Source organism: Myzus persicae, unplaced genomic scaffold (genome assembly GCF_001856785.1).
Source record: "Myzus persicae strain clone G006 unplaced genomic scaffold, MPER_G0061.0, whole genome shotgun sequence".
Lineage (NCBI taxonomy): Eukaryota > Metazoa > Arthropoda > Insecta > Hemiptera > Aphididae > Myzus > Myzus persicae.
The window spans coordinates 17,648-89,736 of record NW_019104215.1 but is presented as its reverse complement, the minus strand read 5'-3'; the positions used below and the strand labels follow the sequence as shown (position 1 = coordinate 89,736).

Here is a 72,089-nt window from a genome sequence, read left to right as displayed (position 1 = left end):
CGTACGCCAATAGGCCTATTGAGAAATCTTGTAGTTTCACTCCTTCGTCGTATCTAATATGCATTACTCTAATAACTTTCTCTAGCACTATGTTAAATAACACCGGTGACATAGAGTCACCCTGTCTCAAACCTGACTTTACTAATATTGGCTCCGGTTAAATACTTCCTGCTTTGTCTTTAATAAATGTCTCCATAATACATATCTCCACTAACTTTTATCAATTTTTGTGGGAAGTTAAATTTTCTCATAATGTTAATTAAACTCTCTCGATGAATGCTATCATAAGCCTTTCTAAAATCAATAAAAAGAATATGGATTTCCTCGTCAAATTCCTATGTCTATTGGAATATCTGTCGAAGAATAAAAATCTGGTCCGTTATTGATCATCCGGGCCAAAAACCTCCCTAGTAGTCGTCAATAATATTATCCGATGTTTCTTTTATTCTCAATAGGATGCAGTTAGAGAATACTTTATATGTCACATTAAGCAGAGCTATTCCTCGATAATTATTACAATCTTGCATGCTTCCTTTCTTATAGACTGAGTAATTCATAGCTGTTTTCCAGATCTGGCATATCAGTTTTCATATCTTAACTAGCAGTTCCACTCCTCCATTTCTTAGTAGTTCAGCTTGATGAACTTCATTTTCCCCAGGCGCCTTTGTGGCTCTTAAGCCACTTTACCTGAAGCTTTATCTCCTCCAAAGTTGGTTCTGGACAATCTTGTTTATTCCAAGTTTCTATGTCAAAAAGAAAGACTTCTTCCGGTTCTTCGCAATTTAAAAGTTTGTCAAAGTACTCAAGCCATCTTTGAACTATTTCCTCGGATAAGGTTATTAGTGACCTGTCATCACTTTTTAAGAATCTCTCTTTCTTCCCGCCTGCAAGGTGATTTATCTGCTTGTACATGTCTCTAGTTTTGTGAGTTTTATAGTCGAGCTCTGCTTTTTCCAACATGTCCCGGAGGTACTTTCTTTTCTCATACCTCAGTATGTTGCTCGCTTCTCTTTGAAAAAATTTGTAGTTGTCGAATAAAGCTTCATTTTCTGTGTCATTTAGCCAATTACTTCTTGCCACTCTTCTTCTCTCAATAGCTTCTTCACAAATTCTGTTAAACCAAGGTTTGGTTTTTGAAGTTTTCTTTCCTAATATCGTTGTTGCTGCACTATTAATGGATTTACTTATTTGATCCCAGTTCCTATCCACGTCTGCATCGGCTTCTACTTCTCCGCCTCGTAAAACTTCCTTAATTTTGTCACTAAATTCACTGGTTGTTGATTAGTCTTCCAGTTTGTAAATTGCAAACGGTCCTGTATTTACCACACGTTGTTTATTAAGTTTTTTAAATTTTATTTTCATCCATATCCTAACAAGTAGGTGATCCAAATCCAGATCAGCACCCCGTAGTGCCTTTATATTCCGAACACCATTCTTGAATCTGTTATTAATTAGTACAAGGTCTATATGGTTTTTAACTTTTCCATCTGGGGATATCCAGATATATTTATGAATGTCTTTTCTTGGAAACATGCTACTTTTGATCACCAACCCTTTTCCCACCGTAAAATCTATTAGTTTTGATCCATTGCCATTTGAAGTTTCAAGCACGCTATTAATTCTTACCGTGTTTTTACGGCATTGCTCTTTTCTTATCTTTACGTTTATTTCTCCTAGGACCAGCCTGACCTATCCCTCCGAAGTATTGAACACATCTTCCAGTGTTGCGTAAACGAGTTCTTTTTCTATTTCATCTTTATCTTCAGTAGGAGTATGCACGTTGATTAGTACCATATCAACATTTTCTGTTGCTAGAGTTAACGTACATATTCTTGGACTGACCTCTCTAAATTCTTTTATTATACGAATGATTGATTCATATACCGCTAAGCCTGTTCCTAGTCTATGGGCGCGTTCACATCTTCAATTAAAAATAGTCGTTTGAGATACTTTTGTATTGCCAGCATCTTGCCATCTAATTTTCTGAAAGGGCCACACATTTCATCTTGTATTTGTTAACAACCTTCACTAAATTTACAGCCACTCCTTCTTTGTGGAGGAAAGGTACAAGGTCCTTACTTTCCAAGTACCACACATTAGCTCCGATTTCCAGTTTCCAGTCTTTTTTCCGTTAGATCTAGTCCGAGGCTTGGAGTTTGAATCCTGAACGTTATTTTATTACAAGGCAGGGTTGTTAGCCCTGCGCTTAACCCCCAACCTGGAGGACCAGACCACCCCAACCACTTAAGATCAGGGTAGGGCTATTGCAGTGCACCTATTATGTGTACTGGGCGATGGAAGCGCCGATTTCCCCCACGCCTATGAAGCCTGTCTGTCAGCCTATAATATTACTAAGTATGTATATTTTATGATATTATTGTGATTAAAGTAATTTATTTCACATTTAAGCATTAGCATTTAGCACTACAGTAGGTTAAAATAATTTTGTCTTAAAAATTCCATTGTGTGTATAAAATATAATAATATACCTGCTCTAAATGTATCTCTAGACCAACAAATAATATTTTTAAATTACAACAAAATATTTATTTTTATTACCCCAAATGGCAAATTTTAATAATAGACAAACAAGAAATACCTAGGCAAATAGTCAAAGAATATAATTTGTATGCAATTTCACTATCCACCTAAACATTTATTTAGGTATATGAAATATTTTTAGTTTTGTGTCCATGGGTATGAGTTTAAGAAATGAAAAAATTGGTGGCATTTGGTGGAACATTTAACATTTTTTCTTGTTAGCAGTGACATTTATTTAATTATTATTATTTTCGGCCAAACGAATACCGATAAATAATTTTTTTGACATTCATAGAAAAAAAACCAAAAAAAAAATGAAAATGAAAAATGTCCGTTAACAGCTCAGAACGAGTCAAAGAATTAATACTAGTTTTAAAATTTTATCAAGTACAGAATGATATGAAATAAACATTTGATGTAAATTTCAAGTGTATCTGCGGTTATTCGATCAAGAATTACAATAAAATAAGAAAAGTGTTCCATGATAAATCGAGTGAATATTCAATATTGTTAAAATTTAAAATTCAAACACTCATAAAAATGTAATTTGGTTTTTCCGGTACATTTTTTTTTTTAATAATAAAGATAGTCAACTTAATGAGGAATCTTGTACATTTTAAAATCTTGGATATAAAAATAAAAATGTTCATGAATTTCTAACTCCACTTAAAAACTCCTCTGATAAAAAAGTAAATCTAATAGTACTTTTTAGAGGTCAAAATTGAAAATCTTTAGTAGTTTTATAAAGTTTAGAGAAAAACGAAAAAAATTGAAAAAAATTATATTTACGCAAAACCTATTTTTGAAAAAATCGATTTTATATTTTTGGTGTATATCAAAAAATAATTACCACAGACTTTTAAAATTTTTACCAAATTTTTATATTAGCATTCCCATGATAGGATTGCATAACATATTTGCTCAAAGTCATTTTTTGTATGCAATGGTTATCATTGAATTCAAATACAACACATCCATTACAATGACATAAGTACTCGAGAACTACTGCACAGCTGAGTGATACCCAATGGTCCACCTTTTTTTATAAATATTGAAAATAAAAATTCCATGGGGTCAAAAAGTTTTAAAACATAATAAACAATTGTTCATAAGTTGTTATTGTAGCTTTTGATAAGAATTTTTTAGAAGCATTTGAAACTCAAATTTTGACAAAATTCTTTTAAATGTATAGAAAAAAAAGTCATAGGAATGTACGACACCCAAACCTAAGCCAATTTTCACCCTCATTTCCCCACTGTTAATAAGTAATACTTTTAACATTTGTATATACCAATATACCACTGATAATTTGATAGCTAGGCCTTTGACACTTTCGGAGGAGGGGGGTTTCGCAGTCAATACTTGTTCTTTGCGGTGGGTGAATTAAAAATCGATCAAGCAAGAGTACACTGAGTACCAGACACGCCCGGACTTACCGAGCGGTAGCAGTCCCGCCGTCCTGATGACTCGGTGACGCAAGTCGCAAGGTCGCGCTATTACCGACTCGCCGCCGTCGCACAGGTTGCTGTTGTCAGTTGAACACCGTTCACGCTGTTTACGCGCGACAATTTGCATTTGCACAGTTTCCATCTGGATGTTGAGTTAAAAATCATCGTTGAATCAATTATAAGTAGTACGTCCAATTTTGTTTTTGACCAAGACAATCGCAGACGCAGGGGTAAGTAATATTAATACAATAATATATATATATATATATATATATTTATACCAATTTTTTTATTGTAGTACCTATATTATACGCACCTAGTTTATCCCTTAGCACAACTTGTTCATGTGTATACATATATGTACCATACGCGTAGACATCTACTTTCTGGCTTGCTGTATCTACCTCCGTTTAATCAACGTCGGCATCACTACCCTAGGTACTAGATAGATGCATGCCGGGTTCGTGATTTTTATTGGATGGTTTAAGCAAAGAATGCATTTAATTATTGTTATTTTTTAAAATATATTATTATTTAATTTATTCTGTAAATAAATTCTATTGATACTAGTATAAACAGTGGTATTACAGTCAATAATTTTCATTATATATTGTGTCGGTTTTGTCAGTGTTAATCTGGTGCATCAGAACTCTCTCGGTTATTGGGACCAAGAGGTATCAAGTTTTTCTTTTATTTTTTTGGCCACAGCAACTTAAACAATTATACTGTCAATTAAGTACAATTTGTAAAAGTTGTTATGGTTTGATCATTATTTACGACTTTACGAGGTGATAACGATTTTAATAATAATATTTTAATAATTACTTACCCACCACCTTGAGTTACTCAATCAGTAAAGTATATTTTATTATTTTACAAATATCCATCCAAACCATTTAGAAGAAAAGTAGAGAGGGTTCCTTCTGTTGAAATCAATCCTGTAAACTAAACCATTCTTAGATTATGTTTACCACTATAATTATTTACATTTATCATTCCATTTATAATTATATATTATTACCTATTGTACAGTACAATTATTGTAATGTATACATTAATAATTATGTAATTATTAATTTATATTTTAATGTACCTATCTCATTTTGGTGCATTTGATGTAAAATAGTTATTGTTATTTTTGTGATCGTATTGTGCTATCATATAAAATTTAAATTTAAATAATAATAAAAACGCAGGCTTTCAAAAACTATATATTGTAGGTTCGTTAACCTGCAGAGTGTAAAATCGATACGACCGCAAAAGGGAAAATGTTTACTCACAAAAGGAAAAGTATTTACCCCTGCTGTCTACCGAGGCATCATTATCTACTACTTGTTTGTTATACCAATATCCGCACTTATATGAAAACATTGTAAACCGATAATATCCATAAACAATCCTCTAAGGCAGGCTAAAATAGGCATTTTTAAACACCAAATTGGGGTTATGTGTGTGAAAAGTCTTAAGTGCAATCATTTTTCCACGGAATAACTTTATATTATATTACCTACTGTACATAATACTATATAAATGTTCAATTATAAGTAGCTATTATTATAGCTCATTAATTCATCCCCCCACGCATAAAAAAAAATTGTTTAATGATAAAAAAATGTGTTTTTATAGTAAATAAAAAATGCTGAAATCGTCAACTTACGGTGGTGATTTCTAGTAGCAATTTAGCTAGTTGATCACTTTTTTCAATTCCTTATTTTTGTTTTATTTCAGATTATTACAAATTACAATGGAAGTCTTTAAGTTAAATTTTTTTCAGTTATTAAAGACAGTATTCAAGGACAACTTGTATTTGAATTGCACCAAAGTATACATTTCTCCCCAAGTCCAATCAATAGCAACAGCCATAAAAGTTGCCATTAAGGTATAAATATATTTTTATAAATAATTAAATATACTTATGCTAGGTTACATGAAATGTGTATTAATTTAAAGGTCCAATAAAATTTAATGGATCAATCATGGGCCACTAAATCATTTTTAAAGGACCATTAGCTCTATCGATTCATTAAATGTTTAGTGATTGTTCGTGCAGCCCAGCGTAATACACACTGTTTAAAAACGAATTAATTTCGTTTTGACGAGTAGAGGCACCTACATTTAACAATAATTGTATTTATAAATATGTATATTGGAATATATTATACATTCATAAATTTTTTTCTAAAATTAATTTTCGCATAGGTAGTAATATAAAAATAAATTATAATTATTAGAATTTAAACATCATCTAAATTTCTAAATTGTTTGATATTATTAAATCATTAAACTAGATAAAAAAAAACTGTTATAATATTGGTAGTAATATTTTTTCTTAAATACTAGTAATTATAGGCTTTACAGCACTCGTTATTAATGATTAAATCAAATTTTTAGTGTTTTTAGTTATTTATTTAGTATTTTAGTATTTTCAGCTGATAAATCAACATTTTTATTTCGGTTTAAAAGTATTCCATCGATCCGAGTTCCTTAAAATGATTTAAACTTTCAACATTACAATGTTATTATTATATTATCATAACTGGTTTTTAAGACGTCGTTACACTCTCATGTCTTGTCTCCGTCCTACAAATGCATAGCAAAAACTTTAGTCTAAACTAAGAAACCAAATGTTTACACTGCGAGAGGAGAACATTTACTGTGTAACATTGTTTTTATTTTTTTGATATCAGAACTAAAAAAAGTTTGAAAAACTGTAAAATAAAGAATTTTTAAGCAATAATAACTTTTTTCGTATTTGTGATATAGAAATATTAAAAACGTCGCACTGTCAATGTTCTACTCTTTATAGCGTGAAAGTTCGGTAGCTTAGCTTGAGCCTGAGTGGCCCTTACCAGCAAAAAACCATTGTTGCTATATTTTGCGTCATTAAAAATGAGACAACGACTGCGGGTGTAGTGTTCTCTCAATCACAATTCTAAGGAATAGATTGAACAAAAAAAAAAAAAGTAGGTAAGTAAATATCGATTTGCTGTACAGTAGGTTACAAGTGAGTCTTTTTAAAGGATGATGTTAAATTAGAATTCAATGATATAAAATCATTGTATACAAAAAACGATTCCGAGCAAATAGGTGTATATTACTTAGTGCTTTAGTATATTTGATGTTACACAATACTGTGAATAAAGTAATTTATTTTACTAGTAATCATTAGATACTACTACGCTGTACATTAAATTCATTTCTGTCAAAAAAAAATACATTTGAAAAGTCATTGTATGTATAATACATAATGATACCTATACTTTAAAAGTTTCTAGTACCCACGAATAATATTTTTAATTTAAAACAAAATAACATAAATAATTATTTTTGGTTATTTAATAAAATAATATGTAATTTCGTCAAAATTTGAACATAAAAAACTTTTAACTGTGCTTATATATTTTTAGATTTTTTGGTCACAGAATAACCTACTTGAGTGGAACTTTGTTTTACATTTTCAATTTTCAGCTATGAAAATGGAAATTTAAAAAATCGAAGCACTTTATTGTTAAAAAACGTGATGACAAACACAAAAAAAATTTTAAAACACACATCATTAAATCAATACATTCATCACTCAGCTCAGAATCTAAAACAAATAATTTAAAAAGTTTAAGCTCATTGTAATTTTTGTACTATTTAAAATAAAATGTTCAAATCAGATTTATTCTAGAGTGAATAGAAACATGCCGCATGATAAAATTACGTCCCAGGTCGAAGGAAAATCCAGCACATACAATTCTAATTAATGCAATTTATTATACTAAATAATGCTGTATCATTTGTTAAACAAAAAACGAGAGCTTTAAGTTAAATTTTAAATATTTGAAAATATAATTTTGTAGTGTTAAATTGTATTGAAAAAAATATAGAGTTTGCATTGAAAAAACCTTGTTACCTATATTTTTTAAAACTTTGATTAATATTTAAAACCATACATAAATAAATAACAAACAGTATCACATTTATATGACGTATATTTATATTCACCTACACATGAGTTTAAATAAAAATGGGAATAGGTACTTAAAAATGTGTATAAAATCAATTTTTAAACTTAAGACTTAATTTTTAATGATTTTATAGCGAGTTCAAATACCCTTATTTATAACAATTTATAACTGTTTTGTTATTTCCTTTCCAATGATATAGTTTTTGAAGTGAAAAAGTGTTTTATTCACCAGAGTGTTTGGTAAACAATTGTCCTGTATGGCTGTACCTATGGGAGTATTGAATATTGATGTTTATAGTAATTATTGTAGTTGAAATTCAGTCAATTATCATCTAATAGAGTAAAATATACGTCCACACTTTACTTTTCATCGTTTTGTAAAGTTTCCAAAATGAGATTCAGATTTTAATAATTAGACTGTACAGTAAACAGTGGCGGCTCATGGTGCTCAAAGTAGGCGGTGTGCAACTATTGGGACAGTTTATTTAAAAAAGAAAATTAGTCAGTTCTAAATATAAATGTAATTACTAAACTGTTAACCAAAAATTTTTAATGTTGATAAATGGTTTTAGAAAATATATTATATATTAAAATATAACGTATTAGGTAGGAATAGTACCTATATTTTATTTTACTGTAACAACATACAAAAAAAAAATCAAATACATTAAAGCCAATACGGAGCGGCACATTGATATCTTTCACCGTGTGTGTTTATCGCGCTCGACCGCCTGAAAACTGCAATAGGAGCTACACACCATGGTCACATATAATTATTTCCGATTACCCTACTCGACAACCAAATGTATTTCACACGGACAGACGGTGTTCACTGTTCAGACTGAGCTCTTGGTGCCACCAAGTGATATATATCATTAATAAATATGGTATAACAGATATTTATTAAAACTAATGAATTATTGTACATTATTATTTTACATTTTCACTTTTATATCTAAATTAATCTATGTAGTATGCGCACGCCTGCACACCTAGGCACGGCCGCCACTGCAGTACAATGTTTATTTGTATTTGTCTACTACCTAGCTACTGCTAACTCATTTAATACTCCAAGTCCAATATTTATTTTAAATAAATTGGTGATAAATGTGTTTATAATACTGGAATACTGGATTAGGTATATTTGTTAGTTGTAGTTGTAATACTTATTGTATTATTTTAATATGCATAATTGTAATCAGAGATGGTTTTATACCTATTACCTACTGCCTACTGATATATTTGTATTTTGTTTAGGAATATTTTTGGAGAGCATTAGAAATAATTATTGTCTTATTAGACATAAACTATTTATGTTTATTGGTGCCCAAACTAAATTTATTGCCAAATGGTAAGTTTCTTTTATGCTACATAAATTGGTTCAAAATATGGAAAATATTTAATCATTGTTATTCATTTTATAATGGTACTGCATGTGTTGTTTGCAGAGACCTGTTTTAATTTGTCAGATTATGATGTACCATTGAGCATTTATGATATCTCCAAACTTATTCTATCCATATTATTCTCGCATTTTTACTTAAAATATTTTAAGTATAGAGTGAGTTACAAAAAGTTTAATTTTAAATTGTCTAATAATGTGTTATTATGTAATAATAGGTATATATAATTAAGTAAAATATAGGTGGGTTACCCTGGCATCCCAATGACTAAATTCTTATTTTTTTTTTATGACTATTAATTGTACTATAATTTGTAGTAATTTTTTACCGATTTGTACCATAAGTTTCAGAATTTGTACAAAAGTATTTCCCTCGGAAAAATCAATTTTCCGCTGGAGCGCCAGGGTAACGTTACACTAGCACCCCAGTTGCTGAAAAATGGACTTTTAACAATTTTTTTTTTACCATTAATTATTGTACTACACCACCCGAGCGCCAAACTTTACACCAGCACCCCCGTTGCTCATTTTACTTTTAATAATTTTTGTTTACTTATATAGGTGAATTTGTGCCTTTTGTCTGCAGTCTGGCTGAGTACTTAAATGCAGGGTACTGTTCAATATTTGTATTTTTTACGTAATTTAATTTCCTAGTACAATCCAGAAGTGAGAATAAGTTTGTGCAGTCATAAAAAAATATTTAAAAAAATGTTTAATACAAAATTATTATTATTATTTATTATACACATTTCATATGGTTTAAAATTAAAAATATATTTTTACTCGCAGAAATTATCACCATTTAGAAGATAAATATTATAACGAACCTAACCTAACCTAACCTACAGATTTAGCACAACAAATTGTAACAATTTTTTTTACTATTAATTGTACCGATTTGTACCACCAACTTAGGAATTTGTATAAAGTCTATAAAAAGTAATTCCACAAGAAAATTCAATTATACACATATTTTCCCGCTCTGGTCGCTCTTAAATATATATAACAATAACAAAACCGCGAAATGTATTATGATATAATTATTAATTTAAAAAAGTTAAAAAAATCGAAGACGAGTTTGATAATGCTCAATGTACACCGGAATTAGTTCCCTTGGTGATCAATGCAATGCATTTGTATCCTTGTTGATCAGGAATTATGACACATTATTTGGATATGGAGAAGCTACTGTTTCAACTGTTTCAAGTAGCCGTGTTGAAAGTAACTTTAACCAGATTAAGAATAGAGTGTTTAAAACAGAACATTTACTTATTAGGGTGGATGATTTTGTACAAAAATTAGTATATTATTATAAAGGTGATAATTTGCTGCTATAAAATGCTAGATTATTAAATAAAAAATCATTAAATAATAATAATAACAAAACTAATGGAGAAAATGCATAATACAGGATTTTGAAGACATACACAAAGAAACGGATATAGAGGGTTGTGAAGACATACACACGGAAACGGATATAGATGACAATGAAGACATACACACAGAAACAGATTTGGAAATTGTATGTTTATCGTTTGCTGAGAAAGATAATGAAAATGTAGCTGAAGAACATTGGCAAAAAAGAGGAAAATCGACTTCATTGTCTCTCTGTCGATCTGCGAAGTCATATCTTGTTTCCTAACCAGGATTTGATAAATTAAATTTCAACCAAAAAGGTTATAAAAAATCCATATACCTACTCCATATACTTCCTACAAAATGGAAATGTTGTGCAAAATAAACCATATAATTTACCTAAAATAGGCAAAGTTTAGCTAAGTAAAAGCTGTTCTCCCGATTCTTTAGTGATAAGTTTTGCTTGTTCTGCAGCTGATAGTCAAATATTTTTTAAATACATCAATTAAAATAGATAAAACTGCTAAATTCATTATAAATATGATTGATAGAAAACGAAACAGAAATATATACAAAGAACGAATGTCATTATTAACGCCTTATTATTTACCAAATAATAAACAACTTGTTGGAGGTATAGCACTATTAGACGCAATGGATACAATAACTTCTACAGCAACGAAATTATTACATCAAATGCCATCTTATAAAAAGTTAAATCGATGTATTGATTATCTTTGTTCTGAATTTGCTATAGACAACACCAGTCAAGTTATTCAGTTGAATGCTTTTGATGTACGTATCAATATTCAAAAAGAAATTGATTCATTTACAAAAGAAGAAACTACAACATGCACATACTGAAACTCTCGAAGAAAAGTTACATTTAGTACGAAGACCCATATATTAATCGAACTTGTCTCTCTGCCTGAAGGCAAATCAAACTTTTTATGTTGATATATAGGTACGGCAAATTTAAACCTGATTTGGATTTAAAAATAAAAATGTTATATATATTTTTCAGAACTTGAAACATCTACAAGTGTTTGCAGTACTGAAAAAATAGATCAAGTACATCAACACTATGCCGGCGAAGTATTGTTGACCACAGACGAAACACCTAAGGTATTACATGTGAAAGGTATAACCTATTTCATTAGGGGTGCAATCGTATATACAAGTGGAAATAGAAATGGACTAAGAGTAAAAAGTGAACATTACAAAGCATATTGCTTTAGGCCTAACGATCGCTGGGAAATCTATGATGACTTACAAGAAAAAGTATTACAATCTAAAAACAAAAAAAATAATGTTGAATTCCTATTAAATACTAAGTAACAGAAAAAAAACTATTTTTAGTAAAATGTTTGATTTTCATTTAAATAATACATCTGAAAAGTTATAACAATATTATTTTGTGGTTTTGTTATTGTTATGTATATTTAAGAGCGATCAGAGCGAGAAAATATTTATATAATTGTATTTTCTTGTGGAATGACTTTTTACAAAGTAAAAGTAACAGTAAAAGTAGTAAGTTTTTACAATTTTTACAGATTTGATACAAATTTCTAAGTTGGTGGTACAAATGGTACAAATTATAGTACAGTTAATAGTAAAAAAAAAATAAGAATTTAGTCATTGGGGTGCCAGGGTCACCCACCAGTAAAATATTCAGTTTTGTGAGTAATGGACGTATTTTATTAAAATTATAAAGCTTAAATAGTCATTAATCATTATAATCTTTCTCAATATAATGAATAAATAAATGTGTTTTTTTTTTCATAATACGAGTATAAAACTCAAATTGTACTTTGAACTTAAAACCAGAAAAATAATAAATGATTAACTATATTTTTTATTTTAACTTTACTTAATATTTTAAAGTCAATATTTTTAAAAGGACTTAATGTTTTTTTTTACTGACGGCCATTTTTTCGAATTATGATCATGTAATGTTTGGAACTTTGTTCAAATTCTTAGTTTTTGAAAATACCTATTAATACTTACTATTTGAACATAAGTGGACTCAGTGGCGGCGTGAACATTTTTCATTCATGAGATAAAAAACATTTTAGGGATCACCCAATCCGAAAATTGTCGAATAAACTTTCTAACTATTAAACATTTTCAAAATAATTTTTTTTGCAAAACACTGTACTTGATACATTAGATGCCTTATTAGATCAGGAGTTTCAAACCTTTTCTGGTCATGTGCTAACATTTTGTAATCAGTTTTGAACAAAATACATGTGTCAATATTATATGCTTATTATAGGTACTGATAAACAATTTTTTCTCAGGGTGATGAAGGTTTTAAAATCATTCATTGAAATTATTTTAATATCTGTTGTGTATTTTGTTTGTCAAAATGTTTTAATAAAAGAAGCATCATTAGCTTCATTTAATTGCTATGTTTTGATTTGAAATAATTCATTGTGGAAAATAAACTAACATATTAAGTAGGAAGGTACCTAACCTCTATGCAAGTTCACACAAATATTGAGTTTATTTAACCTTTGGAATGAGTCCCTTTTTTTAAAGTACAAAATATCAAGTCAGGAACTCACTACGTTCCTGACTTTTTTAATTGATGACTACATTTTAAGACATAATTTTGTTGTGCACCCCTTTACTTGGTATCCCAGAATAATCAGTGGTACTATCTATACTATCTATACTTGATACCAATGGCCATCCGACTTTTTACACTAGCATCAACCATGCACCCACCCACCTAAAAACCGTCACAAAACCGGGTCTCATGAAAACCTTATCACGCCGCAACTGCAAGTGGTTACAGACTAACAGTGTTCATTAAAGACAATCTATTGAATAGTTATGATTATATACATTTTCTATTAATAGTAAGTATGGTATTATGTTTTATGTAGATTGTGAAAAATATAATTAGCCATTTGTACTTATTTTTAGGTTGGATGGGAAAGTCATAAATGGCTGGAAAATGTTATAATAATTGGATCATACATTGGAGTATTCTCAATAGTCTTAATATTGGGCTGCATCGGCTTGATTATAATTCCAAATACTACTTTTGAAAAAATATATTTTTTTATTTTGCTTATTGTAAGCTGTAAGTACAATAGTTATATATATATATATAGGTAATGGAAAATGATTGTAATTTATTAACTGTTAATTTTAGATTTTGTTTATTATAAGGCATGCACAAAAGATTGGTTTGATAAGTACATATACTCAGCATGTTATACCTACACTTCCACTGTTAACCACATAGTATTGAAAGATCGGCAATATTTGATAGTATCTAATTTAGCAACACGCTGGCATACTAAAAAAGTAAAGAAAATTACACAGGAGGAAAATAAAATAGCTCAATCATCACCACAGGATCCAAGATTAAATAGACATGTTGTAGTAAATAAGGACCTGAATGATATCTACAGTCAACCTTCATCCTTGAATAAATCTCAGTCCCAAGATGGCGAAGGTGAATATCTCATTTCTACTCGGATTGTGCGCCCAGATTCTTATTATCACCAATTAGATACTTCTGGTACGTGTCCGAATATGCTTACTATACTTAGTAGATCTTTCTAGAACACAATATATACTTCAGTAGGTAAAATAACATAACTATTAATTATATTTAAATGAAATAAGTTATAGTATACTTATATGATGGTAATGCACTGGTTAGAAATGAACCATATTTGAAATAATTTATTTTAATTACAGTTTTTATAAATTTTATGTCTAAACATTGAGTAAGTTTTAATTTTTTTTATTAATTTATGACATTAAAAATAACTATGAGAATGTCATAGAATTGTCTATACTATTTAGGTTTACTATAATTTTGATGTCAATACTCATTATATGATTTAATTAGTAAAATACAATTATTATGTAATCTGTAATTATTATCATATATTGTTGTTTTATTATCTCACTCAAATATAAAGAGAAATTTGTCTATTTCTTTAATATAATATTAATAAAATGTTTATACACACACTTTCAACTTATTGTAAATTTCTTATTACAATTTGGAAATTACTTCAAAATGTATACTTAACTTTTTATTCTATATCTTTTTCAGCCTGGGGAAAGTCTGAGTTGAATGAATACCCCAACAAATCACGCCAATACAAGCTTATTCCGATGTAAACAGACAACAGTGGAACGCTCAATACTATTCTGCTTGTTTTCTGTTTGCCATCACCAAGTGTCCAAGCCTAGCAGAATTTTATCTCTTGCTGATAGTTCAATTGTGTCATGTGGTTTTTGTACAGCATGTTGTAACTATATATTAATATAAATATTATATACTATTAATAAGTTAACACAAATAATTACTGTATGACTAGGTATATAATTGTTAATGTACCTAATTGAGTTGTTAAGACAATTACTATATTCTTTTGGCTGTGAATTTATTGTAGAACAATGTTTTTATATTATTTGAAATGAAACCAATTAACAGTATTTTTGTCAGATATTTTTTAATATTTTATTTACATTTGTATAGAATGGAACTGACTTAAAAACAAATCTATGATAGAATATAAATAGAATATAGAATATAAAGTAGATACTAATTTTAGTCAATGGAGTTATGGTATTAATCTATGAGTTACAATCAATGAGATACGAAAACTTATCTGAATACATTTTGCAATTTAATGATAGTAAAAACTAGTTTAAATGTGGCTTTATATTAGTTATGTTCCAATTTAAACATTTTTTTCTGTTGGTTCAAATATCCATAAAGCAGTATGTTGTCTCTATAAAAATAAAAAATTGTTATATAAGATAAATATAGCTTACAAATTGTCTGTGACTGCCAATGGGCTGCTAGTACATGGTTTTAAAGTAAATAGTAAAATTTTTATTTTCAATTAAATTCTTATCTGTCAATAAAGAACTCACTGAACATCTTCTGAATTATTATGTTTACCTATTAATGTAAACATGTTAAAAGAATTTAAAAAAATACTTACTCGTATCATGTCAATTTATTATACGACTTATATTTATAATATATTACATAATATAATGTTTGTGTGTTATGAACATTTGTATTTTGTTTATATTTTATTTATTGAGAAACTTTTTTTAAAAACATTGATTTAAACAAATATATCATTAAGGTCAAATTTTTGTTTATAATGTATCGTCTGTGAAGTTAGTAGTGATATTGATGAAATAATTTATTTCAGCTATAGGGCAGTACTGTAGCATCAATATTTAGTATTTAGATTTTTAGTACTACATTTTTATAGCATAACCTAGACACAAATATCTTTGAAAATAGTATTCACCCAAAATAAATGAAAAAGATGAACTTTTTGCCAACTTAATATAGCTATTTATGTGTGTAAAAAATATTTCAATTTAAGGTCACTCAACATAATCCTATCACATAGGTACTAGTCAGTAGTCGATAGGTATATTATTTGCACACTGAAGTTAATAAATTGATTTTAATAAATTCTATGGATAAAATAAATAGATAACTTTGTTTTAATATTATTATGTATATATTTGACAATTTAAGATGTAAAATACACAATATCTAGTTATATCTCAATAGAATCATTAGACATTTTATATTTTAATATTTTATATACAAACGCTTAAAACAAATAATGGTTATAAATTTACAAATGTTTAAAACTATTTAATTTATGAATAAATCAGTGTTGGTTGAATATGCAGGTTCAGCAAACATTGTACAAATATATCTTTATGATAATTATGATCATTTAAAAATGATCGCATCACTGGATTGTTGCATGGAACCATTGACCCATTAATTAGAACATTTCCCTGCTTTTCATGTGTTACATCAACTTAAACGTTAAACAAAAAAGTTTATTAGCGGTGACTGGAGGTTTTTAATTAGAAGTAAGTTACTGTTATTTACTGTTATAATGTACTGCATGAATATAATTATTATTATAACAATTGTGAATTGTTCTTCATAACATTTGCTGTGACAATGAAGTGCCTACACAATACGCACATATTGAAGCATGACGAATACTTTTGAATAAATATTATTTCAAACATTTTAGGTGAAATATTTATTGGTAGTATTGAAAAATTGTTTTTTATTTACAGTTTTTTAGGTTGATATAATTTGTGTATTTTTATTTTTTCATAGAGAATATTAAATAATATTTAATAAGTAAAAAACTTGTACAGTTTAATAATTATAGTCGTCATTCAACAATATTGGTAAAAAATAATATTATTATGATTGATAACTATAATATTATATTGTTATTATGCTTAAACCAAATACTATACAGATATCAATACTGGACATGCAATGTTAAAATAATTGTTACATGTATCCTCATATACATATATATAGTTATCCTCATGCGTTTTGGCAAGGAAATAAATGCGTTGCAGTTTTTAATCGAGTTGTCTAGTATTCTTTTTTGTAGTAGGTATTTGGTTACACCCACGGGTGTAAATACTATGGTTGCCAATCGGCCTATGTTCAGTAATACAAGCAATGGACGTTTAAGTTTCTTACTAAATCACAATACTAAATAACACATTCAGATGACATGAATTTTTAAAAGGGATAAATGGTAATGAATCTCTGATGGGCAATCATAGTAGGTATCTATAGCCGTGGTTAAACCTAACTACAAAAAATATATTTTGTTGATAATAATCATCAAACATTGCTGTTTTATGATATACTAGCTGAATAAGCCGGCTTCGACATGCACAGTTTTTTTGTATAACCTACTATAACTTTTATTTTATCAGTTTTTATATTTATTACTGGCTGCTTTTAGATAAGTTTATCCTAGGTTGCCCATGTATTGTAACAATCAGAAGTCAGCAGAAAATTACTTAATTTTAATATTTTGAAGACAAATTTAATCGACGAAATGTTGAAATAAAATATACCCAAAAAATTATAACTTTCTGTAATTGAAAACAATGTTTTATCTATTATTATAACTATTATTACTGTTATTTGTATTATTCTTATTATTACTATTTTTACTTATTATTATTGTAACATTATTATATACATTATAGTGTTATAAAAGCCCACCAATATTTATATAGACAAATTTTGTTCATCTCAATACCTCTTTATAAACAGTATTTTTGGTACTACCTTTTGAGGCTAAAATAACCAAACTACTGGCAGAGCTGACTCTAGAACATGCAACATAAAACTGTCCATGTGAAAAACATTCTTCTCTCAAGTCAATCCTTGCCATGTTCAATAATTGTCCTTAACACTTATTAATAGCCATAGCAAAGCAAACTTTGAGTGGGAATTGTATTCTTTTAAACTCAAAGGGATAATCAGTTGGAATTAACGTTATTCTTGGGATTAAAACTATATCTCCTCTAGCACACCCAGTGATAACTATAGCTTCGATTACATTTTTGTGCAGAGCTTTAACTTGTAATCTAGTTCCATAACACAATTTAGGTGGGTTAAGATTTCTTAGTAACATTATAAGTGCTCCAATTTTAAGGATAAGTTTATATGATGAAAGACCAGAAGGATTCAGAGAATTAAGAAATTCTAAAGGATAATGGACAGCATCATCCGATTGGATCACCGAATCAAAAGATTTATATTCAACAGCTTTTTCATTAAATGCCTTTAGTAGGATTTCATTGATTTCGGCTGCCTTGTCGTTCTTTGGAGTTAAGATAGCTCGCTAACCATTCGAAGGGTTTCATCTTGATATTTATTATATCTGGGAAAATTCTGGAAGTTAGTTCTGATAAAGAGCTAACAACTGTACACAAATTTGAGGGAATAGTGATCTCACCTTCCAATGAAAGGAAATTTCCGTCTCCTATTTTAAGTAACATTTCAGCGAAAATCCCAGCAGATATGTCACCTTTCACATGAACCCTCATATTTTTATGAAGTGCAACTTTGTGGATATGTGGCCACAAATACGAAGCTTTTAGACATGACTTTACTTCATCAGCCCTAGGTATAACGGGTAATGTTTGCCGAAAAATCTCCTGCTAGCAGCACAGTGACTCCACCCATCAAACTATTATATTCTCTTATATCTTTTAATGTTCTATTGAGAGCTTCAAAGCCACCCTTGTGGGCCATTGTGCATTCATCTCAAACTATTAACTTACAGTCTTTTAGAACTTGTGCTATATTACTCTGGAAATATTGCACATAGGTGTCTCTACTTTCGTTAGGTTTAATGGTAATTTAAATACAGAATGAGCTGTTTCACCTCCTTCTAGCAATGTAGCAACGATGCCTGAAGAAGCTACAGCCAAAGCTATTCCATGATCTTTTCGTACTCTGGCCAATAAAATATTTATGACAAATGTTTTACCAGTGGCTCCAGGTGCATCTAAGAAAAATGTTTGGCCAGTGTTCTTTTCAATGCCCTCTAATATTTTGTCATAAACATAGGGCTGTTCATTATTTAGTAAATATTCATTTAAATGTATACTGTGCCAAAATATTTGAATCATAATTGATCTCTCGAAGGTAATCTTTATTTTGTAAGACTGCTTCACATCTTGATGGCTGAGGTAAACCATTATGTTGCAAACATTTACCTCTCAGAGATATAACTGTATCTTCAAGAGTACTAAGCATTTATTGTATACTTCATTAATAATTGAATTCACATTCTCGTGTTGTATATCCAACTCCACTCATGTCATATATCTTCTGAAAGACTGTTCTTGTATTTTTCCCAAAGACTTAAAGCATCTGACTATTGACAAAATATCAACATAATTGTAAAAAGTTCCTGTAATTTAAATGGAAAACCACAAAGCACAGATCCTTCCATAGTTTTATCCCAGCGCCTTTCGTCTTCCAGTAAGCCTAGAGCCTTACACGCTGCCTGATAAGTAGGTTGAATTGTGCCGTCAACAGTTTTCAATTTCAAAAAAGATGTAAAACCTGAGAATTTCATAAAGTAAAAGGTGAAGATAGTAACACTCGGTATTATTAGGGTGAATGGTATATACTCTACACAGAGCTTGATTTCTTTTTATTCCCGGCCAACCATTTACGTTAATTCCACGTTTTCTTCTCTCAAATCTATTATTTTTCCATACATAGTAAGAGGGAACATCAACATAAAGAAGTGTTTTTGCAAAATCATCTATTTTACATGAGTCGAAAAATACTAAAAGAGTAGTTTTTGGTGGATTGTTAATCATGTCTGTTGAGCAACTGGGGGCCAATTCTTGAAATTATGCGACTAATTCTCACATGCGATAAAAGTCACAGATTTTATCGAAGGTGACTAATTTTAATCGCATGCGACTTAAAATTGGTATTCTTGAACTAAATCGATAAGATTTTATCACTTGTCGTATGCGATAAAGTATTCCGAATGAACCACTGTGGTAACAACACAAAATCTAGATTTTAACCTCAAATAATCCGGAATTCTACATAATATTTACTAGTTCTAGATAAGAAGTACTAGATAGTACTAGATAGTACTAGTCTCTAAACCGTGATTAACTTTACAACCTTACAGTTAAGTATTTGTTATATTTTTTTTTTGTTTATTTTGTTATAAGTACCATACTACCATTTTTAATATTATAATGTCTAAAGACACTAAAGTGAGACCAACTCAAACCCAGATGAGGTATTTGGTTGATCTAATGGCCAATGATCAACAATTGTGTTCGGGCAAGTTTACTAAAAGTTTTACACATAAAATTGCTCAACAAAGATGGGAAAGCATCTCTATTCAATTAAATGCATTACCAGGTGCGGAGAAGAGTTGGAATAAGTGGAAGAAAGTAAGTTAATTTGTTTGGTGGAGATATTAATTTTATAAGTATTTATAATTATTTTTTTCTGAACTAAAAATCTCTGCTCTGCTAAAAATGAGTAAAAATACTGTAACCAAACTTAAATCTTGTATTAAAAGAAATTAAGGGCCACTACATACTATCTTAAATGTTGTTATCTATCTTAAAAAACTCTTAATGAGTTATCTTACATGTTTAAATAAATATTATTTGAAGTTGAGACTCCAAACTAATTTAAGTTGATTAGGTATTACATTTTTAGTAGAGTAATAGCCTATGAATTAATCTTTTTAATTTTTAAAAAGTAGTTATCTTTAAATTAATTGTATTGTAATAATTAAGACATGGCAAGATACTAGAAACATAACAAAATCTAAAGCGGCAGCTATTAAAAGGCACATAGGAGGTACAGGTGGTGGATCAAAATGCGAAATTGAACTAAATGAAGTTCAAAAGGAAATTTTACCTTTATTTAGCCAAGCATCTGTTAGCGGTCACTTTAATTCTGAAGAGTCAGTGGTTGAGTTTGACTTTGATGATACAACTAAAGATGTGTTAACTGGTAAATTTATATATATTTCATTTATTCTAGTAATATTCAATCGTACATAAATAATTACACAGTATAGTCTTTGAATTAAATATATTTTTATTTGTATAAGTCCTACCAATTCATGTTTTATTGTATGTATTTCACATTTTGTTAAGTAATGTTCAACTATAGTATTGTATTGTTTTTAGATGCTAATGAATTATGTATTGAAGAGTTGGTAGAGACAATCACTTACAGTAATTCTGAGAAAGAAAATAATGAACCCCCATTAAACATTAAAGCTGTGAATGAAAATTATTACGAGCCTTCAACTTTTGAACCATTAACAACAACTACAAGTGCTCATAAACCAAGTAAAAACTTCCAAATAAGTTTAAAAAAAAAAAAATTATTTTTTTATTATTTTTTAATTTATTTAATTAATTAATTAATTTATTTATTTTTAATGATAAATTATATGACTGATTAATTTTTTTTACCAAAGATTGGCTTTTAAATTACTTTTTTTATTTTGTTTTTAGTTTTTTATTTTTTTTTATCTTTTAGCAATTAAAATGTTTAAAATATACAGTTAGTTAAAAAACTAGTTAAGTTCAAATTTGAATTTTTTCAAGCATCTTTGACCTTTTAAGTTTTGCTCAAATTTATAAGTGATTTCGTATTTCGTATAATATTATAGATTCAAAGAGAAAATTAACTGCTGGGGCCAAATTAGATGAAAGCAATTCAATTGCAGAGCGACTGGCTAAAATTTCAGAGGAAAAATGTCGTGTTAAAGCAGTATATTATGACAAAAAATTAAAACTTATGGAAGAAAACAATAAAATCTTAAAAAATATAGAAACCGTAGTCTCTACTTTTATACATGAAAAGTCTAAAATTTTATGATGAAACTAAAGAATGAAAAATTTATTTTTAATGAAAAATTATATGACTGATTAATTTTTTTTACCAAAGATTGGCTACTTAAATTACTTTTTTTATTTTGTTTTTAGTTATTTAGTTAATAAGTTATACATGTTATTATATTTACTAAAAGGTTACATTTTTATTTTATACTTTATATTTACAAGGATATGTTACACATTTTATTTTAATTTGTTTTTTAATAATAAAAATTATTACTTATTTATGTGTTGTTAGGTTGTCTTATGATTTAAGAGAGTTGAAAAAATGCATATAATGTAATTAGTTATATAACATTTCTATGTGATAAATATCTGATTACTCTATTTCTCTGTTGTCTTCCCAGTGTTAAATCTATGTTTCGGTTAAAATCAGCCAAGATGTCTTGATCTTCCACCATACCCAAATTATCAAGATCTTCAATATTAGGACCATCAGGCATAGGAACATTATTTGTGATACACATATTGTGCAGTACTACACATGCATTTATAATGGAAGATGCTTTTTCGGGCTTATAATGCAGTGTCCTATCTCTTAATAAGCACCTAAAAATAAATATATAAATGTTTATTGCTAAAATATCATTACAAAAAAAAAAAAAAGTTGAAAAAAAATCCTACCTAAATCGCATTTTTAGCACTCCATTACAGCGTTCAATTATACTCCTAGTTGACATTTGTCTTCTATTATAATTTTCTTCAGCTTCAGTGCTAGGATCTGGTATAGGTGTTAATAGCCATTGACGCAAAGCGTATCCAGAATCGCCTTAAAATATTTTTTAAATAAATAATGATATACCAAACTGAATTTATTAATAAGGGACTTGTTAGACAATAGACATAATATTTACCTAATAAATAAAAATTATTGTAATTGCGTCTATGCAATTCTTGCAGAATTGGTAAAACTTTACTGTTATTCCACACATGTGTATCGTGAGTACTGCCAGGGAATAAAGCGTTGACATTCAATATTTTTAAATTTGAATCACAAATCTAGTTCAAAGTTCAAATTATTAATATATAGCACTAACACAAGTTTATTCCTATGTTTTACAAATAACATTTATCTATCAATTTAAATTATCCTAGTTGAAGTACAAACAGTTTTTAGAAATTTAAATACATTAATAATAAGATCTGATTATGAATTTTTTAAAGCATTTGTGTTTATGATATCACAGAAAAATTGTATGATTTAAAAATGTTTAAATAATTAAAAACAATTATATTTTCCAATCAAAATTTTAATAAAATTGGATGATAATTTAATAGTTAACATTTAAATCTAATACAACATATTACCAATTGGACATTGATTGAATGATATCCCTTACGGTTAACATATATGTATTCGGGATGTTGATTTTCATTTAAATTTAAATTTGTTGAAGGGGGTGTGATTGCCACATGTGTACAATCAATACACCCAACAACACCAGGAAATCCAGTATTCCTGTAGAAACTAAATGATATATAATTTAAAAACATGCCAAACAATTTTTTTTTTAAATTTAAAACTTACCCATTACGGATATCATTGAGTTCATTTATATTTTTTGGAAACTTAACCCAAGCATTAAATATTTCGGGCAGGTTTAATGCAGTCACAACTTCACTGATACAGCGGGATACAGAAGGTTGGGATAGACCCATAAATCTACTGTTACCAATAGGCGATTGGTAAGAGCCCGTAGCCAAAAAATTTAAAGTTACAAAAATTTATGAAAATTAAAAATAGGTAAACCATAATTGATTAATAATATACAGTATAGTAGGTAGTATAAAAAATTACCTATATAAAAAAATTAAATAAAATTCCCATTATAATAATATAATGACTAGGAAATGGATTTGAACATAAGCGTGCGCACGGGGTAGTCATGGTAGGCACTTGACTACTCTGCGAACTCCTTTGGCCCCCTTCAATATTCAATATTATTATTATGATAATTGATAGTCAATCATAAAATACTGTTTCACTATGGTAAATGTAGTTAAATGAGGTTACCCCATCAAAATTAGTTTTTGTAACTTAGGTGTGAATATGAATATTATATGTATATACATAATATGTGTGTGTGTGTTAATGTGTTATGTACTTATGTATACTTATGTATGACTACCCTGCCAGAAATTCTGCGCATGCTTATGGATTTGAATACTCTAAAAAACAAGAAAAATACCTTAAAAGTACGATTTAAGTTACATTTTTTAATTCATTGATGTATGAAATTAACTTTGTGCTTGGAATGTTTGGCAATGTTTTTGGACATAAAGAAAAAATGTAATTGCATTCAAATCCGTTCCCTATCAATGGCTATGCCTTACTTTAGTATTCAGATCAATCGCAGATGAACGGAAAGAATTTGATAAATGGGGACTTAATAGGATAATTAAATCTTTTACAACGTCTTTAGTGAGTCGAAAGTTTTTTATGAATAACCGATCGGTTAATTTAAATGGATCCGTAATCATTTCCTTATTTCGTGTTTGTCTTTCATGATGCGCATTATTGAAATTATTTTGATGTTCTTCGACGTTATTAACAGCAAACAACATTGCCATTTCCTCAAAATTGGCCATTATAATTATAATATTAAAGAAAATGGGAAAAAACAAGTAATAACAAAACAGTCCACAAATTTGATGACGCGCGACGCTGTAAATGCGGCAATGTACCTATGCAAAATTGTATTGATATTTATTTATTTAATGTGGACCATAAGTCACAATACAACATTATATAAATTTAAGTTGTTAATTGTTATCAAATTAAAATTATTAAATGATTATTGGTATGACATATATTTATAAATTATCATGCGATATAGTCTTGTCACCGAGTTTTACCCAGTCGACTAATAGTCGAATGTTTTTCGTTCGATTACAGTCATACCTTTTTTCAAGAATACCAAATATTTATTTTCATGCGATAAAATGTTTATCGCATGCGACAAAGTTTATCACGATTTCAAGAATTGGCCCCCTGGAGTCATTAGGGTTGAAATAAACACTCTGGCCATTTTCTAAATGCATAGAAAGATTGTAGGAAATCTCTCGTGGATAGGAAAAGCCAGAATTCTCCATACAGCCTCAGAACTACTCCTGTTGGAAAAACCTGTGTGCGTCGTCGATTATGGCAAGCGTTATAATAGAATCATGAATGACACAGGCCACCGTATTATTTTAAAATCGAAATCAATTATATAATGTGTTATCAATAAAGTGTTTAGTACCCGAGACATTATATACCTGCTCGTCGTTCGGTATAAAGCAGGTCAAAAAAAAAACCTCTTAAGTACAGAACAGTATGGAAAAGATAAATTGGGGAAAATAATCAACGATTTTCAAATCATATCTAGTGGTTGAAGAATACTTAACCACTAGTCTTGGTTAGCTTTTTCAGGGTTTCATATGTTAAAATGTTTTGGCTGTAATAGCCACATTTCTCAAATTATTTAGTTACCAATTTAATTAACATACAAATAATAATTTTTTAATATATTTTTAGATAGTCATTGACAACGATAGATTTATTGAAATTATAGCTCTTTATGCAGCTAGAAATACAATGGAGTTCAATCTGAAGAAACTGGAAAAGTATGCATGCATAAATTATATTTCATAGCCTTTTGAATTATTTTATGGGTTTCAAGAATTTGATAAGGCTAAATTACCACTTAATTTTTTTACAGTTGAAATTTTGAACCGTTGAAAACGGTTATCAAGAAATTTGTAATGAATGGTTATTTCCAACATTTGAAATAGATAATAATCCATTGTGTAAGTGAGACTTCCAAGAACCTTAAATTATTTTATACTCATCAATATTTTCTTCATCAACTAACAATTGTGAAATATAAATTTTATTAGTTATTTTAAGCCAATTGTGTAATGCACAACAAGAAATAGTGATTTTGTCAACTGAAGAGACATCACAAGGAATTAGTATTTCAAAAACACAACATTTTTCAACAAAGATACCAACAGCATTTTTTACAATATGTCTCGAACAAGCGTTAATTGTTTTCGAAAATATGGCTGTAATAAATATGGTTATCATCCTCTCCTATCCTAGAGGATTTCCTCTACCTGGTAGCAGATTATTTTCTAATGTTTTTGATATTTCACAATTATGGAAAACTCCTACATCTGAAAATCTTCCCATTACACCCCACTTCAACATACCTAAAGCAATAATTACTATCAACAATTGCCATAAGAACAACACTATTAGCACCCTTGTAGTTAAAATAATAGCTTCCACAATTTGGAGGGGCACGAATACAATTGAATTTCACGAATATGATTACACAAATTTCCATCAATAGCCCCATACCATCCTGGAAAGGTCCATCTTTTATTGAACCCTTCTTCAATATTTTTCCATTTTTCATGTATATTAGGCACCTGAAATTAGAAAAGACAAAATTTAAACTAATTGATTTTATTTTAGGTAACAACACCAAAGATTGTTATTAGCAGATGGCATTGATTAGGATATTAGTAATTATGACGTCATGCAAGATTCCAGTAAACAGTTCTTTTCACAAAAGAAACTTCATATAAATTGATGCAATGAATGATATCGGAAAATAATAAATTTCAAGAGAATCAACCCAAAACTACAAAATTACAAGACATTTTGTCCACCGTTAAAGAACTTCAAAATTTAACTGAAGTGATTAATGCTGGGCCTCAAGAAAATGAATTTCAAAGTTTTGCAAAACACATAGTATTACAATTAGAAAAATTATCTCCTCTAAACGCATTAACTGTACGAATAAAAATTCAGTCTTTATTAACTGAATTAAGAATACAAGAAGTTAGAACAACTTGAAACAATTTGGGAATATGGTGGCAATAAAGATAAAATAATAAATAAATGATCTATTCTGCTACACTGTCAACAGAATAAAGTTCATCATCATTCATCAAAGGTATGAGCTGATTCAAAATGTAATTTTACATGATTCAGTAGCAAGTGGTATTTTATCTTCGGCTATTAGGAATACTTTGTGAATACACGTGATGCGGATAATATTATCAACATTGTGACTATTCAAAATATGAAAGACATTTAATTAGGTTTTATATTTTACTTTTCATTTTCATGTTTAGAAAAGTTATTGTCTCTTTTTTTTTAATACTGTTTATTGAAATATAAATAAAAATGTATAAATGCATTGATCACCTTGAAAGTTATGATGTAATCATATACATGAAAAATTGTTGTTTTTTAAAAAAATATTATTTAAGTCTAAATAAAAAGATAAATTTTTCTTTTTATAGATAACATTAGACATTTTAAATAGTAGATTCCAAATAAGTTTTTCTATCTGAAGCAAAAAAAAGTTCAGTGGAAGGTTACTCTATTTATGGACATGAGATATTTTTAATTTGTATTAATTTATTTTAATTATTAAACTTGATTATTTATACAAGTATGCTAGGATGAAACAAAATATTAAAAAGATATTAATGCAACCAGAACTTTTATAAAATGCTTCAAACTTTCATATAAGGCGATTTATACTTCAGAATAAACTCTGAAATAGCTGCGCTTGAAACTCAAATTACTGTAGGTTTTGGAATAATAGATTGTTTCTTGTACATCAACATTGATAACAATATTCCAAGTAGATTAAAAGGTTATAAAAAAAATTTACTTCAAATTTAACAAATTATGATAATATACAATCTCTACTTTTGATGTGTGTGTACTTCATAAGAACAATAGTTTTTTATATTTATCTAAGAAAAGCAATACAAAATGGATTTGTTAAACAGAAATTTGTTTCAAAGTATTTGAGTATAAGTCTTGCTTATTACTGTCAAACACTTTTAAGTATTTTAAGTATGAAATAGTAAATTTGATTCAATAAGTCAGATCTTGGAAAATTACTAAAATATTTTATTAGCACACAAATAATTTCATTATTTCATCACCTCTTTTATTATCTAGATAGTAAAGTTTTATATTTATCTTTATTTATACCTAAATCATTTTTTACGAAATTATCTAAACTTTATCTAGATACTTTTTTTGTTATCTGAGATCAACACAGTAAATTAATACAGTAGTAATAATAATAATAATAATAATAATATTAAAATAGTGAATAATTCGCACATCACAGTAGAACATTTAGTATGACAAATAATGTGTAAATCAAATAAACTTTACTTAAGGTACTGCACTAATGTACTGAGAGAATTATGCCAACAGTATTCAATAAAGATTGCTAATCATATTTATTTATTTTATAAATGGATAATGTCCTCCAATAGTAAAATTGTACTGTTTGATAATAAATAGGGATTGATATACAATTTATACAAGAAAAATATAAACACAATTGCATCTATAAAATATTAAATACAATCATAAAATTCTACCTAAAGCAGATAATTACTATACATTTATGCAAGTAATATTAAGTATGTTTTTTATCAGTAATTGTTAATTTGAATTTAAACAATATATAAGATTCACATACTATATTATTACTGTATCTGACTAATTATATAATAATTTTGTAGTTATAAACTTAGAACAAAAAAATTTATTAACCTAGATGGGGAATTTTGAATTGTAAAAGCGTAAATGACATTACGTGCTTTGTTCGGTGCAGTTACAAATTGTTCAATGTAAAGGGTTTGTCATGGGAATCTTCTAAGCCTCATTATTTTCACTTATCATTTAGCCTGAATAAATGAGTAGTTGGGACTTGGATACTGCTTCTGGTTGGCTAATAAAATCAAAAATCAGTTAGTAATTAATATAAAAAAATATTATTTTGCATTATACATTATTAATAATTATAAGTTATAACCAATCATTAGCGTTTCAACAGTCATAGTGGTCGGTTGTGTCTTTCCGTCTCTCTATATATATATCTCTATAATTATATCGCAGATATTATTAATTGTATCTAATTGCTAGTGTAATCTAATTACCTAAACATGTCGTCGTCTTCTGGCGGCGACTTGCGTGGGAGTAAATCACCTGCTCCTAATAAAATTAATACTTTTTTGACTACTTACCATACTTCGGATTCTGGCTACGCCCTCGTCACTTCAAAAAAAAGTTCAATTAAGTAAAATACCAATCCATCAATAGTATAGATTCGTATAGATTCTATACGAACGTCCCCCGGATTTCAACATATAACCAATACTTCGATTTTAAACACATCGCAATCTGCCTTCGATTATAATAATTCTGCATCTACGGATAACAATTCGCCGACAGACTTGGTCATTAACAACGATTTATCTACTGATAACCTTAATGTTGCTACATCGAGTTCCGTACCTGACGCCAATTCTACACTAATGACCACTTCAATGTCTACCCCCGATATCTCCAATAATATTATTGTGTAATCTCAACGCATACATAAGCATTGTTGCAAAAAGTCTCTTGAGGTCTGGTCACAAATGTCTTATCTACGCCTTTGATATGGTCATTTATTCATCCAATACATCTCTTCATCTCGCCATAGAACTCTTAAACGCCGCCCTCAAAGATCTAAAAATAATTTTAACCAATGTATCTCTTGAAATTACTCCCGAGAAATGTAAATCCGTCATTTTTACTCGGGGTAGATATGCAGACCACTCTAACATATACTTAGACGACTACTTTATTCCTTTTTCTACCACGGTCACCTACTTAGGCGTCACTCTCGACACTAAACTGCTACCCCATATCACATCGCTTTCCACCTTCACATCTCGCTGGTCTAACTTCCTCAGGACTGAGTCCAACGCATGATGGGAGTCTCACCCTTCTAGCCTGATATCCACCTATCGCTCAATCATGCGTTCTAAATTGGACTATGGCTGCTTTCTCTTCAGTTCAGCCACCTGCCCCGACTGGAAAAAAATAAAAATACTCCAAACGTCATGTCATAGAACCATAATGGGACATTTAAGATGCACCCCAGGTGATCGAAGTTGAGACAATCCGTCCTCCTTTTAATATCAGGTACCTGTGGCTTGCCGGAAATTTCATTTTAAAATCTTTAGCTCATTCTAATCATAATATATTCGATACCTTCTATTCTCTTTATATCACCTGGCACTATACATCCAAATCAATGCCCGTCCTCTCAATCGCAGCCAACTTTCTTTCCGATTTTCACAAATTTGTTTTGAAATCAAATATCTTCTCTATGAGCAACTTAACGACTCTCTCATTTTTACTCCTTTAATCAATAAATATTTTTCTAATTACTTCAACCTTTATTATCCCAACTTCATTATCATCTCAGTTTTACCCCCGTCAGCTGCATATTCATTCTACATATCTGAACTTCACGTTTCTTTCTCCAACAATCTCCCAACATACCCCCTTCATCCTCTTCCTTTACCACTGAAGGCTATGATATTCTCGGAGCCCTTCTATTTATCTCAAAGTTAGCCCCTAATAATTATTTAATCGCTTATCACTCCACGTCTGGTTTACAATTTCTTATATCAAATCCATTTAATTCTAAATTATCCCCTCTAGTCTTTTAAAATCGAATCATATATATATATTTTCCCAAACAGTCCAATCACCAAATTCAACTTAAATGGATCCCTAGCAACATTGGCATACATGGTAACAAAATGGCTGACCCTTTCGCCAAAGCTACCTCCAATTCAATTCTTCCTCTCCTTGCTCAATTATCTTGCTCAATTATCTTGCTCAATTATCTTGAGCCGACTTTACCCCTGTATTACGCCATCACCCGTCTTTGGTCAAAACACTGGAATAACTTGCCACCCTGCTTTACATACAAATATAAAACTATTGTCCTAACTATATCTAACAAAAAAACTCGGTTTTACAACCTAGACCTACCAAGGTCTACCATTGTCCGCTTTAATCGTCTTCGCGTCGGATACTCACCTCTTCCAGACCATGCATATAAAATTGGCTTAAATGACTCTCCTCTCTGTACTCTACACATAACTGAGAGCATCTGTGACATCTCTCATTTACTATTTGACTGTCCTTCATGATATACTAAGCGTACGTCCTTGATCAACAAAGTCAAGTCTCTAAACAATCCACTCAATTTCCCTTCTATGCTTAATACCCAATCTGAAATGTTCATCCAAAAAAAATAATTCAATTATTATTTTAAGCAGGCTTCCTAATTTAAGGTGATTAATACTATTTTTGTATAATATTAACTAATTTTATAATATATATTAGATTTTGTATACATCTTTAACTGTCTATATCACTATATATTGTTTCTTTTTTTTTCTTTTTCTATATTTGTCATAAGCCTTTCTAATATATATATAATTGTGTAATTGAATAACTGTCGATCTAACATAGACATCAACTAAAAGCTAATTAAATTTAAAGAAATAAAGTTTAAACAATACTAATTAGGAATAAATAATAACTTTGGATAATACAGATAAGTTTGATTACAACTCACTAATGATAATTTCATTGCTGTATACAATTCTACTGAATGAGAGTGTAACTGCTGGATCAATTCTTTTTTCACCAACGGCTTCTCTTATATCGCACATTCAGGTCAATCAATCCAAGCTGATGTTCGTGATGGTACCTTAGATTAATTCTATTATCATCCAAATTAGTATTCACAGTTGTAGTGGAATGACAGTACTGGATCCATTTCTTCTACAGTTTACATACTAAATACCAATAAATACATTTGTGGCGCAGATAGCCAGACTGTAATAGTTGCTATTATTTTAGGTTAGATAATATAATATAAAATTGTGTGATCACGAAAAATTCCTCGTGAAGACTAGTAACGTATTATTTTTGAATGTTCCTAATAATTATGTATGTTAACTTTGTATATTAATAAATAAATACTGTTTTCCTCTAAACAAATAATTCTGTAGTCATATAATAAAAATATAAGCTACAAAGTGGTGACCTCGACGGAGAACATGACTAACGACAGTCAACAGACACAGCAAGTTCAACAGCCAACATCCATACACCATTTCAAGGCACCGCCATTTTGGGTACAGAATTCAAAGATGTGGTTCATTCAACTGGAGTCCCGTTTCGTCACAGTAAATATAACGAGACGAGACCAGACGAGACGAAATTTCACTACGTTGTTGGCGCGTTAGACGGGGACATACTCACGTACGTATCGGACATTCTTGAAAAACCGCCGTTAAGCAATAAGTATTTAAAACTAAATCAAGTACTTGCTGAACGTTTATCCGAGTCTGAAGAGAAAAAGTTAAAAAAGTTAACATGTGATTTAGAACTAGGCGATAAAAAATTGTCATATTTGCTTCGTGAGATGTAGCTGCAGTTAGCAGGTGACAAGTTAACCGATGATATGTTGAAAAATTTAGGGTTACAGCGTTTACCGATATAAGTGCCAACTGTACTCACAACCAGCACAGACTCACTATCTAATTTATCGAAAATGGCTGATAAAATCCACGAAGTAAGCGAAGTAGGTACTGTTGCAGCTGTGAACATGGAAAAGCAATGCAGATGAAAAACAAATAATTCGCATTCAGCTTTAGAATTGCAAATTATTTCACTTACTAAAGCAATCGAAGAACTGAGTCAACGGGGCCGTAACAATGACAGGAGGGATGGCAAGCAGTACAGAAGAACAAGGTCCAAGTCACGTGACCAAAATGAGATAAGAGACGAACTATGTTATTTCCATTCCAAGTTTAAGGATCAAGCAAGAATCTGTAAAGGCTCATGGTGCAAGATGTACTGAAGCCTCCACAACAAAAAAAACTAGAAAGCAAACCAGTTGAAGCGGCGACTGGTTGTGCAAGCACAACAAACCGCTTATTTGTAACTGATCTCGCCAGCAATCTGAAGTACCTTGTCGATGGTGGAGCAGAGATTTCTGTGGTAATACCTTAAAATGCAGATAAACAAACAAAATCTGATACCTTAAAATGATATGCAGCAAATGGTACAGCTATCAACACTTACGGCACAAAAACCATAACATTAACCCTTGATTTACGTCGACCATACTGTTGGCCATTTGTTATAGCTGACGTAACTAAGCCAATAATAGGAACTGACTTATTGAAGCATTATGGGTTACTAGTTGATTTAAACAATAAGAAACTTATTGATAATTTAACAAAGTTGGTGAGACAGTGTTCAACAATTGAATGCCCAGATGTTACAATTACAACCGTGCAAGCAAATCATCCATATGCAAGTATATTAGCACAATTTCCATTAATCACTAAACCTTTTTCCAGGACATCTAACATTAATCATGACGTTGTCCACTACATTACAACAAATGGAGCGCTCTGCAACTCAAAACCACGACGTCTACCACCGGATAGATCAATAGCCAAAAGTGAATTCAAAAACATGGTTGACCTAGAAATTTTTTCGACCATACAGCAGTTCTTGGTCAAGTCCTTTGCACCTAGTTAGGAAGGCGGATGGCAGTTGGCGACCATGTGGAGATTACCGAGCTCTTAACAGTAAGACTATAGCAGATAGTTATCCAGTACCACATATTCATGACGTATCATACATACTACAAGGTAAAAATTGTTTTTCCAAGATCGACCTTAATAAAGCATACCACCAGATACCTTTAGCTGAAAATGATATTCCCAAAACAGCTGTGAGTACACCGTTTGGTATTGAACTATTGTTTCCCTTACATGGACGAGGTACTAGTAGCGTCTGAAAATAACCTTCAACATAAAACCACCTCAGAGCAGTATTTGAACGTCTAGACAAGTTTGGATTATTATTAAATATGAGTAAATTTGTTTTTGGAAATGAACAAATTGACTTTTTAAGGTATAGCATAAGTAGCTTAGGTACTAAACCACTACTACAAAAAGTCCAAGCCATTCTTAACTACAAAAAACCACACACAGTCAAAGAACTAAGGAAGTTTTTAGGTATGACCAATTTGTACAGACATTTTTTACCAAATGTTGCTAAAAATCAAATACCATTGTTAGCATACCAAAAAGGAAACAAGAAAAACAATAAAACAGAAATTGAATGAAACGAAGCTGCTAAAAGTGCGTTTAAAGAATGCAAAACATCCTTAGCAAATGCAGTATTATTGGCACACCCTAAGTGTTCAGCGTCACTGGCAGTCAAAGTTGATGCATCAAATTTTGCTGTCGGAGGTGTTTTAGACCCTTGGAGTGCTCTCCAAGACAATTCAGACATCTAGATTATATGGACAGTTTACTACTGAAATAAAGCACATTCCTGGTAAACAAAATGTAACAGCAGATTTAATGTCAAGAATTGAACAAATAAATGTAAATAAATTGAACTATGAAAAGATATCAAGCGCCCAAGAAGAGAACCAAGAACTTAAAAACTTACTCAAAGGATCTACTAGTCTAAAATTAAGTCAAGTAGAATTTCCTGAGTCCAAGATTTCATTAGTATGTGACACCTTAACAGATGTAATACAACCATACATTCCTGTTACTCACCGCAAACTAGTATTTGATATAATCCACGGATTATCTCACCCTGGAGTTAAACCAACAACCAAGTTGATAAAAAGTAAATTCATTTGGGCAAGCATAAACAAAGACGTTGCTTCCTGGGTAAAAAACTGCATCCCTTGTCAGGCATGTAGTTTCAGCACCAGCAAATTTAAATTTTTCAGTACCCACGGAACGTTTCCGAAACATATACATAGACTTAGTTGGACCCTTATCACCGTGCCAAGGATATCGTTATTGTCGAACTTGTGTGGACCGGTACACACGGTGGCCAGAGGTTTTTCCTATACAGGATATCACGGCTGAAACAGTAGCAAGGGCACCGTAGAACGGTTGGATAGTACGTTTTGGGTTGCCAGAAATTATTACTACTGATCAAGGTACTCAATTTGAGTCATTAACTTTCAATAAGACTATCAAACTGTTAGGGATAGAGCGGGTCAGAACTGCAGCATACAATCCGAAAGCCAATGGATTGGTGGAACAGTTACATAGACAGCTTAAATCAGCGATCAGATGTTATGACTCCAACAATTGGATAGACATAATACCCAGTGTGTTGCTAGGCATGCGCAATAGTGTAAAAGAAGATATAAATTCTACATCGGCAGAGCTAGTGTATGGTTGTACACTGCGGTTGCCAGGAGAGTTTATTACACCCAGTAATATCCAGGAAGACCCTGGAACATACGCTGCCAAATTACGCCGTTGGTTCGATGAGATAAGGCCGACATCAACATCTGCACACGGGAAGAAAAATGTTTTCGTATATAAGGATCTTAAAAATTGTAATTATATTTTCCTTGGAAGGGACCACGTCAAAAAAACCATTGGAAAGACCTTATGATGGACCTTATGAAGTGTTGGGAAGAACAGACAGACCTATGACATTAAAAATCCAGCAAAGAGAGAGTAAAGTATCCATCGATAGAGTGAAACCTGCTTACATTGAAGCACCAATCCAATAGCACCTTAACCAAGGACATGTATCTCAAACGTTACCGATTCATCAACGACCAAACAAAAACCAGTTACCTCAAGAAGCAATGGAGGAGAGAAGAAGTATATCACCTGACCAGAAAACTACCCGTGGTGGCAGTAAGGTTACCAGTGAGATTCAGAGACTGACCCTCACTGAAGGGCGCAGGTGGCCAGACTGTAATAGTTGTTATTATTTTAGGTTAGATAATATAATATAAAATTGTGTGATCACGAAAAATTCCTCGTGAAGACTTGTAACGTATTATTTTTGAATGTTCCTAATAATTATGTATGTTAACTTTGTATATTAATAAATAAATACTGTTTTTCTCTGAACAAATAATTCTGTTGTCATATAATAAAAATATAAGCTACACCATAGAGTAAGAATATATAGAGAGGCCATCTCGTATATTAGTCTATTGAATAGATTGAAGTAAGGAAAAAGGAGACCATCAGAGTAACCACTTAATTAATATAAAATTATTGTACACGGTAATTATTTTCTTATCTATATTGTCAATATAATTTATTGATGATAATACAATATTAAATATATTACAAATTATTATTTAACGATACAAATAATAGTTTAATTACTTTAATTTACTTACTTTATGTTAGATATTAATATATTATAAATAATTGTATATTTACATATAATATCTAACAATTACTACTTACTAGTTACATTGTTATCTTTCATTAACAGTTACTAAAATTTAAAATACAATAATTTATCATTGTTTTTTTACAAGAAGTCATTATTTTAAACAAGTATGTGGGTACATCAAAACAATGGTAAATATAATTATTATTATTATTATTTAAAACGAATAGGTTGTTAAAGTACATAAACAAAAAGTCAAATAAATACAAAATAGCAATATTCTTACTTTATGCAAAAATTGAAAAATACACTAATTAAAAATAAATATAATACAATATATATAACCTAGAGATTTACTTGCCTTTAAAAAGAGTCAACTTGTTATACCATGTTCTTAAGGACAATGTTTCATTTTGAGTACGGCTAAGGTAATTAATTTTAATATCAGAATAAACAGAAATAATCGCTTTAATTAATAGTACAACATGATTGTCAAGGGGTCCATTTTGATCATTATTATGTTTTATTGAATAAAAAATTGAATCATTATTAATAAAACTTTTCAATACATTTGTAATAATTAACATTTTATTAAATTGTTTTTTATCATAATAATATGTTTTAAAATATTTTTCTGTAGCAACACAAATTTGTATTACATCATTACTGGGATAATGTAAACCTCCTTTGTCTTTCATATTTATGATGGAATAAAAAAAATTATCCTTATTACCAAACAATGCACCATTACAAATATCACACTTAATTTTTGTTGACAATTTATGGGATACAAATCCAGCAATATACAAAGAAACTTCTTTATAAAATTGGCTTAAATTATTCATGTGGAACCCATCAGTTTCAAAATTGTATTGCTCAGGTTCTAAATCAATATCGCTATTTAAAATACATTTTGAATTGTTAATAGCAGTAATTGGATCATTAACACTCGAACAATTTAATACCGGAATATCTTCTAGTGCCATACAATTTCCTAACCCAGTGTCTTTAATTTGAGCATTATTGCATTAACCATTATTTTTTTGTATGCAGATTTAAATTGCCTGGAAGTCGGATTGTTGTTATAGCCACCTTGAGCTCTTACACTACCAAAGAACATTTCTAAGTGGTTCTGACTGAGTTTGTACATAGGAATAAATTTCAAAGAATTAGTGTCAATATATTTGGATTTAAGATCTATTAAAGAATTAAAGCTTATCAAAAATCCTAAAAAACCAGTACACCTTTGAGATTTTAATAATAATTGGCCAGTTTCTAGTCTTAAATTATTAACATAATAATAAAATAGTTTAATAAAAGAATAAATGTTTTCTAAGTTTTGTATACAAACTGCACCTTTAAAACCGTATGACATTAAATGTCTTGAGTTTAAAATGTCAAATGCATCATTAAATAACCTAATAAAATTTATAGTGGCTTCACATCCTTTAAAATCCTTAAGTTTCAAATTATCTTTACAGAATAATAAAGCATCTGCTACCGAATTTGATAGTAGTTGACTGGCTAATTTAACTTTCATTTTTTTTTTTTAAAAAAAAAACATGTTCCTTTTTTAATTTATTACCTAGATGACACTTTTCAGTTTCCTGTAAGACCAACAATTTTTTAATATAGTTAAAATTAATAACTCCACCATTATGATCAATTAATATTAACTTTTCACCAAAAGTATTACGCACAAGTTTGATCATATGTGCAGCATCAAACATAATATTAATATCTAAATTATGATCAATTAATATTAACTTTTCACCAAAAGTATTACGCACAAGTTTGATCATATGTGCAGCATCAAACATAATATTAATATCTAAATCTCGGATCTTAAAACTAGTTAAAATATCAGCAGGATTAGTATCTAAGTTACAACCAAGAGCTCTAGCCATGCTTACATTCACTGCGCAGCCATCAAATGTCAAGCTTAAAATAACCGAAAAAAAAAGATGTCCTTACAAAAAATATCCATAATATAACATAATATAACGTTTGAAATGTTTGAATATCCCTCGATTTTTTCTCTTCATAATTTATACAGTGGTACAAACATAATAATGCTACTGACAATTTGTTTTTATTATTTGTTCACTATGAAGCTCCCCCATTTCATTGCTTCACTTGCAAATACTAATAGCCACCACTTGAGCTACACGTTATATGCCAGAATATTATCATAACCAAACAAAAAAGGTAGGTTGTATTGAATACTATATTCAAGTAGAAGAATAAATAACATCAAGAATTATCACTTAGGTGAAATTGCAAGTGTTAGTTTTTATGGTAATGCTTATCATATGTTTAATTACAGACAGTAAAGTAGTAGGGTCTTTTCTTGCATGGAGTAGTGTGTTTTTTTAAATGTAATTTCATATAATATGTCATAAATGGTACATACAAAATGGCTGTCTCATTACTGCCGCATAAGCGTGCGCACAGGTGCAGCACATGCAGCCTAGGCTGTATCTGCTCTTTCTGTGACGCCAATTTTTTTAAAATTGTTCTACTTGTTTGTGACATAATTATACACTTATGTTTAAAATTAAAACCATGATAAAAGTTTATGGTGGTATAAATGAAGATGGATAAACAGTGTGATGTTATGTAATAATCTAAAACCGTGTTCGGTACTTTTAAAACTGAATACAACATCAAACAATTTCTACCAAAAGATATTTATAATATTTATATTTATCTATGATTTGTAATTCATCTACAACTGTATGCAAGATAAGTTATCAGCTGCTAAGATAGTCGAATATTGAATAATTAAAAAATGATAGACAATAATATAATTGATTTTCACTAAGCATATTTTTTCTTTTCGTACAAAGTTATATTTCATTATTTTTAATGAATCAAAAAAACGAAAAATAAAAAAATTATAGTTAAAAAATCCATAATTTCTTCCAAAAAATAAAAGGGAAACCAAAAATGCCAAAGATGCCAACGACAGTGAGTATTTAAATTAACTTTGGTGTTCTAATTTCACTATATTCTTTTTGAATCTAAATGGAAAATTTACATTTAGATGACTCTAACATCAATGATCCAGTCGAATAAGTTCTATTATCTGATTCATCAAAAGAAGGCAGAGGAAAAACTTTAACTTTTGCGTTTTGGCATTTGGCATTTTTTTATGTTGTTCAATACTGCTTATCAGTTATTTTGTACAGGTATTTTGTAAAATACATACAATGTAGTTGTCATTATTTGTTTAAGAAAGAAAATCCATCATGAAAAACGTGAAGCTGATCAATAACATAATTAAGAACTCATGACTCGTTTAATAGATATTTCTTTGTTTCTGGTTAAAGGAGGTTTGGTTTTCCGTGGCCATAATTAAACAAAAGATAGTTTAAATCAAAGTAATTTTAAAGAGCTTGTCAAACCCTTGTCAAAGTATGATTGTATGCTTTTGTATATATGTTTCAAATTGTGAACTCATATTTATATATGCTAATCAAGTTAATGCAGCTATGGTATCTTTTAACTCAAATAGTAATTTCATAAGATAAATCCACAAAAACATCACCAACAACAATCCAGGAATTATATTTAAAAATATTATGAAAAATTCACTTCCGATTTATATTGTAAATTATAATAAAAACAAATATATTGTTAAAATTTATTTTATTATAGGAATCATTGCAAAAAAACAATAACTAACAAAGTTAATTGTTATTAATTGTTAATTACCATGTAATTAATTAGTTTCATGATCATGATTAAAATACAATTGTGATGGATAGGTACATTGTAAATCCCAAAAATTATATTTAGTTTAAAATATATTTTCTATTTTGATGATATTTTATATAAGAACCACCTAAAAAATTTAAGTATACAATTAAAAATAATTTATATTATATTACATTTTATTCAGTTACCCTTGAAAATATTAACTTTTTAAGTGTTCATATTAAAGTATGAAATTAGAGTTTTGCATGAATAAATTGATAAATTTGATGTTATCATTAAAAACATTACAGAGAACAAAATTGCTGAATATAACAGTTATGAAAATAATTTAAAAGCAGATTTGTTTTAATGAACAGTAATTTTCCGTTACTAAATAAAAATGATCTTCTAACATTTGAAAATAAATTGTGAGACAACAGTTTTAGCGTGCAATTGATAAGTTGTTATAATTTTAATTTTGTGTTATATTTTTCTAATAAATAATAAATATTTATTGATTTGGTGACTGTAATTAGTATAATTAGGAAAGCCTGGGTAAGTTAATGATGATTTTTAACTGAGTTAAGTTAAGTTGGTAGAAAACATTTTAAAAAGTTTAGAGTTATATTTATCCTAATTTTTTTTAAATCAGTTAAGTTAAAAGTTATTTGTAAACTTATAATTAACTTAAGTTATTTATTATTATTTTTTAATATACAAGGAGCTGGTTATATGGTTAAAAATAATAAAAAATAAATGTTTATGATCAATATATATTACCAATAATTATTTTGTTGTATTCATTATTTAATTAGTTATAAATGAACGAAATTGGATTTGATGATTAAATTAAAATCGTTATTTATTAAGTTTATATCAATAAAACCCTGGTTAAGTTAAACATTAAGTTAATGAAAATTAAATTTTAAGACTTTAAGTAGTTTATGTCAAAGCTCGTAATTGAGTAATTTAAATGTATGGTAAGTACCTACCTCTTTATATTATTTTATGGTTTAAGTGACTAGTTACTACATCATTAAGTGTGTTGTATATTACCAAGTACCATCAATGCCATAACGGGTTTCCTTTACAAAAACACATTACTACAAACTGGAAATAGAAATAAAGATAAACAGAAGCAAAGAATATTTTCAACTTTTGGAGCTAGCTCCATTATTGCTTATGGCATTTATAGTTAATAATAATGAAAGTATGCATGTCCTTCACTAGTAAAGGATAGGAATTCAACAACAGAATAACCTGTACATATAAACAACAACCTGCAGTAGGTATCTAAGACCATTAGCCGGTAATATTACTTGTATAATAACAAAAAGTTGATCAATCAATACTCACATGTAACGAGTAGATTTCATACCAACGCTACTCAAGAGTGGGAGCATGGTTATAATACAATAAAAATATAAACACCAAGTGCATTCGACCACCCAGCTGCAGTCACTGACATCAATAACGAGACTGACAAAAAATTACCATGGTGGCAAGACGCGAACGCTGGTGTGTAGAACCTACCGTACAAGGTTCACAAAACACGTTGATTCATACACACAATTGCTTGGTTAATCAACCACCCTAGAAAGAAGAAAATAATATTAGCATTGTGAAATGATACTCAAAAATATTTACCAGACGATTCACAGAAACGTAGGTAGTTTATAACTAATGGCAACACAGGAAAAATAAAACATTAAGGTTGTGGGCGGACAGCAGAAATTTAACAAATACAGTTCACCGTTAAGCCGTTTGAATAGCCAACGGATGAGCTAAGAAATCACAAATGTAAATCGATTAATATAAACTAAAACTATAACCTAAATTAGAAACTTTGCGTCGTTCCAAAGTCGTTCGGTCAGTATCAGATACAACTAATTGAAATATTGAAATATTTGAACTTCAGTAGGCTCTGAAACCGCGATGATGCAAAATCGTAGAAATCAAGAAAACAAATTGAGAATTAAATAAAAAGTAAGAACACAAACGGTAAGCGGGTTTACATGGTTTTCATCTGTACAGAGGGCAGCCCTTAGGCCTTCTTAACATTGATAACGTTGTTATCAACTAAGCGGCTACGGTGAACGGAACAAATCGTTGACCACAACAAACGTAACACGACAAAAGAAAATATCATAGTACAAAAAAGACGCGGAATTTAAACATTTATGGCACTAATAATTATATTTGGTGAACTTTAATCATTTTACTACCATAATTAGTTATATATAATATATAAAAATATAACAACTCAGATAGGTAACTTATTTTAGTTGCTGTGAAAAACATTAAACAAATAACAATGTAAAATTGCTGTCATTGTATAGTGTATAGTATAAGTTCAAATGATGAATAAGAATGGTATGAGTCTATGACAATTTGTAAGAATAAGTAATTATTCCAAAAATCAAAAAAATATTTAAGTTTAATATACAGAAATTCTTTTTATAAAATATAAAGTAAAAAATAAAAATTGAATTTATTTTGTCTTAAGATTACTATCTTCGGTTTAATGCTATAATGTTACTCAATGCTCCTCTATGACCATTGACCATATCGACTTTATTTAATCCTTTATAGACACTAGCTTATGTCCATTCCTTATGTAAACATTAGAACAAGAGTTGGTACCTAAGTAGGGTTGCGCAGTATCAAAGATACAATTGTATCTTGTAAATTTAAAGTACCTATCGAGTGTCATGTATCAGTATCATGTCAAAATATACAAGATTTTATTATTGTAAACATTTGTACCGAATTTGATTTCGATTTACAGGACACTCAAAACTTAAAATAAATGTGACAATGTTATAACTTGTAAGTTAATTTGTAAAACATACGATTCAATTAAGGTGTCTGTATGACTGTTTACTTACTTACTCTTAAAGTCATACAGATAAGACTTTTTTTATGAAAATAACATTTAATTTAAAAACTAACCATACCTATGTTCTATAGGTAGGTCACTAATCTTAATATTATTGAGAATTTTCTGATTAAAATTATCTTGAATTGTTATTTGTTAATAAATGGTGTGATAAAAATTATTTTGTTCACTATTTCTTACTAAATAATTTAATACATTAGTCGTTTTTAGTCTGTTGTGAAGTAGATTTATTATTTTCATGTTTTATTTAAACCGACATTTTATTTTTTCGCTCTTCGATTGTTTCTTGTACTACGAGTCGCCCATGTATGATGGATCGTTTTTTAATTAAGAAACTTAAATTAAGTGAGGAATTGCCTGGTCTGAATACAAATGCTCATAGGGTTAATGTTGAGGAATTGCCTTGTCCGAGTTCCAATTCTCTAGGTGACTGGTCAACACCTCAACAGGTACGTGTGAGAAAACTTTTAACTTAATATCAAAGAATAGTTTTCGACAATATTAGGAAAAGTTACTTAAGGCCCCAGCAAATGTGTCATTTTTAAGGAGTTGTGTTTAGGCAATTATTTCGTTCCTGCGATTACTGATTGTCTTTGTGTGTGTAGTAAATGATCATTATTGTGTGTATACTCCCCTACCATCACCCGCGACCAGCATAAATTTACAATACATTGTTATTTCTTATCTGATTTATGGTCTCACGCACGCACACGCACAAGTCATTCAATGTCTAGATCAAAATATTCAAAACCAATTTATGGACGTGAAATAGCCGTCGCACTGACAAAAATTAAGGTACTTCTGGTAGTTTAATTTAAAAAATGTAAAGGTGTTTGTGTTGGTAAACAAGTTTACTTTGCATCGGTCGGAGCACTTTTTCAATTTTAGAAAAATTCTTGACGAGAATAAATATTTTACATTTTATAAATTTATAAATTTTTAGTATTGAATATCTTCAAAAATATCAAAAATATGGTCCAACCGATGCAAAGTAGACTTGTGTACTAGTGATAAATTTATAATGTGTATTAACTTATTGCATTATTTAATATTTATGACTTTATAAGTATTTATGTACAGACAGTATTATAGTTTTATGATGTTTAGAAGTTAATACAATTTAATTAGAAATATAAAGTAAGAAGTACCTATTATGTATCTTCTATCTTTTTTACATGTCCAATGTAACTTGTATCAAGATATACTAAATGCATGTATTATGTATCATTTATCATGAGACTTTTTTTTGATTATCATGCCTGGCCTGATCAAAGTCTATTGTCTGCTATTGATTAATTATTAATGAGAAGGACATAAACATTGTAATAAATATTATCTCGGCATTTTATGTTGCCTATCATCCAGTTGAGCAGGCGTACTCACTTCTGATTATTAAAAAAATAATATAATATATCTGACGCTGGACGTTTTTGGCGTTTAGCCAAATTATTCGAATGTAATCTGTCTTCACTCTACAACAATTAAAATTCAGTGTATTATTGTTTTCAGCTGATCACAATTTTGTAATAATCGGATATAATAGTCTGATCGTACCCTAATTCGCCTAAATAATTGGATATAATAAGTTCTCCAAACATTATGAATTTTTCATCAATATCAAAAATCTTCCTCTATAAAATTAGATATTTAAATGATTAAGAATAACAATTTTAGTTGTTTTGTTGTAATGAGGCTGACTGGATACCATCTAAGATCAGAATGGTTTTTTGTGTACAATGATTATATGTATATTATGTATATGTTACGGGCGAAGTGGAAAATTCGGACATTGTATACAATGTCCTAAGTATATTGGGCAATGTAAATTGTGAAGTATATATACAAATAATCTGCATAATATATTATGTTTTTATTGCAAATTATTAATATTACATAAGACCTGGTAGTAGTCACACCCCCTGAAATATCAAATTCAAAATTGCATATTCGCTGGACGCGGGCACATTTCGGCTTTAAAATTACAATCCAATCAGAAGCGTCATTTCAGTTTTCAATAGAGGGGGGCAAATGATTTAACTGGCCCGAATTGGTAAAAAAATTCAATCAATTCCAAAAAAATAAAACAATTAAATTGACAACAAAAAATAAAAAATGTAATATTAGAACTTCGATTGTGGCGTAGTCAGGGAATTATAATGAAAGTGTTTTAACTTTCTAATCATTGCTCTTCAATAATATGAATTAACTAGTTTTATTGCAATAAGCAGATATAGAACCATAACAATTAAATAAGTGAAAGCTTCAAAGTACCAACCCGAATTCCGAGACAGCGNATTTTAATTAATTAGTATAAATAGTATAGTAATTTATTGTAAAAAAAATAAAAACAATATTAATATATTATATATTATGTTATATTGATGATTATTTAATTATGTATAATAATGTAATATAAATAATTTACAATAAAAACATAATATATTATGCAGATTATTTGTATAAATACTTCACAATTTACATTGCCCAATATCCCTCAGACATTGTGTACAATGCCCGGTCACTGTATGCAATGCCCGGGCATTGTATACATTGTCCGAATTTTCCACTTTGCCCGTAACATATATACTATATTACTATACATGCCATATCCATCACACTTATAAAATAAAATATTATCTCTCCCCGTTTGATAATAACGACATTCAGCAATCAGAAGGTGGTTTTTAAAATATTTAAAATTTTGTTTGACTTACTATTTTTGAAGACGAACGATGTCAATGACTATATCACAGTCCACAGATCAACCAAGAAATTAAAAAGTAGAACTATTTACTGATTATTAGGGTTCGGAAGGGTTCGGCAACATTTATGATAAAATGATTAAGATATTTCATTGTCAGCTTAAAATTTGTTCATAATTCAGATGCTGAAATTAAAAATTTAACTTTGCATATTTTGCAATTTTTTAGATTTTATTGCTATTTCTGTACTTTTGTTAATATTTTACTATTTTGACTTTTTCTTAATCAAAAATGGTTACAGTTGTCGCATTAGTTGAAAATTAAATATACTTTCAATGCCCCCGTGGTGATTATACCTAAATATAATAATGGTTACTATATTGTAATATCCATATTTATGATATAAAATTATAAAGTATATCATACTCGTGCCTAAGATTTCGACTCCAAATCGTTACGACTTGCGAGTGCCACAAAGCCCTATAATATAGCATATTTCAGTGGCGGCGGGATATAATACTATTTGAAGCAATTGCTTCATAGCTCCATAGCTTCAACATAGTAAATTATTATTTTGATGTAATAAAGGGGATGGTTGATGATAAAAATATTAAAAATGTACAATTTGCTTCAAAGACTCAAAAAGTTCGGGCCGCCACTGATATTATAATGAATGCACAAAACTGACGAAACGCTCAGACAAAATTTAATTGTGAATGAAACATTGACGAAAGTTCGCAATCTTGCTCTCAAATTTTGTGTCACATTCTGCCATTATACTCGTAGATATAAAGACTCATAACTACTATGCCGAATATACAATTATAATTTATAATATTATATTATTTCATATAATACATAATATATAGAAATATTATAGTACTTTGATAATGATAAAGTACCCACTGCAAAATAATGGCACAGTTATGAAATATTTTCGTATTTAGTCAAGTCTATATTGCTCATCATAATGTTGTGTAGAACATAATATAATAAAATATAATAACACATACAAACAAATTTCTTTTGTATTGCAATATCTGATTTGTATACCACAAAGGAGCCGCGTCCAGTTGTCCCTATGTATACCTAATACTGCGGTAATTGAGTAATATTATATTATTATTTTATATGCCCATAAGTTATAAGATTCGCCTCTAGGAGTATTGAATTACCGGTGATTTCGATTTAGAACAACCTAATGAACGTTTATTCACTTTAAGTTTCAAAAAATTCAGTTGCCATAAGACATTTTGTAACAGTGAAGTAATAATAGCCATATTTTAAATTAAAGAAAAAAAGAGTTCAAGATTATTTTCACAAAATTATGTCAATAGTGTGTCCTATAAATACTCCACATACTATAATTTTAACAGCACTCACGTATTATTATTGGTAATCGGAATAAAAATCCCCAGACTACATTATTACTCAAACAAATATTTTTTAAACGTTAATTAGTATCTATAATTATTAACTACCACATTATTAATATTTAATTACAAATACGTTCAAAAAATGAATATTATATACTATATAGAGATAATAGAATATTAGTGATAATATTAATAATTTTACTATAAATAATATTTTGTTTTATATTACGATAATATATTATATATTTATGTATAATTTTGTAAAATTGGAACAACACAAATTTGAAAATTATAATACTGTAGTTTAAAATAGAAAATATTAAAGACATTTTTATAAGTTTTACTTTAATGCAAGATTATAAAATAAAAATAAAAATATTTATCAAACAATGGTTAGAAATTATATTGAATGTACTAACTCACGTTTCATCGTTAAAAATAGAGCATATAAAAATATTTCGAATATTTGTTCAACCATTTTTATGTGGTTGTGAGTAATATTGTTGTCTGAAGATTTTTTTCCGGGAATTTTTATTCAGCAGTTCATTATTATTATAGCCCTACTAGATTATCAACATGTGCCATTGTGCCTATATATAAATTTGCGTACACGAATAATATTTCATCATGTCGAGCGGTGCACTTGAAATAGTTTCGAGTACTACCTATATTAGGTTTCGAGGAATTCTTTTCTTTTTTCAACTTATTATTATATATTTCTAAGGCCACTTTTACACGTGTCATACAACGAAATCCCATAATTTATAGCCAACATGGTATAAGAATATAACACATTTTTGTAGGTACCGTCCCTTAATACACAGCACGTCTCTCCGGACTGTAAAACACCCAGCGATCACAACCACATCAGTACAGCACTATAGATACAATACGGGGTCGAAGTCCCACACGCTTTTATCCGTATGGAATGGGCATAAGTATAATCAATTATTCGAACTATAGACATATACTTACAAGACCTTGTGTGACAAATCATTTGTTATAAATTTCGGGAAAGGACGGTCGTCGTTCATTGTATATAATATACTCAATATGACAATATATATTTTAACCTTTCGATTCCCGTTAGGCTAGGTTATAATGATAAAAATATAATATTGTTACAATAATATAGTTTAAAGTCCTATACAACATATTATATTTATATAATATTATCTTGGACCGGCGTCGGTCGGTCCGTTTTTATATAACAACTACGCATTTCTATAGTTTCCAGGAACTGGTTTTTAAACATTTTAAACAATGATATACAATCAACAAGATGTTATACGCGACTAAACCTACCCATGGCTCTCTCAGAACAGTTTATTATCTTGAAAGAATCTTTGTTATTATTACTTTGCACAAAGCAGGACGCCGATCTCACTTTTTATCTACGCTACAATATGTAGCGGTGTACACTCAGAGGGTGGTTTTCTCATTATTTACGAAATAAGTAAGACATATACATATATTATCGACCCGAGACGTTCCCATCTGTTTTGGAATTGTGTCCATCATTTTCCGTTGCACGCGTTTACGTCGCTTATATACTGTGTATACAACACTCGTCATTACTTATAAGTTACAATATTATTACGGTTTGACGTCTATCGGTTAGAACAATTTATGTTTTTTATAATAATATTTGATTGCCATATCGTGCAGTAGTTCCGTATAATATATTCTAATATTCAATCGATGGTTGTATTATTATTATTAGTTATTATTTTTATTATTATTATTATTATTGTATTCGGTTGAGGCGCTATCTGTAACTAATAACAAAACACAGTTATGTGCAAATATATAGTAAGTTTTGATTCGAAACCGAAGGCACAATTTGGGGGGTGCTTGGGGATGCTTAGCACCCCCAATTTTGAAATTAGTACCCCCAATATGTTTCATAATTATTTTCATTTTAATAGTCTTATGCAGGCATCCACAACCATAAGATAAGATGAAAACAAATAAAGGGGCCTTCAGCACCCCCACATTTTTTAAAAAAATTGCGCCCCTGTTCGAAACTAAGACGTCTAGCTCGTGCTCAAAATCAAGTTGACGCTCTGATTTAAATGCAAATGTGAACTTTTTTAACGATTATAATTTGTTATAATATTTAAATTATAAGCCTTTCAAGCATTCTGAACTGTTAAAAAATATGTCATGTTGTACCGCTTTCATTGTCTATCTATCTAGTATCTATACACTATACATTTTAACGTATTTGATTTTAAATACTATTCTGTCATGTTCTACAAGTACTACGACTATAATACAGAAATTATGCGATCGTATAAGTCCCAAATCCCTTACCTTGATTATGGTAGATATGATGTGTATATATGTGTTTCACAACTACCCGGGTCGTTTATCATACAATATATATATTATATTATGTTGTTATGTTACGAAGCAATTCGGTGTACCTATACTAGTTGTGGTCAAAATCAAAAATTAAGTACTAGTTGCGGTCACCCAACAAAAAGGTTGCAAACTAGTTGCGGTCACTCAAAATATATACCAAGTACCTATATATGCTATATACCATGCTATTTTATTTACAAAAAAGTTTCAACATTTGCCTTTCCATTTATAACAGACTATTAGGACTTTCTACACTATTTTTATTTTGTAGGTATGGTTAAGCATGTTAGTACTTGGTTTTATGTTTAAATTAAGTGGTTAAACTCACATCAAATATAATGTCGTACATTTTTTTTAAAATTACATACTTACATATGTCCAAATAAGTTTTTAAAATGTTGTGGGTATAAATTTGAAAGAAATCTACTTCCCATATTCTAGTCCATTAATTTCACTCTCTTCATAGTAGCCATTAGCGTATTTGTTGCACTAGAAAATGCTCTTTCTCGGTCGAAATCTTATTCGCACGAATCGTTTTTGAAAATATCATTTATAATTTATTTATCTTATAATGTTAATTTATAGTATTAATAGTTGACTTGTAAAAAATTACTAAAAATAATAAAGTTTAATAGTAAGTATAATTCATCATAATATAGTGTGTCGGAAAATCGGGTGTCGGCAAAATGGTGTGTCGGCGAATTGATTTGTCGGCCAATCGGTACATCACGTCAACAACGGACCCCCGAAAATGACACGATTGCGGACACATGTTGAAAAATGTATAAACAATACTTTGTTAATGTAGGAATGTGGGAATTCAGAGTGTATCAATTGTAGTATGTTACAAGTAATTTCTGTTATATTTCTAACAATAATTTTATCAATAAACAAAGGTCGAGAAAAATCGGTGCAAAAAAATATTTAGATAGAATTAAATTAACTATCCAAAGCCATAATGATTATAAAAATCTCCAAAACGTATTACACTAAATATTTAAAAACAATTTGTAGTCATTACAGAGGGGAAAAAATATAAATTTAAATGTTAATGTTGTGCAATGGGTTCTCCTTTTTTGCTTTTTGATTTTTTACTTATATAATTGTATTAATATTGTGGACTTTTAATGAATGTGTACAGTAAGAACTTCTTTATAGAATACTTAAGGCCCCTGCAAATGTGTCATTTTTAAGGAGTTGTGTTTAGGCAATTATTTCGTTCCTGCGATTACTGATTGTCTTTGTGTGTGTAGTAAATGATCATTAGTGTGTGTACTCCCCTACCATCACCCGCGATCCGCATAAATTTACAATATATTGTTATTTCTTATCTGATTTATGGTCGCACGCACGCACACGCACAACTCATTCAATGTCTAGATCAAAATATTCAAAACCAATTTATGGACGTGAAATAGCCGTCGCACTGACAAAAATTAAGGTACTTCTTGTTGTTTTATTTAAAAATTGTAAAGTTTTTTTTGTTGGTAAACAAGTTTACTTTGCATCGGTCGGAGCACTTTTTCAATTTTAAAAAAATTCTTGACGAGAATAAATATTTTACATTTTATAAATTTATATATTTTTAGTATTGAATATCTTCAAAAATATCAAAAATATGGTCCGACCGATGCAAAGTAGACTTGTTGACCAATTAAAACATCTTTACATTTTTTAAATCGTAAAACTAGAAGTACTTAAATTTTGGTCAGTAGCTAAGGTCGATTTGTTGAAAAATGAATAGAATTTGCAGGGGCCTTAAGTTGATGATAAGAAGAGCCTTATACGGCCCGTCCCCCGTCACATTCCCACAATGTAGTTTCCAGTCCATTATATCTAAAGCCATGACTATACTCTGTTAGACCAGGATTACGAAAACTCGTCGATCCCCACCACTTTTACTCATAACAGCTGTGCGCAACCTGCTCAGAATTCTGACCATGCATACAGTGTCATGTTTTTTTGTAGTAATTTCAATTCTTATGTTCGAGCGGGTTTCGTGTTATTTTTTAAATCATGAATAAAAAAAAATGTTGTATGTACTTTATAATGGATTATTATTATCATTGGTTTAATACGTAGCATATCATTATAATGGCCGACACGAACGTCTTTTTGGACTCACTACGTATACAAAATAGTCGTAGAGGGGATATTTGACGGAGCGTCCGTATTTCCATCAGTCGCATGCTCGAAACGGTCCAGATCTCGTGACGCGCTGAGTATACGATTAACCGTTGCATTCAGTAAACCGTAATTTTATTCTTCCGTTCCAAAATTGTATGCCTGTGTTTTATCGTAAGTCAGTTCACCAATTCGGTAACCCCTTTAAAGTCAAGTCAAGAATAATCAACATGGACAGAAGTGTAAGTATTAACACGAGTTCGAGTAGATCGCACTAAAATAATAACACAAGTTTTTCCTGTAATGATGATCACCCGACACTGGTTCCGTCTCCGTCTTCGTAACCCGGTAGTCGTTCTGTCCGCTTGTCCGCTCAATTGTTCTCTCTTAGTTTAGTGTTTCAAGGCGGCGAGAATCGGTTCTAATCCGGTTTGCCGACTACCTACATGTTTTTTTCATTTGCTGCGCGCAATATCTTCTTTTGCAAATACCTATCTCTGCCTTAACAAACAATCGAGTATTTCGAAAATACATCAGTGGTGCATACCCCACAACCCATGACGTCAACCGTTCGTGATACCGAATAGAAACTGGTTGAAACGATAGAGAAATATACGGTCACCCGGTAATAACATTCACTTAATCATCCATACTACTATTGAAATCGAACCAGAAATTTACTTCCATCATTGATTCACCTCAATGCTGTTGACACAACTATTACCGTTAACATTGATTATATTTGGCACGATAAATCGTCTGACGTTGACGACAAACAAATTGTATTATATCATAATTGTGTGATTCATACTAATCAATAATGGACCGGGTTGGCTTAATATTATGTTTGTATCGTTTAACATTCATAGAGTCTACTCAAAATGAGAACATTTAACTATGAACTAATTTGGAAAAAATTTTAATTTTGTTAGTTTCATACCAACTAATAACTATCAATACTAAAAAAATTTATGTTTTACAGGTTGCTCCTGAACCTGGTCCTCCAATAATTTTAAGAGTCTTGGGACCAGATGGAAGTTGTATTCGAATTAAAATGAAAATGTTAGCTCCATTCCAAAAATTAATGAAAATTTACTGCAAGAGAACTGTAAGTATGAACTGTTAAAAAATATTTGGTATTGCAATTCTATCCATTATAATTCTAGTTACTGAATTTTGGAATAAAAGACCGTGTAAATTGTAATAGACAGAAATCAAAAATTATTTATGAATGGGATGTATTGAATCAAGAACTAAATTAGGCTAAATTGTGAAAATTTACTCACTGATTATCAGCAAACAAAGTTAAGGCATTAAACGTCAAAATTAAAACATTAAACCCGCTTTGACGTGACTACTACTAGTGGTTGGCACTTTATAAATGTTTATAGCCATTGTTGCATTGGTACTCCGATTCCTTCAAAGTTCCTACACAATTAACAAACAAATAATATTATAAGCACATTTAATAAACACTGGTGTCTGGTGGTAATGAAGTCATACAATCACCACCACTGGCCCCACATTTGTCTAGTAGTCATAGTACTATGACTTATATATTAATCGCTTAACCCAGTTTTTGTTTTGCTACATCTGCTAAAACTTACTGATTCAGATTTAATGCTTGATACTGTTACATACATGTTTACTTGAAATAGTTAATGCTATCAATATTAATAGTTTTAATATTTATGCATAATAAAACACCATGGAATACCTTTATTTATTGGAAGTGTCTAACATTTTAACTGCTAACAAGTGCAAATATGCATTTAGCAGTTTTAATATTAGAGCTTGATATTATACTATATGGGTGACAACACTGTTTATTGCTTTTATTTGTTGAAATGAATGTAAGATTTTACATGCTTACAACTAACTTTCAAGATTTAAATATTGTTTTATACATTGATTCACAAATATTAAAATTAAATATATTTTATGTGAACTGCCGATCGTACATTTTTTGAGTCTCTAACTTGTGAGACAAAAACAACAAGTATGTAGTGTCCTTTAAAATGGTATACTAATACATTAAACATTATCTATATAAGATTGTTAATAACAAGTTATTATACTTAAAAAATACTTGTTATTTTGACATCAAATATCAGATATTTTATTTATGTTTACAGCTAGTATTAATATGTAAGTGCTGGTTTAATGCTTATATTTTAATATGGTTTAATTCATTAAAAATTGTATTATTTTAGGGATTCATTTTGGAAGCATTAAGGTTTCGATTTGATGGAAATGTAATTTTCGAATCCTATACCCCATATTCAATGAATCTTTCTGATGGGGATACAATAGAGGTCTTCCAGTCAATGGTAGGAGGGACCATTTTTTTGAACCGTTAGAATAAGTATTTATTTTTTTTATAAAATAAAAGATTATATTTTATTTATAAATCACATAATATGTAAATCATCTTAATGCCATACAATGTCTATCATCTACAAAACTGACTTTATAAATTAATTGTTTATAAATAATTTAAATTTATAATCAACGACAACTAGAGCGATTTCAAGAATAAACTGCATCAGCCAGATAAATGTAAGATGTATAGAACAGATTCAAAATATTTAATGAATACTTTATGTGTAAACTATTTAATTTGTAAATGATATTATAATTATTGTGGTTATTAAATAATTTAATCCTATTCTTAAAAGGTATTCCATTAACTGATCTCCTAAACGTACATTTCTTTAATTCACAAATTTGTACTTATTCATTTATTTTTCTGAAAAACCGGAATAATATTGTTAGCAGTGATCTAAATAAGGAATTTGGAACTACTTATATTAACAAAGAAAATTAAATATCTATTTACTTCGGGTGCTTTAAAAAATACTCCAATAAGCACCTTTTTTTAATATTTTGTTCTCAACAGTCTTTAAAAAAATTAAAAATAACCCCAATACTGTTTTTTGTCAATCAAAAAATAATGAAAATAAATTTAGTAGTTTCAACATGGAACAACAAAATAATGTAGCGGCACCTTTACTCTTGGAGTTGGATCACAGATGAATATTTTTTATTATTACCATAAATAAATAATAATGTTCACTATAAATTATTTTAATTATAAATGAACATATTTAATAAGATTCTGAACTAAAGTGTTATGAGAAAAATAAAAAATAAACACCAGCTATTTGTTAATTAAAACTGTAATAACTACTAACAAATAAACAAAATAACAAAATATGTTTAAATTTTATATATACAAATAATAAAACAATATATCTATACCAATTTAATATATGAGGTATACCACTAAATTCAAATAGAAACATTCATTTTGTTACTATAACTATAAAAATGTATTATTAATTAGTTATTGAAGGTTGAATAATTATAATAAAAAAAAATCAAATCGTCAAATAAAAATGTATTAAGAAAATACCATTTAAAAAACTTTTTGCATATTTATAAAAAAAAATCGACACATATAATATAACTATTATAGAGTACAGAAGCAGTACATCGCCAACAAAAAAAGCACAGTGAAGATGTCCATTGAGAAATTAGGTTAAAAAAACTAGTTATTCATTTTATATTTCATTGTTATGCAAAAATAATGATATTAATATCCTAACAGTCTGAAAGTCAGATAACTGAAACTAGGATATTTCTGGTACTTACTTACCTATTATAGTATAATATATTTTTATATGGTTAATAATATACTCCTGAAACAAAAGATATTAACTTTTTTTATTTTAATGAGCTAACATTGTGTAGATTTTGAATACCTAAGAAGTAAAAATGTCCAATCATGATGTAAGCTGAACCAAGTACACCATTTAAAAAAAAAAAAATTTATCAGTATCTCAACTTTATTTCTTAAGATATTTAATGATGTATTTATATTAATATAAGTACTTAATTACTTAGTTGTTAACACAGTAGTAACGGTGAACTGACTTTGACCAAAACATCATTCATATTGCATAGTTAAAAATAATACATTTATTTGACTTATAACTTATTAGTCAGCATTGCAGTACATACTTTCAATATATATTATAATTAATATATTAAATTTATGAAATATAAATTAATGGAATTAAAATTAAAATTAAATTTTAAAACAATTAACAATATCAAAATGAAATTGGTAAAATCATAAAAAGAAACTTTAAACATTTTTAAATTTACTGTAAAAATCCTAAAAATAAATATACAGGGATCATAAAAATAAGGATTTTATCTTAGATTAAGATAATTGATTTTTTTTAGTTAACACCATATTGTTTGACATCTTCTGCTGCTAAAGGTACCAACCAAAAATCAGGTAACTGGTTGTTGTGCTGTTTAAGGTATTGATTGATAATCTCGTTAGAAATAGGACGTTCTGTACCATTGGGTAGTTTAACATAAAACTTAACTTCTTCATTTACATTTGGTTTTGAAATAAGTTCACATTTCACATTAATTGTTGAAGAGTTATTTGGTAAATGACCATTTGAAGTGGTTGACTTAAATTTATTTGAATGAAAATTGGAGTCTATCTGTGGTGTTTTAACCATAGTAACAACAATACCTTTTGGTATATTAACATTTGCTGGCATAATAGTAACGTTTTGTGAAAGTTTATGTATCATAGAAGATGTTTCTTGAACTTTAAAATAATTGGTAGGAGTTATTTGTCTGTTTACAGAAACAGAGTTGTATGATTTATTTGAATTAGTTTTTAAACTTAAAGGTTTACTAGTTTTTAAAGGTGAACACACTGGTTTTCCAGTCATTGATAAAAGTTGAACATCATTTTTATGATCAATAATAATAATTTGATCATCATCTTTTATTGGAATAACGGCAGATTCTGTTCGTTTAGTATATTTGTTATTTTGTTCATTGGTTTTTCTATTTTTATTGTCGATGCGATTAGAGATTAACGATTTAAAATTACCATCAAAAACTTCACAATCATTTTGCATATCTTCATCTAAAGTTATAACTTCTACTTGACTTACACCACCAGGAGATTTTTGGTTTTCTTCTTTATCACTATCAATTAATACAACTTCATCATAACTGCAAACATTATCTTTATTTTTAGTACGAACCAATCTTTGTTTATCGACATTAACAAATGTATTAGTAGTATTACCACTTTTTACTTCATTTTGAGTTTTAAGTAATTTAACTGATTTGATAGATTTATCTATCCTATTAGTCTTGAACATTTTATTTGGGCCGTGTAGTAAATATGTATCTTCTTCCCTTGATCGCTTTTCTAGTTTAATATATTTAGAAGGGGTATGTTGAAGTTGATTGACTTGATAATGACTGTTTACTATTGTATTAGTAGTATCACCACTTTTTACTTCATTTTGAGTTTTAAGTAATTTAACTGATTTGATAGATTTATCTATCTTATTAGTCTTGAACATTTTGTTTGACCCCTTTATTAAAGTTGTATCTTCTTCCCTTAATTGCTTTTCTAGTTTAATACATTTAGAGGGGGTATGCTGAAGTTGTTTGACTTGATTATGACTGTTTACTATTGTATTAGTAGCATCACCACTTTTTACTTCATTTTGAGTTTTAAGTAATTTAACTGATTTGATCGATTTATTTTTCATATTAGTCTTACATACTTCATTTGTACTATGTTTTACACTTCTAACTTCATCTCTTAACTGCTTTTCATCATTTTGATTAGTACTATATTTAAGCATTTTCTCTGCTTCTAAGGCTCGCTTTTCTAGTTCGAGAAAAGCTTTAGAAGGGGTCTGCTGTGGTTGTTTGACTTTATTTTTGGGCTGATTCATAGCGCCCCATTCATCTTCAGAATCAGTAAAATCAGATAAAAATTTATCATTTTCACTAACATATTCGTCAGAATAAAATATATCAAAATTTTGATGTACTCTTAATTTTCTCTGGCGTTTCTCAACAATAATTAATTCTTCATTTTTAGCTAAAAATTAAAAAAAAAAATATTATCCGGAATAATTTTCTATACATCATACAATTTTTAAATATTTTGACTACGTTTAACTATTTAGTCTTTTTCAGTTTTGGTGGTTCTAAATGCTTGTAAATGAAATACAAGATTCCTCATAAGTTGTTATATTAAAAATAAGAAATATTAAAGATCCATAGGCATTGAAGCGAAAAAAAAATAAGAAAAACCTGTGATTTTAATGATGAGCCAGTTTTTGAAATTAACCAGTTCAAATGTTGAAAAAATTCATCAAAATCATGAAAATTAAGAATTTATAAAATATCCAATTTTTATAGCTGAGAGTTGAAAATGTGAAACAAGGATTCTCAAAAATAGTTCATACTACATCCAAATAATACAAGAACATGGCTCTTTTTTGGAAACATTGTGGTATTAGTTTAGTATGTGACCTACCAAGATGATTATCTATATTTTAGGTATGGACAACCTATGCTTCCTTATCTTTATAATTTTATTATACATTTTTTTTATTCAATACCGGTCCAATGTGCGACCTACACATACATTTTCGGTTCAGTGTGTGACTTACATTTAGGTATTGGCCCAGCAAAAGTAAGGACAAGTCAGTTATCAGTTGTAGGTCGCACAGTGGACCGGTGCCTCATATTCACTGGTTTGTACCTATAGATATTTTGTCATTCTAACATTATGAATTGACAATACTGTCAGTACGTGTTCTGTCGTTAATACGAGACATACAATTTCAAGATACAATTTTTTTTAAATTTTTAAGTGACGTACAAAAAGTTACAATAATTTATGATAAAATAATTTGATGCCTTTTGTTCATAATTTTTATTTTTTACCAAAATTTTGTAGACTAATTTTGAATGTAATCTGTAATGATAAAATAACCTAATTTTATGATTTTTAATTTGGCTGTTACTAAATTTACTATCGGTCCAATAGATCACGCATACTAAACAAATATCCTAAACGGGAGGTCATATACTAAACGAATACCATCATTTTAAGTTCAAATTTGGACAAAATTACATTTTTAAAGAGACACATTTTTTTTAAACAATTTTAGCTAGGTATATTTATTTTAATTATTAATTATCAACTATATTTTGGAAATTTAAAAATAATATTTATAGGTACTTGAAACTATTAGGGTATAACTCTGTTCAGCAAATAACTTTTAAAATGTTTATTGTCATTCAACATGCATCCTTACTAGAAATACATTATGGTAAAAAGGTTTAATTTGAAAAAAAAAATTATGCATGAAAAATATTATCCGTTAACACAAGATCCGGGTACACAGTTGCCGACAGATGGACTGACACTGAATACGGAATAGCAATTAACAGTTCTCAATTATGTATATATATCATGTATCATTATTAAAAAAAAATTAAAACAAAATAGTTGTTTATAAATAATATCTTATAAAAATACACAGTTTCTTATAATAGAGCGAATGGCTAATAATTATAATAATTCAGAAACGTATAATTAATACTTATAATAATATTTTTATACATCTTTGGATTTATCATTTATCAATTATCAGTATATATTATAAATCTATCAGAAAAATATTATAAGTATATTGTACATATTATAGTAATAACTAGAGTCCGGATTTGTATGCATTTACATATTTGTAATGAGTGTATGCATTTCGATGGGAGTAAGAAATGTGGACGATTTGTGTAACAGATAATGCATAGAAAAAAGTTTATTTTGCATATAAATGCATATTTTAGAGATGACTGCATGTTTGAAAATGTTTGCATATTCAAGCATATTTTGTATAAAAGTTTATTAAGCCAATTATTTTGTTTCAATTTCATCGTTGAAATTCTTAGTTCATTACTTATTGTTGGGAAATAAATGTTATTCCCCGTATGTTATCGCCAGTAAATTGTGCACTAGTGCCCATATATCATTTCCGTAAATTTATAAATTAAAATTTTCATTTCATTACAATTTATAAAATTTAAAATGCCGAAAATTCGAAGCACTATCCTACTTTAATAAAAACATGGATCGCTCTTTATTAAATATTTACTGTTCTTTAATAAATGTTTAAAGTCAATGTCTATAATTAAAAAATTAAGTTTATTTAATTTTGTTGAATTATTATTTATGGAAGAAATTTAAAAAAAAATATTAAAATGCATATATTTTGGGTATAAGAGCATATTTTTGCATATTATTAAAAAAAATAAGAGCATATCAAATACATATTTTGAAGTTTTTTGATGCATAAATGCATACTATTTTGGCCTTTTTGAGTGCATACAAATCCGGACTCTAGTAATAACTAATAAGTATTATTAAATTGAATAGCTTTTGTACAACTCTGAATTATTTGAAGTATTAAAAATAAATTGTTTATACTGCATTTACATGATAATTAGCTAAGTGTAAATAGTATTTACGTTTACTTTTTAGAAATTGAGGGTTAGGAACATATAAAATTTAAAAACCTAATTACAACAGTCAGTCGTAGATATTTGTATGAAATGTTTTCTGACCTGTTGCCATATTTAGAGAAATTAAATTAAAGAATAAATTAAATCAACTTAAATCATAAGTTACGGTGCTAGTAGACATATTAAAATTATTGGAAACTAAATTGTGGAGAGTTAAAATTAAATATATAGATATTGGAATACTTAATAATGAGTAAGTTACAGTAATGGCTACATTAAATTTAAATTCAATGATAAATCACATTGTATAATATTAAAATAATTAGCTTAAATGCACATTTAGGTAACCAAGTTTTTCCGAATAATTGTTCAACTTTATTTTTTATTTAATATTTTGTCAAAACGTGGACTTCAAAACATTATAAAAATTATTGTGGATTTACACTCAGTTTTTTCTTTAAATTCAAGAATTAACAACTTATGAAGAACTTTTTATTAAATTTCCAAGCTTTTTGAATGTGCAGTTTTTTTATCAACCTTATACATAGAAAAACCTAAAAACAGTAAAACACTATTGTCTATGAGCTCAAAAAGAGTCAAAATATTTTTTAAATAATACTAAATTAGAATTTTTTTTATTTTTGACCTTCCATGTACTAACTAAATCACCCTTTCACCAGGAAATATATTAATTTTCTAAGCATTTTTACTGCTCCAATAGGTTGACAGGCATAAAACAAAAATTATAAAATCAATACATTTATTGTTTTGCTTAAAACCCAAAATATAATACCTTGAACTATTGCCTTTAAATCTTTCTCTGCCCAACGTGACATATTATCTTTATTCTTCTGAATTCTACCTGGATATGATACCCAGTCCTTAAATAATTTTATTTTAGAATCATTGTTCATGGCAATGTAATTATTTTCTTCCAATTCAATTTTCACAATTAAATTTTCTAGAGAGCTTATCAAATTTTCAGGAACTGAAGTTCCTTTCAAATCCAATTCACGAACAAAAGATCGAAGACCTTCTACCGAATCAGCAATAAGCTTAAAAATGTTTTTTTTTGGTACTGTATGAGAATCCTTAGAAAAACCTTAAAAAAATATAGTTTAAGTCATATAAAATATTTAAATATAAATTATTAATAAATTGGTTTGGAGAAATGTACATACGATTCAAAGTTAGATTATCTTCAAATTGTACTACTTGTTTAACGGTTTTTACTGATTCGAGAAATTCAAGACATGGCTTAAAAAGAAAAAAAATATAACAATAGTTACATTAAATTAATATACATTTTGATTTAAAAACGATTACTTCATCATATGGAATGTTATAATAATATATCCTTAAATCGGGCATTGAATTGAAAAAGAAATATTCCTCAGTTTCCAAATCATTCTTCCATATTGTACATTGCCTTTCATTACAATTGGTTATAATATCATTTATAGTTTTAAATTTAATCTAAAACAAATATTTATAAAATATAAATAAATGTTTACAACTAACAATCATTTTACTACTTTCGATATTATTAATACATGTATTTAATAAATAAAAATTGAATACATGTTACTCACGGTAACATAATCACAAAGTCCTTTTACAAGCCAAACTTTTATGAAATATGAAAGTTCACTGTAGTCTTTTTCAATTAAAGGATTCTTTTCATTCACGACCAACCAAAAATCTGGATGGATACCCAGAGAATTCATTACCTGAAACATAAAATTGTTTTTATTATTTATTCTACACAAATATTTAAAATAATTTGATAAAAAGTAAAAAATATTACTAACGATGACTTTATTTTGTTTTTTTGTATGGTATACTTTACACCAGTCTGATACTTTCTTTGAAAGTTTTTCAGACCAAACTTTATATGGCATGACTTGATCAATAGACTTTGTTTTTTTGACTGGCATCAAAAGAGTTGTCATGATTTTAGCCATAGTTGTAGATTCTTTAGGCATTAAAAACATATTTTCAATTTCGCCTTGGTTAACAATATCAAGATCAAGTTTTTTAAATAAAATAGCCACAAAATTACCTATTTCTGGTAGCTGAAATATTGAGGAAATTAATTCAAACTTAATGTAAAACACATGTCTAAATTAAGTCAGTAATAGTATATTAACCTCCCACATTGAACTGATATATTGATGAAACACTTCATTAAAATTAACTTTATTTTCCCAAATTGATATTTTTTCTAAAATTTGTGCATTATCTTTATCTGTGATAAGAGTAGTAGATAATTTTTTATGATACTGTTTTAATCTTTGAGGGTGACATTGAGCATCACTTTGTAATAATACAGAATCATAACAATCTAAATATAACAAGTCATTCATTATAATGTGTTAATATGCAATCTTATTAATAATTAAAATAAATCAACAATATACCTTTTGGACATCTCAATTTGGAACTAGGTTTACCTTCCATGTTTAGCAAACTGAATGTAAGATTAACATCAGCCAGTAATTTATAATTTCTAAAAAAGAATTATTTGATTTATAGAAATACAATTAAAAATAAATGAATAATTATTACTTATCAAGATAGCTTATTCTTTCTTCTAATAGTTCTTCTAGTTCTAATGATTTTTTAGTGTGATCACTTCTAACGCCATATAAAAATATCAGCTTAAGAATACTGTCCTTACATCTTTTATTGAATCAATAATAAAAAAGTATTCTCTATTTTTTAATTTTGTATCAACTTAAAATAAAATAAATATGGTTATATAAATTACAAACATATCAACTGAACACTATATCCTACTATATTTATCCAAAATTAACCATGCATAATTCTACAAAATAATAAATTACCCAATAATCAAATAAAAATGTAAAAATGTATTTAATATATTATGACAATACCTATTTAAGTATTGTAATGCATTGTTTTTTCTTACTTGTAAATTTCTGATACCTCTTTATTTTCTATGTTTTTGATACTCTTTGACACATTCATGTTTACCTATAACATGAACAAATAATAATACATTAAGAGATATTTTAGTGATATATCTCTGTTTTTTAGTATTTGGACAATTGATACCCAAAAAATTTAACAGCCGACATTTGTGTTGGTATCTGCCCCCAATATTTTAAGAACATGGACAATTGACAACTAGCGATTACTAATAAGATAACAGTGATTAGGTAAGTACCTATAGGCAATAGTTATTAGTTAGTAGTTAGTGTCTGTACTCAGTCAGTTATCCAACCACAAACGTAACACTATCCATTCAAAATGTTTAATGCTTGTTTGATGCCAAATGAAAATAATGTAAAAAGAAATTTAAGGAGAATCCATAACAATTCATATCCTACTATTTCTTCCAAAGAATTTGTGTTAGAGGGTGAGTAGACGATGACAGTAGGACCTAATCAGCATAAGTTTTTGCTCGTGGACGGAACATTTTCATTTTGCCCTAAAAATTTTTATCAACTTAGTGTCCTACACATAATTTATAGAATGAAACCTTTACATGTCGTTTATGCGTTATTACTTGTTACCACAAAAAACATGGACAATTTAGGTAGAACTTTTGACGGCTCTCAAAAACACATGTTCATCGGTGAAGTCATTTTCTATTGATTTTAAACTTGCTATAATAAAAGCAATTGAAGACAGCGTTTTCATACAATTGTGCTATTACCATCTTGGTCAAAGTGTGTGGCAACAAGATAAAGAAAAGACAAAGAATTTGTTTTTCAATACCAATTGACCTCTCTACCTCTTAACATTATTAAAAATAGGTACAATACAGGTAATATAAACTAATTTTTTTTTTTAAATTGAAATATCTTTTTTTATAGGAATGAGCTTATTACATATTTTTTCATTTGATAATGATGTGGATAGTATTTTAACATACTTCGATGTAACATATGTTAATGAGGCAAACCAGTTAATTAATGATAAACAAGTAATTTGCTTCAAAAAGAGCCCATGTATGTTTCCTCCACATACTTGTGTGTGGAACATGCACAATGCAACACAATTAAGATATAGTATGGTTTAATAATACAGCAGCAGGCTGGAACAACAAGTTCCAACATTTAATTTGATTTAAACATCCACGTACATATATATTAAATAATTATTGGAGCTTTGCAAATGAACTCCATAACCCCAATAGTGATTTTAAAACTAAACACAGGTATTCAAATAAATTGTAAAATTAAAACAAATGAAGAAATGCTTAAACATATGTGTTAAACTTCTCAATAAAAAACAAATACTGAAATTGTTTGTTTTTTAAAAAATGTATCGTATGTAATCGAACATTAAATTTGAATATGTTTATTTTTATTACCTATTATTTATATTCATTTTATACTAATTAATATTTACAAGATATAACATTTTATTAGAATAAACTTTTGAATTATTATATTACAATCTTATATGCTGATTATACAGTATAAATAATACTGTATTATAAAATAATTTATATTCGTTGTCAATTGTCGTTTCAGCGAGTGTCAATAAATTGTCCTATTATTGGGTGTCAAATGTCCTAGATTCATTTTTTTTTATAAAACATTATATATGACATTAAAAGTAATATTATAATGTTTAAAATTTCGACATTTAAAAATAAAAGAAAGTTACATGATATGTACAGTTATAAAATAAATTCAATATGAATAAGGACTAAATGTGGGTCGTGCCGATTATATCTTAGAAACGATATACTTGATAATTGTAATTAGTTCTTTGGGCCCCAATAATTAAAAAGACTGTAAGAGTTTCCTTTACAACTAGATTGATACCAAACCAAAATATATAAATTGAAATATGTAACATGTAATTATAAAAAGGTAATTCGTTGTTAAGGTGAAATAATTCTTACTTAAAATGTCGAAACTGCGTTCACACATCACACCAGTTTCATAATTCTCTTGAGTCTCGATAATATTTAAAATCTTGATCGAAATTGCGAAAGTTACAATAAAAAATAATATTATGTTATAACTTATAGTAGCTATTATATTATTATTATCAGCGGAACGATTAAACACTGAGATAACGTGCGCATGACCAACTAAATACGCGCAAACGCGGTACAAGTCACGGCTATAGATTCAAGATTTTCAAGGAGGAATTTGGAGTGTATCGATACGATCGTATTTTGAGCGTTCAAGAACTTACACGTGCAGTATACAAGCGATACGTACCGACCCGCATCGGACTCGGACTTCGATACGAGGTGGTACGTATCGATACGTATCGAATTTTTCTTCTTGAAAATCTTGATACCGTGGTTGCGGGACGATTCATGATTAGACGTCCATGAAAAGTTCTAGACTTCTAGTGCCTTTCTAATACCATCTAGCACTATCTAGTTGTGTAGTTCAAAAATATTTTTTTATATAGGTATCTTGAATAGTTGAACATTTAAATGTAAAATACCACTGTAAAAAAAAATAAATTTCAAATATAACTTAAATCATTTTTGTATTAAATGTAATAGTTTTAAAATTAACTGATGGGTTACAATAGTATATTTAAACAAAATAATTAAATTATGTATTATAATTATTAATATAACTTTATAACTTATGTAGTAATTAAATTAGAGATTTTTTTAAAAATGTATTCTGTTTTTTATTTTGTTGGTTTGTTGAATATGTGAACTGTCTCATTCTCATGACTATATACATATTAAATATATTAGTAAGCACATCACTCTTGTGTTCACTACATGGAAATGTGAGTCGCATATTTTTACTGAAGAATCCTTCATATGTATCTTCAAATACATTTAGTGACTCCGCATGTTTTTCAAAGCACATTTCAATCAATTTTGTTAGCATATAAACATTTGTATTTGGATGTGTCAAAAATCATCTTGTCTTCAAATTTACAAGATCTGCTTCTGGGACAACAACTTGACCATATTCAGGTTTTAAGCTATTTAAGCACATTTCACATTTAATGTGTTTAATTATATTTTTATTTATATACTTACCAAATAACATAAAATTATAATACAATAATTAAAAAATAAAATAAAATTAATGTAAATTAATACTATTTACCCAGCTAAGAAATACACAACACATTCAAAAACTGTAGAGGAATTATTAAAATAATTAAATTCTTGAAAAATATCGCCAAAATCCCAAATACCTTCTTCAAAAATGCTGTCAATTTTCTTTTTTAAATTGCTAATTTTTAAGTCCCTTGTAGATTGATCATGTTTATTCATTATTTCTTTCATATCACTGATTTTTATAACAGGGTCATTCTCTTTAAAAGTAAGTTGAAGCCAATTATATTTATGATGATACAATATATTCAAATAATACATTTTTTGTTTGTACCTTCTAAAATGGTGCAATTCCCCGTTTTAGGCGGTTTTATTAATGAATAAACTGACAGTATTTGGTATAACTGTAAATACATTGGTGTGGATAGATGATCATTAGGGCCTGCCACTTGCCTTATGATTCCAAAAAAATTCTAAAAAAACAATGGTAATTAGTAATTAGTTAGGTTTATTATATAAATGTAATTTTATATTTAATAATTAATATTTTTTCTCTGGATAAGTTATTATTATTATTATTTCCAAACAGTCTTGGTTTAATTTAGTAGTTAAAACATAAGCAAATCCAAATTCAGTATGCAAATATTCTACCAAGTCTATTGTTGATTTAATGGTGATTCTTAGGCCCTCTACGGTTTGTTTAGTAAGAAACATATCATCTGTGATAAGTTTATTTCTTAAATTTTGCTCCCAATCATTGAGCCACACTAAAACGTTTTTTAGTACCTTAAATTAACAAAATATAATTATAATATAGTATAGTTAGTATATATGATAGTTTTAAGTAATATTATTTTTATTTTAATGTTAAAGTACTCCCCTTTTTGTTGTATATCAAGACTTAATATTACAAAGACACAATTTTACACACGTGCAAACACTTAACGCACACAACATACCATATAACAAACCTCTAAATCATGACTATTTTTTCGAATTCCTTCCGCAGGAAATTTTCTGTTCAATGCATCAAAAACATTACTAAATATATCAGTAAATTTAATAGTTTCTTCACAATCTGTAAATCCTTCATAATTTTTACTTTTGTAAAATTGTATTCTATTTACCATAGATTTACTAAACATCTATATTTTAAATAAATAAATAATAGTTAGTTGGGTTAATATTTTTAATATATTTTTTTTATAAATAGTGATATATTTCTTAACTACTTGAGATGCATATTTAACCTTCATCTTAGTTAAATTTTTAAGATCAAAGTGATTTGATGTTAACCTTGGGCAAACTTTCAAAAGACTTTTAGAATCGTACTCAAACACTTTTTTATAAAATTCCCATTTTATTGGAGCTTTATCTGGATGGATTTAAGCAAATATAGATGATGTGATTGTTAATTTTATAACTAAGATAGAGTTGTAGTAAATCTGGGGTTTTTTTTTTATTAAAGAATGATTTTATTTCATGTCTTACTCTTAAAATTTTTTTGTTATGTAATCTATTTCGTACTGTTTTCAATAAGTGTGGTGCATCTGAGAAGACGTACACTTTTCTTTTGCTATCAAATGGATTTCGAAACGAATTATTGAAATTTTCCATTTTTGAATTTATACCTAGTGTAGTCCACATCGTTCGATTTGTAGAAGCACCATCACTTGTCAATCCTAAAATCTTTACACCGACTTTCTCCAATAGTAAGATTGCTTTTATTACAATTTTTGAAAGATCAATTCCTAAAAAAACAAATTTAATTAGATAGTAAAACTAATATTTAATATCTAACATTGTCACCTTTGACTGGTCCTTGAGAAGTAAACACTGCTATCGGTTGATGAATACTATCCGCTAAAGTTTATAACATGAGAACCAGTGCATGGTTAGCTTTTTCTGAAGCTCGTGTCCCTATATCCAAACCTTCACCAAAATCTTCCAATCCATGGTATGTCAATGATCTAGTATTTGCACTGATACTCTCTCTAAGGAATAATTGATCCAATACAAGAACTTCTATTTTTTGTTGTTCCGATTTGGTTTCAAATTTCTTTTTTAGAAGATTAAAAAAATCTTCATCAAAACCGCACCCTATTTTAATTGCTAATAAATGCTTATGTATTGTTGTAGTACATGGCAAAGGTAAAATATTTTGTTGTCTAAGGTATTTATAACCACCAGGAGATCTATTATAAAATTGTTAATTAAGGTAAGCATAATATTTTATAATCTTAATGAAATAGTTGATATTTACTACCTTATTTGAAACAATAAGCATAACAACATCCAATTTTCACTGTACTTCCTATTTTTGGCATTCTTCATTTTAGCAGTAGAAAATATTTCTTTGATCATTTCAACTTATCCTTGAGGAATTCTTGCTTTTTCCAAAAGATTATCAAGATTTTCTTTATTTATATTTTATATTTTATCTTTTATTTCATTAAGTTTATTCTCCAATCTGTTAATTTTGTTTGTGGCACGGGAAAATCTTTTTTTCACCTTACTTACAGTTTTATGAATTATCTGCAGTAATTTTTTTTTATTGGGAGAAAAAATACCCTAGTAACTTTCTCATTTAAAAGCCTAGTTTGTTTTTTTTTATTGAATATAAAAGCCTTTGGCACCACACGCATATATCATTGGAACTATATAAATTTAAAAATAAAAAATTAATTTTACTTAATAAGAGTATAAATTAAAATTGTAATTGTATAAGAATTTACTTGTCATCATATTTTAATATAGTTAAATATTTAATGTGTCTCCATTGATCATCACATTCTATTAAATTGGAACCAAATGATGATTTATTGGCATTATATTTCAAAGATGATATTGCTCCTTTGCAGTATTTAGCATTGTCCAACCTGTTCAAAAATTTTACAATATCTTCAAAGTTTTTTATATGGTTAACTTCTATCCCAATTTCTATTGAGGTTACCTCTTTGTTATTCAAATATAAAATAATTTTTGATTCTATAATTATTAATTTAACATAAAATTATTTAATATTACATAAATCTTTTCATTTAAATACTTTTAATAAAATACCATTAGTTATGATGAGTTGTTTTTCAATGAATCTGGTAAAATTATTTTGAAAAGAGCTTAATTTATGAAAAACAATTATGTATGCATTTTGTACTAACTCTACATTTGCTCGCCATTTATTTGGAATATTAATTAGACTAATATTATTATAAACACTTTGATATAATGTCAAATTTATAAGATCATTCAATGGTTCAGTCTGAAAAAATTTTTTTTTTAAAATAGCTAAATAAGAATAATTAAATATTATAATGATAGTATAATAATAATTATTATTTATAATTTCAATCCCAATAAATGTAATAACCTTTATTCGTTTAGACACGGGCTCCTGCAATTTGTCACTTAAAATTAATAAAGAAGAAATATTATTAGACTGTTCTATTGACAATGGATGTTAGCTGGTATTACAAGATTCAAAAACCTACAGAATTATACAATAATATATTTATGAAAATTTTATTTTATGTGGTAACTTTAAGCTTTAAGGTTTAAATTATATACAATAAAACTACAAACCTCTACAGATTGGGTATGATTAAGTGTAGTTGTTCTACAGCCCTTGACTGGTGCTGCTCCAGATTTTAATTGTAGTCGTTTCAGACATATCTTATTAATAAATAATACACAATTCGTTAGTTTCCAATTTACACAGGTTTTAATCTTTGTAATAAACACTTACAGTATATTTACTGTGACCTTCGCTTGAACTATATGTACCAATTAAATCTGCTTCTTTAAAATGACTAGAGCAAATATGATCCCATTTTTTAAAAATGATTCCTAGTGTTTCTTCCCATTTTTTTTCTTGGTCATCTTTTGGAATGCCAAATGTGTTTTTAGAAATTGTATGCGGTTCTCGTACGCAACAATGAGGCATTTTAAATATTATGATTTTTATGTTTATCGAAATCTCAAACAATATAACGATGAATTAGCTCTCATCAGTCAGCATAATAGACAAATAACATTGATAATTATAATTTATAATATATTATAACTCATAGTGAACACGGGTTATAAAATATAAATTATAAATTATAATGTACAATGCACTTCAAAATCACGGCTTTATAGATACCATCTAAAAAAAATAGAGGGAATTTCAAAACCAATGTTCTTCATGTAGTTACTGCTGTTATTCACTGGAAGCGCTAACAGTTATTAGAAATCCGGGAGGCATATTAACATTCCGCACATCAAATAAAACCCATAGGGAAATACGGCATTCTCATTGGTCTGAAATATTTAGCGCCAAATTCAAATTTAAATTACGATATACTATATACCTATACTACTCTTTATTATTTTCTATTTAAAAAATATAGCTACCTTATATCTATTTAATGTATATTGTATACATATTACAATATGCCTAGTTCATATATTATAACACTATACTGTTTAACACACAATGCAAACTGTTACAAAACAAAAAACATTAACAAAAACATATTTCATATACCAACCAATACCAATAATATAGATAGTAAATAGTACTTCATTTAAACTTTTAGACCAATGGACCAAAATATGTACTAATTTCAATAATTTCAATAATATGCTTGTAAAATGTAATATAAAATGTAATATAAAAACTGTAATATATCAATTACCTACTGCAAGATGGTTAGTTATATTGTACTTGTACTATTTTCTATTTTAAAGTATAAAAGAGACATTTAGGTGCGTTGGTCATGTTAAATGTGTAGATAAAATCAAGTATTTACTATTATTATTTATTAAATAGTTTAATTAGTATAGTATAGTTTAGTCATATATATATTTTGTTTATTGATATACATAATTTGACTCACCTTAAAACTGTAATACATTAAGTACCTACCTACTACATAATATATTTTATACCGAAGCCCATTGGAGTACCTGTGTCAAACTACTTTATTTACTAATTTTATTTCACTATCAATTCATGTTAACTTTTTATAATATTATGTGTAGGTACTTTATTTATACTTTTAGACCAATGGACCAAAATATTTACTAATATCACTATTAATTCATGTCCATGCATATAATATAACTCTACTATTATGTATATACATACATCTATAAAATACATTAGTCATATTATGTAGGTACATAATATATATATATCAATTTGTTTATTAAATTAAAAAATATAAAATATATTGAATATATTATATTAACAAACAATACAAATAAATACAATACATAAATATAATAATAATAATAAAAATGAATATTTTTTTTATAATATTTTATAATATATTAACTTTATATTATTTTGAATGATGTGATGATTGTCCGTGATTGTCCGTTTTATAATCTGCATACTTTCTGTTGAACTCTTTTTATTTGAATCTTGATGAATGTCATGAGATATAGGTGACTGTGTATGAACTACTTCTGCAGGTAATAAGCCCTCGTAAAATGTCTTATTTGGTACTTTTTCACCTAATGCAAGTTTTGCTATTAAGTATTCAAGGGCGTCCGCAGGGAGGGGCAAGTAGGGGCAGTTGCCCCTCCCTTGGATTTTTCTAGGTTGATTATCATATATTATTATTGATGATTTTAATGTTCTATAAAAACTAAAAAATACCCTAACAATTCTAAATAGTGCACTAAATTATTTTTATTTTTATTCATATTTTATTTTATTTTAAATGATTATAGAAAAGTTTAACAGACAGAACTTATCATTTAGACTACTTATTTAATCTGAAAATTAACTTTTTTTTCTGTACCTATAGGTTAGGTTTAAGATCATATATTTATTATAAAAATTATTTAAAAACATGTGCAATTTTAAAAATAAAATTTTAAATTTAAATTTAGAAAAAACTTCAAAATGCTCAAAAAAATCTTTAAATGCAAAAAATGACCTTAAATTTAAAATCGTCAAAAAATTCAATGAAGGTATAAAATCAGTAACGTGTAGATTTGGAAAACAATACAAAGTGCATTATAACCCAACCTCAATCATTACCGTTGTAATATAAAATATAGCAAAATAAACTTACTATAAATTAAAAATAAAAACATTTTTTTTTTTTTACAGAGTGATTTTTATTACACTCGATTCAGAGTCAGAACTAAGAACATTGCTTTTATAGATTATGAGATGTAGTGGTGGGACCAAGTGCAATACTGCAGTGTCAACCAAGATTTTACTTTTTTAATAAAAAAATTAAATGTTCATAGATGGCATACTTACAATAGCTATAACACTTTAAGTTTGTGGTATCAATGACTGAATAAGCTAGAAATATTTAATTTTATAAATTACGTAAAATTATAAAACCAACAATAACATTTCATCTATTAAAAAATAATGTATTTGATAATTTAAAATTACATAACAATTAATTAAAATTAATGCTGTAAGATTAAGTTTAACTAACTATGTACGAATAATTCATAAAGATTTTTACATCCCTTGTCTATATA

At 28.4% G+C, this 72,089-nt stretch overlaps 7 protein-coding genes across 12 annotated transcripts; 3 read left to right on the top strand and 4 right to left on the bottom strand.

The window, feature by feature from the left end:
• The first annotated feature begins 4,076 nt into the window (after positions 1 to 4,076).
• LOC111040130 lies at positions 4,077 to 15,167 on the top strand. Its single transcript, XM_022323894.1, has 7 exons — positions 4,077 to 4,219; positions 5,718 to 5,868; positions 9,199 to 9,292; positions 9,390 to 9,502; positions 13,631 to 13,790; positions 13,863 to 14,234; positions 14,781 to 15,167. The coding sequence occupies exons 2-7, from the start codon at positions 5,734 to 5,736 to the stop codon at positions 14,846 to 14,848; spliced, it is 942 nt and encodes a 313-aa protein (XP_022179586.1). The 5' UTR covers positions 4,077 to 4,219; positions 5,718 to 5,733; the 3' UTR covers positions 14,849 to 15,167.
• A 2,785-nt stretch (positions 15,168 to 17,952) lies between these two features.
• LOC111040119 lies at positions 17,953 to 19,885 on the bottom strand. The gene is made up of 5 exons (XM_022323878.1): positions 19,696 to 19,885; positions 19,433 to 19,622; positions 19,221 to 19,302; positions 18,860 to 19,123; positions 17,953 to 18,390 (listed from the first exon to the last, which is right to left on the bottom strand). The coding sequence occupies exons 1-5, from the start codon at positions 19,883 to 19,885 to the stop codon at positions 17,953 to 17,955; spliced, it is 1,164 nt and encodes a 387-aa protein (XP_022179570.1).
• A 62-nt stretch (positions 19,886 to 19,947) lies between these two features.
• LOC111040127 lies at positions 19,948 to 21,510 on the top strand. The gene is made up of 3 exons (XM_022323890.1): positions 19,948 to 20,482; positions 20,837 to 21,056; positions 21,236 to 21,510. Exons 1-3 carry the CDS (start codon positions 20,282 to 20,284, stop codon positions 21,472 to 21,474), a joined length of 660 nt encoding a protein of 219 aa, XP_022179582.1. The 5' UTR covers positions 19,948 to 20,281; the 3' UTR covers positions 21,475 to 21,510.
• Positions 21,511 to 22,119: 609 nt separating this feature from the next.
• Positions 22,120 to 23,653, bottom strand: LOC111040126 (putative nuclease HARBI1). Its single transcript, XM_022323888.1, has 5 exons — positions 23,481 to 23,653; positions 23,261 to 23,420; positions 22,807 to 22,951; positions 22,577 to 22,721; positions 22,120 to 22,501 (listed from the first exon to the last, which is right to left on the bottom strand). Exons 1-5 carry the CDS (start codon positions 23,609 to 23,611, stop codon positions 22,240 to 22,242), a joined length of 843 nt encoding a protein of 280 aa, XP_022179580.1. The 5' UTR covers positions 23,612 to 23,653; the 3' UTR covers positions 22,120 to 22,239.
• A 19,209-nt stretch (positions 23,654 to 42,862) lies between these two features.
• LOC111040120 (small ubiquitin-related modifier 2-A-like) lies at positions 42,863 to 53,794 on the top strand. Of its 2 annotated transcripts, none has more exons than XM_022323879.1 (3): positions 42,863 to 43,076; positions 52,179 to 52,304; positions 53,410 to 53,794. In XM_022323879.1, exons 1-3 carry the CDS (start codon positions 42,936 to 42,938, stop codon positions 53,554 to 53,556), a joined length of 414 nt encoding a protein of 137 aa, XP_022179571.1. In that variant the 5' UTR covers positions 42,863 to 42,935; the 3' UTR covers positions 53,557 to 53,794. The 2 variants fall into 2 exon arrangements, with proteins under 2 accessions (XP_022179571.1, XP_022179572.1); XM_022323880.1 differs by lacking the exon at positions 42,863 to 43,076 and adding an exon at positions 51,221 to 51,438.
• A 1,564-nt stretch (positions 53,795 to 55,358) lies between these two features.
• LOC111040121 (uncharacterized protein KIAA2026-like) lies at positions 55,359 to 64,661 on the bottom strand. 5 transcript variants are annotated; one of them, XM_022323883.1, is made up of 12 exons: positions 64,455 to 64,661; positions 62,505 to 62,569; positions 62,138 to 62,206; positions 61,990 to 62,078; positions 61,720 to 61,913; positions 61,632 to 61,644; positions 61,381 to 61,544; positions 61,162 to 61,299; positions 60,896 to 61,045; positions 60,751 to 60,826; positions 60,363 to 60,671; positions 55,359 to 57,134 (listed from the first exon to the last, which is right to left on the bottom strand). In XM_022323883.1, exons 2-12 carry the CDS (start codon positions 62,561 to 62,563, stop codon positions 55,444 to 55,446), a joined length of 2,952 nt encoding a protein of 983 aa, XP_022179575.1. In that variant the 5' UTR covers positions 62,564 to 62,569; positions 64,455 to 64,661; the 3' UTR covers positions 55,359 to 55,443. The 5 variants fall into 5 exon arrangements, with proteins under 5 accessions (XP_022179575.1, XP_022179576.1, XP_022179577.1 ...); XM_022323884.1 differs by having other exon boundaries at positions 61,381 to 61,644; positions 62,138 to 62,305; positions 62,470 to 62,569; XM_022323885.1 differs by having other exon boundaries at positions 61,381 to 61,644; positions 62,138 to 62,305.
• Positions 64,662 to 65,448: 787 nt separating this feature from the next.
• Positions 65,449 to 67,958, bottom strand: LOC111040118. Its single transcript, XM_022323876.1, has 9 exons — positions 67,861 to 67,958; positions 67,527 to 67,789; positions 67,226 to 67,345; positions 66,827 to 66,969; positions 66,566 to 66,739; positions 66,210 to 66,380; positions 65,929 to 66,067; positions 65,644 to 65,854; positions 65,449 to 65,515 (listed from the first exon to the last, which is right to left on the bottom strand). Exons 1-9 carry the CDS (start codon positions 67,956 to 67,958, stop codon positions 65,449 to 65,451), a joined length of 1,386 nt encoding a protein of 461 aa, XP_022179568.1.
• Between the last annotated feature and the right edge of the window lie 4,131 nt (positions 67,959 to 72,089).

Excerpts from the sequence above, each read along its gene's own strand:
- LOC111040120 (XM_022323879.1), top strand. The coding sequence starts at position 42,936 with ATGATGGATCGTTTTTTAATTAAGAAACTTAAATTAAGTGAGGAATTG. Across the intron at positions 43,077-52,178 it reads ACTGGTCAACACCTCAACAG|GTTGCTCCTGAACCTGGTCC; the intron begins GTACGTGTGAGA and ends TATGTTTTACAG. Across the intron at positions 52,305-53,409 it reads AAATTTACTGCAAGAGAACT|GGATTCATTTTGGAAGCATT; the intron begins GTAAGTATGAAC and ends GTATTATTTTAG.
- LOC111040130 (XM_022323894.1), top strand. The coding sequence starts at position 5,734 with ATGGAAGTCTTTAAGTTAAATTTTTTTCAGTTATTAAAGACAGTATTC. Across the intron at positions 9,503-13,630 it reads TAAAATATTTTAAGTATAGA|GTTGGATGGGAAAGTCATAA; the intron begins GTGAGTTACAAA and ends ACTTATTTTTAG. Across the intron at positions 13,791-13,862 it reads TATTTTGCTTATTGTAAGCT|ATTTTGTTTATTATAAGGCA; the intron begins GTAAGTACAATA and ends TGTTAATTTTAG.
- LOC111040118 (XM_022323876.1), bottom strand. The coding sequence starts at position 67,958 with ATGATCAAAGAAATATTTTCTACTGCTAAAATGAAGAATGCCAAAAAT. Across the intron at positions 67,790-67,860 it reads TGCTTATTGTTTCAAATAAG|ATCTCCTGGTGGTTATAAAT; the intron begins GTAGTAAATATC and ends ATTTTATAATAG. Across the intron at positions 66,970-67,225 it reads AACGATGTGGACTACACTAG|ATAAAGCTCCAATAAAATGG; the intron begins GTATAAATTCAA and ends AAATCCATCCAG.
- LOC111040126 (XM_022323888.1), bottom strand. The coding sequence starts at position 23,611 with ATGGGTCTATCCCAACCTTCTGTATCCCGCTGTATCAGTGAAGTTGTG. Across the intron at positions 22,952-23,260 it reads ATTCAATCAATGTCCAATTG|ATTTGTGATTCAAATTTAAA; the intron begins GTAATATGTTGT and ends ACTTTGAACTAG. Across the intron at positions 22,502-22,576 it reads GTGCTAAAAATGCGATTTAG|GTGCTTATTAAGAGATAGGA; the intron begins GTAGGATTTTTT and ends ATTTATTTTTAG.
- LOC111040119 (XM_022323878.1), bottom strand. The coding sequence starts at position 19,885 with ATGATTAACAATCCACCAAAAACTACTCTTTTAGTATTTTTCGACTCA. Across the intron at positions 19,303-19,432 it reads ATGTTGATATTTTGTCAATA|TACTCTTGAAGATACAGTTA; the intron begins GTCAGATGCTTT and ends ATAAATGCTTAG. Across the intron at positions 19,124-19,220 it reads AGCCATCAAGATGTGAAGCA|CCCTATGTTTATGACAAAAT; the intron begins GTCTTACAAAAT and ends AATAATGAACAG.
- LOC111040121 (XM_022323881.1), bottom strand. The coding sequence starts at position 62,563 with ATGAATGTGTCAAAGAGTATCAAAAACATAGAAAATAAAGAGGTATCA. Across the intron at positions 62,207-62,504 it reads GAGGTATCAGAAATTTACAA|AAGTGATCACACTAAAAAAT; the intron begins GTAAGAAAAAAC and ends ATATGGCGTTAG. Across the intron at positions 60,672-60,750 it reads AGATAATCTAACTTTGAATC|GTTTTTCTAAGGATTCTCAT; the intron begins GTATGTACATTT and ends TATTTTTTTAAG.
- LOC111040127 (XM_022323890.1), top strand. The coding sequence starts at position 20,282 with ATGTCTAAAGACACTAAAGTGAGACCAACTCAAACCCAGATGAGGTAT. Across the intron at positions 20,483-20,836 it reads GTTGGAATAAGTGGAAGAAA|ACATGGCAAGATACTAGAAA; the intron begins GTAAGTTAATTT and ends GTAATAATTAAG. Across the intron at positions 21,057-21,235 it reads AACTAAAGATGTGTTAACTG|ATGCTAATGAATTATGTATT; the intron begins GTAAATTTATAT and ends TATTGTTTTTAG.